The sequence below is a fragment of the Podarcis tiliguerta genome, assembly GCF_965153285.1.
Source record: "Podarcis tiliguerta genome assembly, chromosome: 2".
NCBI lineage: Eukaryota > Metazoa > Chordata > Lepidosauria > Squamata > Lacertidae > Podarcis > Podarcis tiliguerta.
The window spans coordinates 83,210,732-83,282,532 of record NC_139535.1 but is presented as its reverse complement, the minus strand read 5'-3'; the positions used below and the strand labels follow the sequence as shown (position 1 = coordinate 83,282,532).

The 71,801-nt window shown below is 44.8% G+C and overlaps 1 protein-coding gene and 2 long non-coding RNA genes across 7 annotated transcripts; 1 reads left to right on the top strand and 2 right to left on the bottom strand.

Annotated features, from left to right (window-relative positions):
* Positions 1-15,145: 15,145 nt before the first annotated feature.
* LOC310671987 lies at positions 15,146-18,362 on the bottom strand. Its single transcript, XR_014508334.1, has 3 exons — positions 18,326-18,362; positions 17,078-17,189; positions 15,146-15,235 (listed from the first exon to the last, which is right to left on the bottom strand). It is a non-coding gene; the product is annotated as an uncharacterized lncRNA (long non-coding RNA).
* Positions 18,363-36,874: 18,512 nt separating this feature from the next.
* On the bottom strand, positions 36,875-71,437 carry CDRT4 (CMT1A duplicated region transcript 4). Of its 5 annotated transcripts, none has more exons than XR_014508325.1 (4): positions 63,962-64,167; positions 62,706-62,796; positions 61,362-61,453; positions 36,898-37,412 (listed from the first exon to the last, which is right to left on the bottom strand). XR_014508325.1 is itself a non-coding variant. In XM_083428436.1 (3 exons), the coding sequence occupies exons 1-3, from the start codon at positions 71,332-71,334 to the stop codon at positions 36,898-36,900; spliced, it is 645 nt and encodes a 214-aa protein (XP_083284562.1). In that variant the 5' UTR covers positions 71,335-71,437; the 3' UTR covers positions 36,875-36,897. The 5 variants fall into 5 exon arrangements, 1 of the variants encoding a protein (XP_083284562.1); XR_014508326.1 differs by lacking the exon at positions 36,898-37,412 and adding an exon at positions 51,310-51,327; XM_083428436.1 differs by lacking the exons at positions 61,362-61,453; positions 63,962-64,167 and adding an exon at positions 71,296-71,437 and having other exon boundaries at positions 36,875-37,412.
* LOC310671986 lies at positions 67,307-71,466 on the top strand. The gene is made up of 3 exons (XR_014508333.1): positions 67,307-67,451; positions 70,167-70,267; positions 71,410-71,466. It is a non-coding gene; the product is annotated as an uncharacterized lncRNA (long non-coding RNA).
* The last annotated feature ends 335 nt before the right edge of the window (positions 71,467-71,801 follow it).

Genomic DNA, 71,801 nt, shown 5'->3' with positions numbered 1-71,801 from the left:
ATCTTAATGAGCCAAAGAAACCCTGCTTTCCAGGAAAGCCAGACAGTTGAAAGTAAATTAGCTGGGGACCTACAGCCACCCGCTGTACCAAATGGTTTGACATTCCGACTGGTGTGGCAGGAAGTAGGAAACTGTCTGCAGAAATTGCCGCAGGATTCCAGTGCCCCTCAAAGGGTGTCATGCACTCTCTCTGAGGAAGCCAGTGCTGATGCGGATATGCCCCATGTCTGCAGTGGCCAATATGCCACGGCAAGTCCAAAATATGAGACAGTGCAAGCTACTGTATATATGGAGCTAACAAGGCTGGCCTGCCTGTAAGGTGTAAGGTGAGGCAGGTTCCAGACAGCTGCGTTCTGTGAAGCACACCCTGCACTTGTCAGCCACTTCCTCCTCCTCCTACGATGTGGGCCCAGCGGGACCCACCACCAGCCACCGCTGCTGGGTTGTGATGGGCAAGCTATGGGTGCACAGCATAGGGGGAGGCAGGCTGCAGTATCTTCTGTATTGCCTCTAGTGGCAAAAACATCCTGGACTGGCCCTGGGAGCCAAAATATGGAACTTCGATTTCTTTCACCAGGTGTTGTGTCTGTTCTACCCAGTGGTGGCTGGTTTGTCTTCCCCACTCAGCCTCTCCTGCTCCTAGCGAAAATGACCTCTCATTTCTCTCACAGAACCTGTGCTGTTTGTCAGCGTTCTGCTACGTGCAGCCTCCCTCATAGCGTCTCATGACAACACAAAAACTCAGCCAACAGCTGGCGGGTGGGAAGGTGGGTTTGACTTCAATGCCTTTAATACATTGTCTTATTGAAGTGAGCATGCCTATCTATAATATCCACAGAGAGAGTTTGATTCTGTTAAGACCAGTGTCCTCAGTGCAGTGCCATGGTCACCATGGCAACCTCAGACACTTCATTTGATACCCCTGACCCACCCCTTTCCTCCCAGGGATGCCTATTTTGGGGAGGGAGGGGGTGTTCCTGCCTTTTTTCTGTTTTATTTGTTTGGAGGTGTTGTTTATATAGCTATTGTGCCCTGGAGTGGGGGCAGGTTCTCAGCATCTCCAGTATTTTGTAGTGTCCACAACCATTTCTTAGATTTCCCCAACGAACCTCCTGCTTGAAGGAATTGTGGGGTGACTTGTCATGGTTTCTCAAGGAGAAGCAGACAGTGCCAAGATGTGATTGTACATTTCACTTATTTATTTTATATATGTTGCAAATGTATATCTTTCCTTTCAAACAAATACTCAAGGCACCTTATGTTCAAGTAATGAAGACAAAGTCCTAAAAATAAAACAAACAGCACAGAACTCCAAAGGAGTCATAACTGCATTGAAACAAACAGCAACGGAGGGCAAAAGCAAGATTTCTGTATACAAACACTAGAGCATCAGTCAGCACCAAGAGCCATATTATGACCATATGCCTTGCAAAATAAATATGCTCTTCAGCACTCTCCTAAACCAGAAAGTGGTGGCTTCCGACAGATTTCTCTTGGTAAAGCAATTCATAATTTAGGGGGACAACAACAGGCATAAGAATGTCGGATCATAACACAGATGGGACTGTGCTGCACGTATGGACAAACTCACTATTCAGTGAATAATACAGCTAGGGATTGTGGAGAAGAATATCTGCCATTGCAATTCACAGAGAAGGATTTGAGTGGCAGGACAAACTTGTTTGGATCTCCACTGTGATAGTGTGGGGTAAGAACTCATTTCAGTGAGGATCTGACGATTCTACATTCACATGGTGGGATTCATCATAGCAATGGGAATGAAATGCCATTTTTGTTGCAGTGAGAGTATGTGCAATTGACTATGGGAGAGAGGGAGAAGATGCTTAAAGTCTCCTGTGGGTGCTGTGGAGGAGGGCCACTGGCAAAATGTGGAAATGACTCTGCATTTGGTTTATGGTACTGCTCCATAGCTTCCAAAGCCATCCTTAATCCCCAGCTTCGAAGACCTCTCTCAGGCTTATCCTCACTTCCTCCTGCTCACTGTCTTCCCCTGGGGGAAATCGCTCTTTAGCACTCAATTGGAGCAAATGGCAATTCAAGTTTTCTCTAGATTGAGGTTTGCTCCGATTTAGAGTGAAAGAGCAGGCTTTCCCTCGGAAAGGAGTTGGGCAAGTGGAAACTGCAGAAAACTGCTCTGAAACCTGATTTCTAGGCATGGGACAAGCAGAATTGTGGATGAGCCCTCAGTGAGAAATGCCAAGTATGATGATTACCAGAGCCAGGGTGCCATGTTGCCCTCAGTGCACCTCTGTCTTGTGAGGGGCAAAGGCCTACCCACAGCACCAACCTGTAAGTAGTGCTGCCACCAACCTGCTTATAGATGCTTCAAAGTTATTGAGCTGCAGAGACACCCACATGGCTCAGATGCTTATCTTGGAAATGGGGAAACTGCCAGAAGACTCTTACAAGTCACTGCTGGGAGTCAGCCCATCCTTTCCCAGCTTCCTTGTTATCCCAAACTTTGGAGCGTGATGCTGGAGGCCCATGGAAGATAAACAGTTGTGATCTAAAACAACCAGGACTCCAAAATGATGAAGAGATTCTTTTAATAAGTAGGGAAGGGGGGGGGACATAAGTGGAGTACTAGATAAAATAAAACATAAACTTGGCATCAAGTTAGCTTAGAGCAAGTTATGAGGTTCAGTTTACATGCCTGGAGGATGGATGGTTCTCAAAGATGTTCCAGTGAAGTGAAAGACTAATAAAACAAACCACGTCACCTACATCAACAAAGTTGAAGAACTTGGGCCTGTGATACCAGCTTTTCAAAGTCATTTACACCTCCAGCAACCTTCTGCCAACCCTTCGCCTCTTAGCGTCCCTCTAGGTACCCACCACCCCTTTTGGGAACCACTGTCTTAAGATATCTGGAGCCCTGTGTAGTTATTTCTTTGATTCTGAGGGGTGGATAACTTCTCTCTTTTATATGGCAGTTCTTTCCACTTCTATCTCTCTTTGTGCTGAGAAATGGGTGAAGCATGGGGAGTGGACCAGTTAAGGAAGTGGAAACATAAATATGCCATCTCCTTCACAATTCAGGGGAGATGCTCCATTTCTGCCCTCCATATGAACCTGTTTTTAGTCAAAGGTGCCATGCAAATTCAGCACAGAAGAGAAGAGTGGAAGAAGAGTGCAAGTGGTTGCCACAAATCAGAATTCCCTGTCTACAAGCCAGTGCATGAAACCACAGTGCCACATCACACTTCAAGTGCAAGAAGGAGAGGAGAAGCATGTGTACACTCATCTAACAGGCCAAAACTTATTATCTCCTGGGTAAGTGCCTGATGGTGCCAGACTACTACTGTGTGACAGGACCTGCTGTTACCAATTCCAACCATTGATAGGAACTATTTGTGAGGATCCCAACATCTCATTTCTGAAGCAAGCATCTTTCTACAGGGCTGGCCCAAGACATTTTGTTGCCTGAGGTGACAGCCACCTGCTGCATCCCACGGAACAGAAACCAACTGAACTGGCAATTGCAGGGCTAAGTCTTGGGCTGGCATATTTGAGCAACTGCTGAGGGTCCACATCCTAAGAGGGGACCCATTGGAACCGGCTCCTCCTCATCCCTATTGCAACCTTCTTGTTTGGGCATAGGGGGTTGAGCAAGGAAACATCTACAGTGGTGCTACAAATGAGGAAGAGCTTCCTCTGCCTGCTTGCTCATTGGCTTTGGCAAGCAAGAAGGTGGTAGCAATTTTAATGAGGCAGAGGAGTGGGAACAGTTGCCAACAATAGAAGTGAGGTGGTAGGCTCACTGAGTGAAGGGAACCCATTGAAGGTGTCTTGCCCAAGTTTTCCCACCCCTGCCAAATCCCTGGAGCCTCCATAGGGCAGTTGAATCTTACTTCAACACTGGTAATGGTGGGGAAGCATTTTCTACCACACCCAAGAACAGAAGGGTGTTTAGGGGGTGCAGGCCAGGCCACATGGCACACATAGTCCTGACTTCCAAGACTTTGCCTCCAAGTATCTGCCACCTGAGGCAGTTTCCACACTCCGCCTGATGGTAGGACTGGCCATGTTGGTTTGTTAAGAAAATCACTGGCTCTGCTGTCTGCTTAGGCTAGCAGGAGCCTGAGTGATTACACACATGTGCTTGGATAACAGCCAGCGCCAAAGTTGTCCCCTCTTCAGAGCTGATGTTTCCCTGATAAAGGGAGAAGCTTTTCAAAGGCTAGAGAAAGCTCTTGGAGACAGGGCAACTCTTACTACTCCCGCTGGGACTATGAACTCTCAATAAATTACCCTCAGAATGTTTTTTGATGTCAGCTTTACCTCAAGGCCCTACCACGGCTGTGGCTAGCTTATAATAAAGTAACTTTGTAAGGAGTTGGATCTCCTGAGATACTGCTGGGGGGGGGGGCATCTACTGAAACCATGCAGTACGATGTACAGGAAGCAGGGCCTATTTTGCTGACTGTGCAAGTCCCTGGTTCTTAGGGAATTATGGTTGAAACAAACATGTTTCATTATTATTATTACTGTTATTAAATTAAATTTCTATACCGCCCTTCATCTGAAGATCACAGGTCAGTTTACAATATAAAAACACAAAAGTACATACAGGCAACTCCCCATTTACACAGGGTGATGTTCTGAGGTACCACACATTTAAGTGAAATCATGTATGTTGGGAACAGCATTGAAAAAGCCTGCAAACACCCTCTAAACATCTGGAAAGCCTTGAGAAACCCTTTTAAAAAATCCATCAAACTCCACCACAATCACGCCCTCAAAACCTCCATGCTCAAACTCCCAACTCTCCACAGGCCTCAAAGGTCAGTGCAAAGGCTCCTAGGTTTGCACTTGCAAAGGCTCATGGGACAGCTAAATGCTAATTTTGCATCATTTTTGCCATTTTCATGCTCTTTTAGGGCCATTTTTGCCCCCTTTTTTGTGCCACTTCCAGGTTCATGGCAATACGTGCGCTGTTGTGTGTGCCTTGAACGTGCGTAAATGGGGAATTTCCTGTACCATAATAACAAATATAAACAATAACTTCATCCACAGTTTAAAAGGACATAGATTGTTTAAGTTGTCAAAGACCCGGGAGAAGAGGAATGTTTTTGTCTCGTGACTAAAGATATGTAATGAGGGCATCAGGCGAGTATCTGTGGGGACTCTACAATCATCTTTAATTTGTGCTATTTTATAATTATACAAAAAGTTTATTATAATTTCTGGCTAGTCTCTGTAAACATAATGGGCAATAATACCCTATCTTTGATTATTATTATTTTTAAAAACCACAATTAGTGTGAGCATGTGTGCCCGCATGTGTACACCTTTGTCTGTTTTAGAAGCTGGCTATGAAAATAATGGAGCAAGCTTTTCATTACCTAACTGAAATTTCAGACATTTGTTAAAAGCCAGACATCTCCTAGACTTTCCTGGAGCGTGCCACAGTCACCAAGTGTAGCTGAGGTGTTCATGAAATAAAGTCTCCCCAGTGCACTGCCCTTGGTTTTGTGTATCCCCAAACATGATGAAACAATACTGACAGCTTACCGATTTATTTAGGGTTTGTAGATCCAACTGTTTTATTGCTTTCTTCCTTATCTCTCTGGAAGCTCTGCATCAACAGCAGAACAAGCTAACAAATGGCTCAGTGCTTCCAGCTGTGATGATCATATTCTCTGCCCAGTCAGCACACAGAGACCTTGGAAAGAGCCAAAGACCAACCCCAGTTCTTTTTAAAACCACCAAATGTGCTTTTAAACTTGATGGATCTTAGAGACGCCTGCATTATTAGCCCCTTGTTAGTACACACAGAGTGGTGGGAAACCCAGGAGTTTTTTTGCCAGGGGTCATATAAACCTTTGTTTCACTTTTGGTTCATGCAACTTTGCTCTGCATGCCCACCTCGAATTTTGCTAGAGTGGATCCCAACATGCAACATAAAATGAGAAATCTAAACTCAGCCAGATTTGCCTGGCTTTGGGCCAGACGTCTTATAAACGGCAACATTGTAAGAAAGGAGGAGAGAGTTGAAACATATTTTTAAGGTCTACAATGGAAGGAGACTGCATAGATTTGTAGATTTTCACCCACTAGGGTCCGGAAGATAGTCTGATGTGATGCCTAATTCTGACATAAACTCAGAACTCTGTATCTAAGGGTCAGGTCTAGACAAATGTCTTTTTTCAGAGCTATTAGAATGAGCACATTTGCAATGGACCAAACCATAATCAAAGCTGCAGTGTTTTTAAAATTTGCAACTACTTTGTGAAGTTATACAAACCTATTACATATGAATAGCAGGCCTGGGAGACTACTGAAGAAAGAACTAAAAGTAACAGTTCTGTGAATTCACTTATCATCTCACTATCCCATGGCCCTGTGGAAAACTATCGCCAGCTCTCAGCTGTACTTTGTGGTGCAAAGGGTTAACTTTCAGCAAGGGGCATTGCTTATTGCCATCACACAATCCCTTGACTAAAATTAGGCAGGCTTCATCCTGCAAGGTGTCAGCCTCATGGTGAGAGGCACAGCAATCCATCAACTACCACACACACAGAGAACTGGGCAGGGAAAAGGGAAGAGTTCAAGTCTCCCTTTCTCCAACAGGTGAGTAAGGCAACCAGCAAAACATATATTTTTTTAAAAAAAAATAGAGGCCATCAATGCTAAGAATAAAGTATGACACCAATATCAAATATTAAAACAAAGCATGAAATTGAAAGAGATGAGATGAGTTGGCTCTTGGGTGTTGTAATGTCCGAAGCTAGATTACTACAAGCCCAGACTCCCAGGCTAATCCCCATCAGGAATGCAGAGTGGCTGTCGCCTCCTTCAGGATGCTGAATTTATTGGGATGTGGGTTCTGTCTCAAAGGTGGACGTGCCTTGTTCAGGCTATAGGAGAGAGAAGAGCTCCCTGTTTCACTTGTGGAACCAGGCACCTGGTTAGGTTTACATAGGGCTCATTAAACATTCAAAATGTGTGACCAGCTCCTGGCCACCCCGGTTGTTGTTGACAGGTGTTTCCCTGGAGACAGTTTTATTCTTCGTGGACACAAGCTCGGTGTGTGTAGCTGGAAGAGATCAGCGAACAAGAAGAACAAGTCACATGCTTATCAGGCTTTTCATTTCTCAACGCTTTTCATTGTTGCATTGCTTTACTAAATCTTCATTCCCTGTGCACATGGAAATGTTCTCCTTTCCTCCAGTGGGAATTGGAGGAGCTCAGAAAATGCTGGGAATTTGCAATAAGCAAGGATAAGATAAGAATTCCTCACAGAGGTTGCATAGAGGCTGAGGAATGTGATGTACGGCATAAGTGTTTATGTTAAGTCAACTGTATAAACCAACCTTTATAGAGGCATCTGCCCAGGAGAGGAAAGATTATATAATGGAGTAAGTTTAGTATAATATTCAAACCTTCTCCTCCCAAGTAGCCTGCTGGTCAATTTCATGGTGGTTCTGCATCTCCTGACTGGCTTGCTGTTGCCTCTGCTCCTGTAGTTGTGGGGAAGATGAGAAGGGCTCTGAAGGCCAACCAGGAACTCAGGTAGCATCCAGTCCCAGAGTAGAGACATCTACATACAGTTGGGTCTTCAGAGTCATCGTCACTGTGGAGTTCTACTGGATGGTCCTGTTCCCTTTGCTCTACCTCCTCCAGGTTCAAGATCTGGGCAGGGCTAAATGCTGACACCACTCACTTATGACCAGTGCTGGATTTATGTATAGGCTAAGTAGGCTGAAGCCTAGGGCCTCTAAATCTAGGGGGGCTCACCAGCCTGCCTGCTCCCCAGCAGGCAAACTCCCCTCTCCCAAAATTGCAAACCCAAGACTTCATGCAAGGGCAGGACAAGTCAGGCCTCTAAATCTAGGGGGCCTCACCAGCCTGTCATCTCCCCAGTGACGCAGTCTCCTGTCTCCCAAAACTTGCAGACCCAAGACTTCATGCAAGGGCAGGGCAACTCAGGCCCAGCAACTATGAGACTCAGGGCTAGCCAGTGGGGCCCAATTTGAAGAAGTGGGGCCAAACTTGAGGGTTGTTTTTTTTTTTTTTTGTAGGGCCCCAGTTCACAGCCAAATTCTGCAAAATCTTATAGATATAAATAAAATCCATCTAGACTGCACTGGTGTGAGGACCCCCTTAGGAGCGGCCCGTGGGGCCCAATTTATAACAAACTATAATGCCCAGTATTCTGGAGGAAAAGCTATGACTGTTGAAAGTGGTACGATACTGCTTTAAATGTATAGTGCAGAACTCCATGGCATGTTCAAACATGCCTTAAAACAGGGCTGGGGAACCTGTGCCCACCCAACAGTCAAGGATAGTGGGAGGCATGGTAGTCCATTAACACTGGAAGGGCCACAGGTTCCCCAATCTCTGCCTTAAAAGGACCATGGGAACTGGTTCTGTGTAACTCTTTTTCTGACTGAGAAACTGAGGAAGGAGTTTGGTTACTCATAGGCCCAAACCTTGACTGGTTCTCTGCTCTCCAGTGTGCAAGCCATCAACTCACACACCATATAGATAGGCTCCCTTACACTGGATGTTGGCGCTTGGAGGCCCCTTGTTGGAGGATTAGGGTTAAAACCATCTATAAATTAGCCACTGGCTAATGGAGCTCATACTTGTGGCTTTCCTGAACTCTTTTTTTCTCCAGGCAACATCCTGAACCAGGTTATAACCTATATTTAGAGCCGATTTTGGTCAGGAGATTGGAATTAATAACTTTCCTTCCTGTAAAGAAAACAATCATGGGGATATTTAGAAATTTCCCCCTTCCGTGGCCTCTGCTAGAAAGGCATTTATTCTGACCATGAAATAATACAAATTAACTTGTTAGCACAATATTTACCAAACAGGCCCTACACCCTGTGAGGTCTGACAAGAGGTTCAAACAAGTTCCCCTAAAATTTACGAAACTCAAGGGACATTTATTTTAATGCTTTGAGTAAGTGCCTGCAATTGGCGTGTGTGCCTGCCTTCCATAATGTCCGCGTCTCCTGGTTCCATTCACCAATTTTCAAAGACTAAAAGCAGCTCTCAAGTATTGTTCATTTTCTTTCCTTCTCCACAGAAGAAGTGGAGTCATCATCTTCAAGATACAGTGAAGCTAACAGGCTACATGACTTGATGTGCAAGAGCAAAATAATTTATTTCCTGCTGTCAACTGTTGGATACATTCATTATTCCCCCACCCAACCCCGAATATGCTTGTTTAAATGTGGAACCACAAACATCAGTCCTCCCCACCCACCTACCAGTCTCTTAAAGCAATATGCAGCCTGAGAGATAAGGGGCTTCATATATATAGGCTGCCCTTTCTGACTTGTCCTTGGTCCATCAACAAACAACCACTTCCTCCTTGGGATACCGCTTCCTGCCATTATAGGGCAGGGTGCGCCCTTCCTTCGTTCCATCCACCTGCCTGACTCCTGCTCCCAGACCAAACACAAACATCTGTCTAGAGACTGGACAATGGAAGGCATTTTCCAAGAACAGCTTTGCAAAGACATGCATTTAATGTCTTCCATCCTCCCCTTTTGAGGGCTGCGCTGCACCGTTCTCTTCAGAACCTGTTGCTCATCTGACATTCTCCCGTTGATCTACAGCAGCCTTTCTCAACCTGTGGGTCCCCAGATGTTGCTGGACTACAACTCTCATCACCCCTAGCTAGCAAGGCCAGAGCTCAGAGATGATGGGATTTGTAGACCAACAACATCTGGGGACCCACAGGTTGAGAACCGCTGATCTACAGTGATTCTGCCAAGACTCCATGACCTGGTTCAGTGTGCGTATGTGGACATCTTGTAACACATGCATGTACAGTATTAGAAACTGAATGTATTTGCCCCAGAAGTTCTTTGGCTCACAATGTTAAAGGAGATTGTGAATGTGCATGATCAGCCTTCATTAGACCAGATATCCCAACACCAGCTTGCTCTCAATGACATTCTTATTGATAACTGTGGAGCTACGGGAACTATATTGACAGCCACTTGGTAGTTTCCATTATTTTAAATGGAAACACATATTGATTGCTGTAACTTGCATGATTAGACCTTTTGTTTTCTGTTTGGGTCAATGATTCCTTGGAAGAGTTTACATTTCTGTAACTTCCCCATCCATATTTAAAACCCACTCTAGTTTCCAGGTGTGTGTTTTTGTTTGTTTAGTTGACAGGGAGGACATTGAAATTCAAAATAGTTCTCCACTCTGGGTGGTTGGGTGCAGGTCAAGTGAAACAAAAGTACACTTCCCAGGGGGCAATACGATGCACACACAAAGCCCATCAAGACACACACAATTCTGACTGGATAGGGCTGCAGATGTTTATAAAGAAAGGTTGACAGCAGTGTATCTGTGAGTGTTAACATTCAGAGAGGCCCACTGTAAACAAGCAAGACTGAACTGTACTGTAGCTGTTAAGAATCCCCTAATTTTCTGCAGATGTACATTAACCGTACCCATTATGTTCATCTTCTGTCTACACAGCATTCCCTGAATGAACAGCTCAAGAGATGAGACAGATGTTACTGTAAGCAGGGAGGGAAGAGAATATATTGGGTGTGATTATGTCAGGCCTTGGTGGGGGGGGGGAGAACATGTTGAATGTTCTTTGAACTATGGGTTCCTTCCTCTACTGACCTTAGATCTGTCCAAAAAAGGCACTCCAAGTCCATATTTATTCTAAGAGGGTTTCATTTGTTGCAGCACACAAGCCCTAGAGACTGCTGCCCTCTCTCAGTCTTAGATCAGGATCACAGAAAGTTTGGGTTAAGTCAAATGCCCACCACTGTCAAGCTGTCCCATTCCCCCACCCACCTGGTTGCTGTTAAGATGCTTAATGCTTTTTCAGTCAGTTCAGATTTTGCCTTTTTCACACAGGTCCCTATTGCATCAGCACCCTGACTGGAAGTATCTAGTTAGGGGTTGACAAACAGGAGCTCAGGTTCTCATAGGCTGGATCCCTCTGCCAGTGAAAATGAGGCTCATTGGTAGGTAAAAGCACTGGTGGAGGAATGGGGGTGGGGGGTGGGCAGGGGAGCACACCGCCCCCAGCACCATCGGGGAGGGGGGTACCCCTGCGGTGCACTCCGGACACGCGCTGTGCACCCCACCACCACCGCGCCTGGCACCACGCCCCCGCAGGCAGCACACCACGTCCCCAGGACGCACACCACTCTCCCAGGATGTGCGCCAGCCATGCCCCCGCCTGCTCTACACCCCTGGTGCCTGGAGCATGCAGCTTCACCACTGGGTAAAAGGTAAAGGTAAAGGACCCCTGGATGGTTAAGTCCAGTCAAAGGAGACTATGGGGTTGCAGCGCTCATCTCACTTTCAGGCCGAGGGAGCCAGTGTTTGTCCACAAACAGCTTTCCAGGTCATGTGGCCAGCATGAGTAAATTGCTTCTGGCACAACAGAACACTGTGACAGAAGCCAGTGTGCACGGAAATGCTGTTTACTTTCCTGCCACAGCGGTACCTATTTATCTACTCGCACTGGCATGCTTTCGAACTGCTAGGTTGGCAGGAGCTGGGACAGAACAATGGGAGCCCACCCCATCATGGGGATTTGAACTGCTGACCTTCCAATTGCCAAGCCCAAGAGGCTCAGTGTTTTAGACCACAGAGCCACCCACGTCTTCTTGGTATTCACCCCCCTCTGGTATTTGTGGAGCCTTGTCTCCCTGGGTTTACAGGATTTGGCCACTGATGGCTCTTGTGGTAAAGGTTGATAGACAACTCTAGTTTTGTAAAAAAGAAAAGAAAAGAAAAAGGCTGAATTAATTGGCCAGAGCTCTGAGGTATCCAGCACAAACCTCTCCCAATGGGCTAGTGCATAAGAAAGACTGGCAACTCTTATTGTTGGGTGGGGTCTCTTGCCCATATCCCAAGGATGTAGCTATGTGTGAAGCCCATTTCCCATAATCCAGTTTTCTACCAGATCCTTAATATTATCCAAAGAAACCCAGCTTCCTCATAATTTTTCACAGGACTAACCTTCTACAGGAATTCCACAGAGAAGGACAAGTCCAGACACAAAGTCTTCAGCCACATAAATAGGAACCTACAAGAGAAGCCAATATTAATGCAGGCAATAAATATGTTGCCACATGCCCATTGGCTGAGCCTGGTAGGTGAAAAATAACTTCTTTATACCCCAAAGCAAAAAGGCTTGATTGGACAAAAATGGGGAAACCAAGCGATTTCTCTGATCGATGTTATTTAAAGGCGCAAACGAGTGAAAATGCCCAGTGTTTTCCACGCAGTGGCATGGGGCCATGGGGCTCCAGAGGAGCACAAGTAGCCTGTTTTGTTCCAGGAACAATTAGTGCATTCCATCTGAGCCACTGGGCAGGGTGCAGAAGGAGAGAAGAGGCTTCCTCATAATAGCTTTGGTCAGAAAGCTCCAAGTTGGTGGGAGTTCCTCCAGACACTGTCCAGAAAGCAGGCCGCTAAGCTGAGAAGTCCTGGATTTCCCTCCCCTCCCCATGCCGGCAAAACTATGCTGAGAATGCATAGGCTTCAGATGAAGCTGAAGCAGATACTTCACAACCAAGGGGGAGTAATGTTCCCAGCGGAGGACAAGGAACACTCAAGAAGGGAGGGCTGTCTGGAGCTCAGAGAACAATCCCTATGTGTGAAGCTGAGAGATATTTGGAATGGATTAGATAGAAAGGGGGAGGGATGCTGCACACGAGGAAGGAGGGGAAGGGGTGGCTGTGTGTGCTGCAAGTTTATTTACTGCTGCTGTCTAATAAGAGAGTATGGCATAGCAGCTAGAGTGTTGGTTGGAGGTGGAGAAGCCAGCTTCAAATCATGCTCCGTGGGTGGTTTTGAGCAAGAGACTGTCTCCATGGTTAACTTATCTCACTTGTTGTGACCTGAGTTCTTCCCGTAGGAAGGACACAGAATACCAATAAAATAATAAAGGTACTTAGGATTGCAATTCTACAAGACATTTATTAGCGAGTAAGGATAGGGAAACGGTGTTTCTGTGCACTGCTCTAGTTCACCAGAAGTGGCTTAGTCATGCTGGCCACATGACCCAGAAGCTCCCTCAGCCAATAAAGCGAGATGAGCGCCGCAACCCCAGAGTTGGTCACGACTGGACCTAATGGACAGGGGTCCCTTTACCTTTACCTTTGAGAATAGGGGAGACATTTTGTACAGTACACAAAGCTACCTAATTCACCCCTCCCAAAATATAAAGACAAAAAATGCAGCTAAGCTTCAAAATTCACACCTCTAGGAATTTTGCAATACAATGCAACCATAAAATGGGCACAAAACTTGTATATTAGAGGAATGTGTGCATGGAAAAGGTACATGTTAATAAAAACAACCAAGATGCATTATAGTGTATTATAGAAAGTTGTTTACAAAGTGAGTGTAATAGACAGAACTACATAAAAATGTGTATATAAGGAGAAAAGCACACTAAAATGTTGGCAAACTTGCATGAGAACTTTTTTCTTAACTCACAAACAGATGCAGAAATGTGGCAGGTTGGTAAAATGAGAAAGGGAAAGAACTAAAATTGATAGATTTGTCTATGACTACTAGGGAGTAAGCCTCATTGAATCTACCTGAGCTTGCTTCTGAGTAAAGCTGTGTAAATGTGCATTCCCTTTGCTACCTTTGTTCCATCCATAGGATTCTTTGGCAAATTGGCCATGATTTACTTGGCTGGAATCTATTCAAATGTATTTGGATATGGAAAAGCTCCATCATTCTAGACAACAGATATGCATCTTAGTTTTAATAGCTTTTTCCAGTTGTCCAACAGCAGTGCAAATCAGAGGTTAATTGGAAGATTTTATTGTAGTGTTTTGCTGGCTGCTACCCAGTCAAGCATTAGCCGCTTTCACAGGACAAATGCATGGGCACCGAACGAGTGGACAGAGGAGCAGGAATATATGCACTTTCTCTGCATCTAGTGAACTGTGAACAGAGCTTGCAGGACTATACAAGTATGAACATAACCAGGGATCCCAATCCCACAGAGAACAAGCAGTGATCCAGCTTCTCCATGCATGTGAGAAAAGAACAATTGATACTTTGCTAGCAGAAATGCACACACTATGCTGTGCTTGTGCATTAATAGGAGGTTGGATTAGCTGTTCTTTGAGATCCCTTCCAACTCTCTGTCTTTAAATAGGTTAATTTTGTGAAGATGAAATACATACTGCATTACCATGGCATCTATGCCATCTATGGTGCTCAATATTAATTATCTTACAACTCAACTTTCAAATACTATTTAACATTGACTACTACTGCATTATCACCACAAAATACAGCTAAACAGGATACAACCTATGGTAAATTGTCTGCGGAATTTTGAGCTGTTTGGAAGCTTAGCAGGTTCCACAGGAAGAACAACTGAGAGACTATTATTCGGCCACCAGTTCCCATTTTGCTTTGCTAAGTGATGTACCATTGCACACTAGATGTTAGTATTGCATTGCATGCCAACAGTCAAAATAAGCCAAGATATTAACTGTCAGATATCAGATTCTGAACCTGCATATCTGTGGGTGTCAAACGCAAACATCCGGAGAATATCCAGAAAGAATATCCAATATCTTTGCCAAGTTGGCTTGAAAGTGAACTGGCTTCACATCCTGATACTGGACACTTACAGGCTGGAGCAATAAAATAAAAACAGTGGCAATTGTGTTATTTGGTGGTTGTGAAACTTTACCTGTTGATTCCCCCCCAGAACTCAGTTCATGAGAGCAAAGAACCACTTTGTCAGTTAATTTATGAATGACAAAGAGAAGGGACACTGTACTTTCTTCCCTTAAGTATGGTCCAGTCTCTTTCCTTAGATGAGGGGCTACCCGGCTGTAGCACTGTATTTAGATTTTCTACAAGGGAGCGTACATAGATCCTGAGTCACATGTCAACTTAGGCTCTCAGTTGCACACTTCATCATGGGTGTGTGGCCTGGGCTGGAGTCATTAGACACCCATATCCTTGAAGCCTGGGGTGATTTGTTTGACTTCTTCCCTTGAGTCTACTGGGGCTCATCCACTGGCACTCAGACTGGAACCCATTTCAAAGGCCTCTCTAGAAGATTGTTCAAAAGTAGCTCTGAAGAGGCTGCTCCTGAGTTTTAGGAATCCCCAAGGTGGGCAAGGGGAAACCTTACCTCTGCTCAGTCATCAGTCAATGGAAGGTCAGTTCTTCATTCAAGAGGTTAGTGTTTGGCTCTGAGTCAGAGCACGGCAGTTACCAACACCTGTGTGAAGCCCAAATTCAGTAGTGATGGTTCAATAGACAACACAGCTTTTCCCCACTAACTGTCTCCCCAATTCCCCAACTAAATCAAATAGTTGATTTCTGGGTTATTAAAAAAATGAAAAATTCCAAAGTCCCACTCCTTATAGTGCATCTCTGTGTTTCTCCCATTGAGAGCAGGGCTTCTTGCTCTCCAGCCCCCAGAACTCAAATTTGTTTTGTGATTTGTGGAGTGAGGCCATTTCAAACCCATAATGAGGAGCTGCTGCTTGTAGTCCTCCGTCTCAGAACTGCAGGCCTGAATCCAAAGTCTTGAATGTAATGGGAATCTAATTGTGCCTTCCACTTGATTAGATTATGCTGCTGCATTTCCTAACTCATTTATGTTCAGTTTGCAATCCATCATGAACCCGGTGCCTCCACTGATATACTGCCAATTGCTAGCATGAGGGCCATTAATGTCTGAAATGTTGTTTTTGAGAGGCCGGTTGTGGGTAAATGCATCAGGGTTTGTTCACCAATTAGCGGGTTTTCAGGAACCAAGCTTTAAGCTGAGTGATGAAACACTAGCTTGTGCTAGAATGGATTTAGGAGCTGGGACATGGGCCTGTTTAAAGTGCTCCTGTAACTACCATCATTCTAAGAACAGAATATCACTAGCTTTAAGGCCATAGTTTAAAGATACGGGACAAGGCTCTCATTCCCAATAAAGAGAATGACAGATTGCTACAATTCTAGTGATTTAATCTTATGGAAAATACTGTTGCTAGGAGAGATGCTTCTTCATCCTAAACAGAATAGCTGTGTTCAGAGAGGGAACTCATACTTTTTCAAAGATAGGGAACTCTCTCTCTATTAATACCTGGTCAAGATGCCTCCTATTGAGCTACCAGAACTTTAACCTCACCTGGCCAGCCTTTCATAGAGCTAGCACTGAGAAGCAGATGCCAATGTGATCGCTGTCTACTCTCTGCTATACCAACAGGTCTATTCCACTGATTTCAGTAGAAGATTGTGCATGCAAGGCAGCCTCCTCCCATCTACATTAATACGGGAAAGTTTATGTCTGGGGGAACTTCATTTGCACACCAAAACCTCTACATGTATCACTTGCAATGCCCAGTGAATCTAAACACAATGAGTTTGAGCTAAAATAAGCAAGTTTGGTGCTCAAAATTTGCTTGCTAATGTGCTTTTGATTTCATTAGGATCTGAAATACGTGGGCTGGTGAGAATCTCATCAATGTCATTATTTCTAAATTTTGAACCAATTAGAAATAAGTCTTGAAAGAACAAGTTAATTTGTTAAGTTGAATAAACTTGGAGTCCTTATATCCAGCCATTTATGTATGTGTTAAAACATGACTAGCTTGCAATGAGAAAGAAATTGTTTCTTCTAGCAACGTTGAAACTTCTTGCCATTATCTTTCAAAGCTACACCAGCATTGGATAAAGTTTTGTTATCTCTGTAGCCGGGTAACTGACTCTGGCCTGCACATTGGCCATGTAAAATCTTCTTGCATTTTTCCAGATTAAAGTGAGCATTCATGCCAGGTTGAGCAAGCATGAAATGGCCCGAAGTGCAGAGACCTAAGATTAGGGTGTAGACTGTTTAATCACGGCCCATTACCGTTTAACCTCCATCTGAGTCACTGTAGTGGGATAACCAAAGTCTGGATTCTCTGGCAAATTAACTCTGAGTCTTCAAGCCCAGACGTCTCAGATATACTTTCCATAGATACTGGACTTTCAAGTGCTTGTATCAAAACTTCTATGCCTACGATGGAGCTATTTGTGCCTCTATGATTTATGAATACCTGGGTGACTCTCAGAAGAAACCTACCTTGGTGAGATACATATGTGTTGCAAAATGTGGAGAGAACGCAATTCTGCTCACAGGCCTGGCTTCCCCGGAGAAAGATTTGTCTGCATTAGAAGGAGATTGCTCTAATCCACTATGTGGAAAGAAAATACTGTAAACATGAGGCTGGAATATATTGTGCTGAAGCAGAAGGCTCAATGGCGGTGCTTGAGCACTATGCTCTTTGCGACTGGGTGGGTCTTGAACCAATGGATTTGTGCTGTGATCAGAAATGAAAGCATTCAGACTAGTCCCTACCCACCGCCCAGGGGTGGCCCATCATTATCTAAAAAAATAAACCAGATATACTGCAGAATATAAATATTCACCCTGCAGAGGGCTTGTGATGTCATCGCAGGGATACCTGAAATTCATGTTAGTGATTTTGTTTCACCTGTGAAAATATTCTTTGTAACTCCCCGTACTGTAGCTTTGCAGTCGAAGAGCAGACTAAATGTAAACAGGCATTGAAAGTAAATAAGAGCATCTTTTCTTCTACGGCATAAGGCTGACACATAGCCAAAACAGAAAGAAGTAAAGCAGAGGGGATCTAATGGATGCATAATGACATCTTGGTGCAGAGAAGGAGGATACCACATCAAATAATTATACATTCTGCCTTTATAGTATTTGAGTGGCTGCAGTAAATGCTGTAGGACGGAGCACTTAGCGTAAATGCATAATATGGGTACCAGATTTCTCAGGGTAACACAGCCTGGAATGATTGCAAATTCTATTTTGAAAAAGCAATTATCAGCTGTGGAGTTGTGAATAGTCACAGCTGCCATTACCATTAGTAGCACAGCACCCCCTAGCAAAAAGCCAGAGAACTTGCTCTGCTAATGACTCAAAGGCAGACAACCATGTGCCACAAGGGCTTCCCAAAGTGTGAAATGGGGCTTCTAGGGTGGCTTGTTCTCCTTTTCTGAATTCTTCCAGACCTTTTTCACAGGCAGCTTAATTGGGCCTGGCGTTGTTGTATAATTCTCCCCCCTCCCTGTTTTAACCACTTGTGTTTGTAGGTTTCTGGGGAGGTGGGGTTGCAAATGGCTGCACGACTCCCAGTTTGTATGCGCCTGTCCTGGGAACATAATGCGTGCAACCTGCTCTCTCTGTTTTTTTAATCCGCCTGACTTGAAGATGAGAACATTGCGCCCCCGACTGAGTCTGGCTTCTGTCAGGTTAATTATCTGTAAGAAAGGCCGAACAACTACTCATTGACACTCATACCTGGACAAAGATTAAGCATTCTGAGCACTAGGAAGGGTCTGTTGATTTCTGAAGTACGTTGAGATATCTTTGGGGAAATCCCACACGTGCATCTGTACGCAAAGCTCAGCATCGCTCATGGCAGCAGCTAATATTTCAAGAGAAGACATCAGCACTTTCCCTGGAAATATAAAAAAGGGTGGGGGTGAAAGGGAGCAGCTCAATTTCAACAGCGTGGTAGCAGGAAGTCACCCCCCCTCCCAGTTAGTTCACCAAGGAAACGGGCGGCAAGGTTGCTCTTGAGTTTTAACGGCTTTTGCGGTTCCCCTCTCAGTTTCCTGGCCCTTCTTTTTCATAACCTGAAAAGCATTAAAAGGGGGCTGTTTTCATTGGTCCTGGCCCCAGAAGAGTATAAAATGTGTCTGAGGCCCAAGTGGGGGAGAAATGTAAATGCAGGAAGCATGAAGCTGCAGAGATATATTCCTTCGGGACCAGCGGCATTTTTATCTGCTGATTCATTGCTTCCTTTTTTTGCATCTGGCTTCCTCTCCAGCCCTATACCTTAATTTCTTGACTAATTAATTTGCTATTTACAGCTCGGTTTGCTTGTGAAAACCGCCAGCCCGCCTCCGTTTGCTCTATGTCTCAGAATTGTACTCTGTCGCCATTGATAGTACGCTGCGTCCTTTTCCCATTCTTATTTCTGTGTCGGATCTGGAACAGCCCACTCCCCAAGACTATTGCTGTTGCAAATAATGTGTATAACACGCTCTGCATTTTACAGTTTTTTTGGGTTTTTTAGCTGTCCAAGGGTGGGGAAGGTATGTCTGTCTGCATGACTGGCCTCTGCAGAAGAAAGAAGATCTCCCTTCAGATAGATTTTTATCTGAACTTGGTGCAGAGTTAAGCTCAGAACTGCTGTTCATGTGGTATTCTCCTCCAGTCCGATATAGCCTCAAATGTGTACCTGCTGATGTGTGCTACCAAGCCCAGTGCTTTTTTTCTGGGGGGACGCAGGGGTATGCATACCCCTAAACATTTTGCGAATCTATCAGGAGAAGAAACTAAAAATTGTAAAAAAAAATACAATTAGTTTCTTCTCTAGCACGGTGAATCGTCAGTTCCATTGCTACCCCCAATGGCGGCCTCATTTCCTGTCATGGTGTATCCTGAGCATCAAACGGAAGTGAGCATTTAATGTGTCAAGTTGGAGTTGGAATTTAGCACGGTGATTGGTCAGTTTCGTTGTTACCACCTCCGATGGTGGCTTCATTTCCTTTCCTGGTGTAATGCATGCTCTTTGTGCTTTAGTCCATTTACTGTATTTATTTTTCCTGATTTGAACTATAAAATGATGGTTTTCTTGAGTCAAAATGAGAGTACCCCTAAGCATTTTTTTGGGGGGAAACAGCACTGACCAAGCCCATTTCAATGTTTTAGTGTTGTTCTACAAAGCCCTGAGCACAAGACTCATCATTGTTTTTAGGGCAGGGGAAGACTTGTTTGCATGACACAGGAAGAATGAAAGCATGCAAAGTCCACCCAAAATGAAAAACCTCCAAAATATTAAGCAGAATGCCAAGATCTGGAGATGTTGCATTGGTGGGTGGAGGAAAGGATGCTCAACAGCAGCAGCTCTGAAAGGCACTTTTGAGGGTGTGTTTTCTGCTGCTGTGCAGTGCAGCAAGGCAATCCATAGGAAATCTGCCAAGGGAAGGGCCATAGCTGAACACATGCGTTGCAGGCCAAAGGTTCTGGGTTCAATATCTGGCACGTCTGACATGGCTGGGAAAGATGGCATGAAACTATAGAGAGCCACTGCCAGTCAATGCAAATGCAAAACTGAGCTACATGGGTCAATGATCTGCCTCTGCTGCATAAGGCAGCTTCTATGGAATCTCTTCCTCCAGACTCTGCTCTCACATAGCACAATATGGAGGCAATATCATTTCTGCAGGGACTTGTGTGGTCTTTCCATTTAATGTATTGAATCAGTTGTCTGAGTGGGTGGGGGCTGGGCTGCCTTTAGGCTCCGTTGATGGGTGGGGAAAGACTCCTCAGATCTGGCATTGATCAGTCGGTGGGATGTTTGTTTAATTGTTAGGCTGTGTAAATAAAGACAGGATAACATTCCCCGTAGGGCGGAGGCCCGCAAGAAGGCCAGACAACACTTATACTATCCCCAATGGGATAAGGGTGGAGTAGAAGTTGAGATGAAATAAACTAAACAGAGGTTTCCAGATGGCCAGGGCTGTCCTGGACAGTGGAACCATGCTGCTTATAATCGCATTAGATTTAATGCATGAACAAGTTTATCACAGTTGTCTGACTGTTATAATGTGCTCCTGTTGTGGGATTTAAGGTTTTTAGTTTAGGATTCCAGCACCTGCAGTCCTGCTCCAGCTTCACATAGTAACACATAACGACCATCGGGCTGAGATGCCAATGCACAGCATAGCCCCATTGGCACTCAAACCAGTTCCATAGGGTTCAAATGAGAACCACAGGACTGGTGTGGATGTGCCTTGGAATGAAGATCTGTACCCGCAACATTCACAGAAGTGGCCCAGAATTCTCTCCTGCTGGAACAGGGTCATTGACATAAAGAATATAATGGCAATATTAGGTGAAAGTCCAGCACCTCTCTCCTTCCTAGAGGAAACAGGCATCCAATGAGGCTGTGTCCATGCAAGCAAATGATGTCTGCGCCCAAGCAAGCTGCTAGATTTTCCTACACTGGGGCTGGGTTCAAAAAGAGTGAATCCAGTGCTTCCACTTCCTTGCTTGGCCTCCCTTTAGTGCTGGCAGGGAACAAGAGTGACTCTGAGCCTCAGCAACAATCGCAGTGCCCAGCCATTGAAAATTAAAAGCCCTGCTTCAGGCTATTCATAAGCTAGCAATTCGGTGTGAGAATGAAGGCGGAGCGCCAAAATTCATTCAAGTCAAAGTGGGACCACACCTGACAACCATTTTGTGACATTTATTTCTGAGTCACCCACATGTGGCTTCAAGACGCAGTTGTGCTGACTCACACTTTGTTGAGAGATGCTGCCAATCTGTTGCTAAGGAACTGTGGGGCAATTCATATCTCATGAAATCTCGTGATATTTCTGTCCCCTACACATCTCCCCAGAGACGTCAACAAAATGGGCAAACCTTAGGATGCTTGGGCCACCTCTCCCTCGTCTCCCCACCCAAAACTCCGAAGCAAGTTATTTTGTTTGTTTAGTCGTTTAGTTGTATCCGACTCTTCGTGACCCCATGGACCAGAGCATGCCAGAGTTATAGTCTTCTGCTTTTCTTTCAGACTCTGGCCACCAACTGCTACCACTAGGGTCAATGTAGGCACTGGAGCTTCACCTCGCCTTCTCTTTTCCCCAGAGTATGTAAAAGGCTAATTCCCATGCTCAAACCTTTTCTCAAGTCTTCTCGCTCCTTTGTTAGATACAGACATTGCCAGATTTACGGCCCCGCTCTCTTGGGTGCCCCAAAAAATTTAAAGGGAAAAAAAGTGGATGTACATTTCCAAAATATAAGATAAAAACCAAATAAAATAAAACCTACATGCAGCAACAGTGTTTTGCGTTGTGTAGGCTCCTATGATGTACGTAATGGCCCCCGTCTGCTAGCCTGCTCCCTAAAATATCACATATTTTGTTATGTGCAAATGGCTTTAGATACCCATTAGGTCCATAAATTACCATATAAATTACCATATAGCAACACAAGAAACAGTGACAATTTATTGTCGACAAAGGACAGCTGGACATATAAGGGGCCCCATTACCTTCAGTAACTTAGGGCCTCATCAAACCTAAATCCGGCCCTGGATACAGACATAGCATCTCCGAAGTGAATCTGCCCATGCACTTCCTCTAGCAACAACAGCAGCCCTGGGAGCCACAGCAGCAAATTCCTTAAACAGGAGCTATGTCTCATGGGAGAAAGGGACACCCCAACCCTTGGTTATGGCTGCTCTCTGCAGTCGATGGCATTTTTTGAACATTTCTATCCCTTAATCAGAGAAAATGGTAGGAAGCAATAACTCCACAGTCCTATCTATTCCTTTTTCAATATAAAGTACAACAGGAGAGCAGCAATAGAATATTGTGATTACATTCTGGTCTTCTTGCAACCACCAGCACATATTTGTACTGCCAAAATGCATATACCTCTTGGGGATGCAAATGGTGCTATCTTCTCCAGGAGTTGATTTGGCTATGGATGTCTGCGGTACCCATTCCTTATGTATCCATTAGCGAGTGACTCAGCAAATGTCCAACTCACTTATGATGTATCGGCTTCCTTTAGAAAACCAAAGTCTACAATTATGCTCACTGCGTGTTGTCAGGGTGGGAAACAGCAAAGGGCCAAGGGGGGCTGTTTGGACAGCTCTTTCCAGCCACAGAAAGGTTGGGCCTTTTGGGTGTGTGTTTTCTGCCTGGCCAGTTAACTTACAATGGTGATATGTGCATCAACAGAGGCGTGGAGGAAGCATCCTTTTCAGGCAATCAATAGTAATTGGATTCATGAAGGTGCCAGGAAGGGGCACATGCATCTGCAGAGCAGCTTCAGCCACTCCTGAACTAGTTCCCAGGGGGTGGGAGTGGGGGGTACAAAGGGGCATGAAATAGCCCTTTGCTGTTTCCCAGAAAATAAATGCATCCATCCTTCCTACATATCTTGTGTCACATTGCATCTCAGATGCATTCTATCTGAAATAAACTTTTAGTCCTCCACTCATTACTACTTCCATAATGTTGTAAACATTTAAGAACCACCCCCAACATATTTAATGTCTCCTCTTTAATCATTCTTAATTGACATGAGACTCTTAATCTCAGGGTTGTGTGTTCAAGTCCCAAGTTGAGCAAAGATTCCAGCATTGCAGGGAGTTGGACTAAATGACCCCCGTGATCCCTTTGAACTCCAGAATTCATCATTCTTTGACACATGATTCCTCCTTGTTTCTCATGGGCATGTACATCAGTGGGTAGGCTGTTTCTCTCTCTCTCTCTCTCTCTCTCTCTCACACACACACACACACACACACAGAGAGAGAGAGAGAGAGAGAGAGAAAGTGAGAGTGAGAGTGCTCCTGTTAAAATTGACATATTTAGGTACAAACTTTGTCAGTTTCACAGAGTTCAGAATCTGGATTTCCGGTGAAACTAGCAAGCTTGGTCTGAAACCTTTTATATCCTCATAAGAGAAAAATAAACATTCAGAAAGGACTTCAATCAAAACACCCTCTTCAGATCCAGGGGAGCCTTCAGTGGTATCATGGGAAATGTTGAAGTGCAGCCTCTAATCACGATAGACTTCACAGCTACACACCCAAGGAGACTCGAAAAATGCAGGCAGCTGTGTTACTTCTACACACATAAACACCAAAGAGCTTCAGTGCATGGCACAATATCAGCACCAGCAGGATGTAAACACTACTGAGTTTGGTGGTGCTTACTTCTGAGTGCATGGGCTCAATTGGTAAAATTATATAATAATTATTATAAAAATAATTTTTTAAAAGCAGACAGCTCAAATGCAACCCTTAGCTTTCCATGAGAAATGCAAAGAAGTGTTACCATTTAAATGGCAAGTGTAAATTAGAAACTCCAACAAAGAAGAAAAGAGCAGTATCTGCTTGATTATTTTCCTCATTCTATGAGTACCTCTATGTGAATATGTCACAAACGAACTCAGAAGTCTCATTATCACCTCATTCATTTGCCAGAGCAAGTTGGGTCCATCAATTGCCCTGGTGCTCAGTCCATAGCTCCTGCTCTGAAAAGAAACCCCCGAGTTCCATTGCCCTGCATCCCTCCCCCCGCCCCACTACTGGGAGATCCTTGTGTGATAGACAGCCTTTTTGCCCAATTGTGTTGCCTAAGAAGGTGCACAAGGGACTCCTTGTTTGACTGCTCCTTCATATAAAACTCTCCATCTGGAAAACTTGCACATTTAGGGAACAGACTAAGGAAGAGAAGAGCCAAGATAGCTTCTTTTTCATGCACATTCATTCCACACACAGAGATTTCCTCTCTCTCTCTCTCTCTTTTACAATCCTGCAAAATTTCCCCACAACCTGAGGACAATTTGAGTGCCAGGGCAGCTCCACACAAGCAACTGTGATTTCAGCCCTGAGCTTTAAAACTGAGTTGTCAATAAATTGAATCTGGGGCCTAATACAATCTCCTTAACCAAGCAGAAAACAAACAGAAACAAACAAACAACAAGCATTTGCTATCATTCCTTGTAAATGACAAGAGAACAAATAAGGTTCTGCTTTTTTTTTTTTTACAGAGACTGAAAAACGAATGTCCAAAAGAAGGAAGACCATTTCTCCATCCACTTGGATTGTCTTCAGAATCCAATAATCGTGTCCATTTTCTGTTAACTGTGGGTTAGGGCAGTTCATCTGACTTGATAAAAAAAAATTTGCCAGCGCTTCTGGTGGATTGTTCTACAAGACAGAGCCATATGCACCAATGTAACATGCAGCATTTTATGGCCGAGAGTGTAGGATGCAATAGCATCTAGTATAGAATTTATTTATTCACTGCCCAAGCTGTTTTTAGCTGGTGGATTAGCTAAATGTGGGATGCTGGTATGCCATCCATCTCCTGACATTGCTAAAATCCAACCCAGGTTTCCAGCCTAGAGGGTGGCATTCTTTGGATGGCAGCAGAAGCTTAGATCAGCTTGGCATTCCATTCCCTTTGCTTAAGAGACCAGCATGAGCTTTTGGGTGATGGAACTGGGTACCACTCAAGCCTTCTCCCCTGCATGCTATACAAACACATACATGCCCCTCTCAGGGTTACAGTTCCCAGCAACCCTTAGCAAATTACAGGGCCCAGAAATCTTTGAGAGGAAGGGCAGGCTTCAAATGTATGTTAAAGGTATAGTATGCACACAGCATACCTAATGTGGGTTACTTGTCTCAATTGTTTTAGCTAGTAAACAGGTTTTGTGGAAGTTTGCAGCGCTTCAAAAACCTGTGTTTTGGATCAGTTCGTTTGCAAAAGGGTCCTTGCAGCAGTACTCTGCGAGTGGTGTGTGTGATGCTGAAAGAGAGAGTTATGAATTTGGGAAGAGACAGAGTAAGGTAGCTGTGAGTTCAGCTGTACTAGGAGCATCTCATCTGAGCTTTAGGAGGCTAGGACCCCAACAATGAGCCCATCCTGATTTATCCCCCCTCAGTGCTCCTCCTCAGTGCTGCTGCTGACTGCCAGAATGACCACCTGCTGCCACCAGCCACCTCCTCTTACTCTCCAGGCTGCCTCAGGCAGAGTTCATGCATTTGTGTCTGTGGCATTTTCAGTATTGCTAAGGGCAGAAAATGTCCTGGGCTGGCCCTGACAGGCTACAGTCACACAAGAGGTTGGGTTGAGCTGGGGTTTGAATTCTGCACTTTAGTTGTACAGGTGGTGGACAGGGCTTTGTTAGTGGTTGCCCCTTATCTCTGGAACTCTTCCCTGCAGGAAGCATGTATGATTTCCTCTTTGTTAACTTGAATAGGGCTTTAAAAACCTTTTAATTTCCGTCTGTGGAGTCTTGCGCTGCACTTGTAAGCAGCTGCTGTTTTCAGGTTTGTAAGTAAATGTTTTGGTATGTCTTTTTTATTAAATTGTTTTAAATTATGTTTGTACACCTCCTTGGAAGGGTTTTGCCCTGAACAGCAGCATACAAATTGCTTAAAGAAATGGAGGGGGGAGCTGTAAGCAAGCCATGCATCACCATGCCATGGCCAGCAAGCTGGCCCAAAACATTTTCCTGTCTGATTCCATGTACAGAAGCCAACTGGACCGGCTGTTGAATCACCCTTCAACACTGGTGAGATAATAGGATCCTCTGTTGCACCTGAGGCAGCAGGCCAGTTGCCTTGCTTTACCCAATGATAGGGACGGCCCTGCTTCCAGAGACCACCTGCACCTCTGTGTGCCGCATTGCCGCAGCACTTGAAGGGAAGGGAGAAAAACCAGACACCTGGGAGATGGCCTTGCTAGAATCTGTAGAGAAAGAAACAGAACACGAGAGCACCAAAGAGGCAGACACAATTTGAAAACCATGAACCTTAAGCCAGTTCACAAAGCACCTCACTGCTGGCAGGCTGGAGAAACCCTCAATACCGCAAACTCTGCAAAGTTCCATGGCACCTCTTAACTTTCAAGAGCTGCCACTTTGCTGGGCTCCTGCTATTGTTTTGCACAGCTCCCAGCCACAGCCCTGATTCCATGCAGCTCGCCTCTATTCCTCTCCCTCGGTGGGATGCTGCCAATCCCAAATTCCTGCAGCCCGAGAACAGAGTTCGGCTGCAGGACAGGACAGCACGTGCGGCTTCTCCTCTCTCTCCCCTGTTCAGGAGGCCAAGGCATGCCAGGCATCTCCCTGTCTGCCTCTTCTTCTTCTTCCCCCCTCCCCTTCCCCCCTGCTACTGTGTCTGCTGTAATGGAAGCTTTGACATTCAGGCAATCTGCAGAAGCCCTGGCCGGGCAGCCGCAGCCGCCTTTATTTGGGCGTGCAGCGCTTTGACCTCAGAGTGACACACATCTTTTGACCAAAACAGTCTTGTCATTCCAGCTTTGCCACTACAGAGGATCCTCCGGGTGGATCAGATGATACAACCATAGTAAACAGAGGAGAGGGAGGGAGGAGGGAGCAGGCTGGCCGGCCCTTTTTTAGCTGTGCCTTGGGAAGCGGCATCGAAAGGACTCATCCAAACAAGGCAAGGCTTACCTCCCGGTGCTGGCCAAGCCTGCCCAGGGATCTGCAGCCCACTTCCCCTCTAGGCCACTCAGATCTTGCAGGTTTGTCTCTGAACTCTGCCCACAGGTTGCTCAGTGGGACTTGTTGCCTTCTCAGAGCACCAGCAGCAAAATTCTCCTGCAGGCAAATCCAGGCCTGCACAATGACTTCTGTGTCTGCTGCATGGATCTCCCCAGCACGTCAGTGCACTTCTGGGGCCCCTCTCCATGAGCTCATATTTCAGAAACGGGCAGGCAGCTTTTTCCAGGGATACGATGCAAAGTCTTGAGGTTTAACGATGGAGTTGTGTGCGGTATTGTCAGTCACCCTGGTAAAAGAATTGCCAACAACCAGGTGGGAAAACAGTAAAAGGAGAAGTCCCACCCCAGCCTAAAATGTGGCTTGGTTGTTCTTTTTCTCGGTTCAGATTGAATCTGGTTTGGGGGAAAATACATCAAACGGCAGCATTTCACAATAGATACGAATTGTGTGGGATGTTGTGTGTACACTGCTTTGCAAACCAGTGGTGGGAGCACCCTGGATGCCAAGTAAACTGGGAGTGTGCACACAGCCTGAATGTGAAACATGAAGCCAAGCCATGAAGCATCGAAGCTAAGGGAAGTTCTACCACATAAGAATTATCATGGTGTGTTGTGGAGGTAATGTCATAAAAAAAAGCATAGTGTAAAGGCCAAATGACTTTTACCAGGATTGGTCCCTTGTACATGTTTGTGCAAATACCAGACTATCACAGTAGCCTGTTTGTAGTCATTGGTCTATTGGCAGGTAAAGGGACCCCTGACCATTAAGTCCAGTTGTGAACGACTCTGGGGTTGCGGCGCTCATCTTGCTTTACTGGCCGAGGGAGCCAGCGTTTGTCCATAGACAGCTTCTGGGTCATGTGGCCAGCATGTCTAAGCCACTTCTGGAGAAACCAGAGCAGTGCATGGAAACACTGTTTACCTTCCCGCCGGAGCGGTACCTATTTATCTACTTGCAATTTGACGTGCTTTCAAACTGTTAGGTTGGCAGGAGCAGGGACCAAACAATGGGAGTTCACCCCGTCATGGGGTTTCGAACCGCCAACCTTCTGATCGGCAAGCCCTAGGCTCTGTGGTTTAACCCACATCGCCACCTGTGTCCCAGGTCGATTGGTACTTTGTAATGAAAGAAGTTCCTCCCCTTTATCCATTTTGAATTGAACTTGGGAGTTGGGTTGTCCAGTGTTCCAATCTTATGCAGTGATGAGGACCTGGTTTCATTAGTTTTTAGGACAAGTGACTTAAGCTATCAGAGGCCAGAGTGGTGTTTAAAGTCATGGTAGCAGAACATACACATAGCTATGGAAGAAATAATTGGTCTCTTGGTTCCCCTGACAAGAGGAGTAAATGTTTCAGAGGAAGAAAGACAGTGAAGAAAGACAGTGAATGATCCACCTGTTGGCCTGTGGTGTGCTCTTGGGCTGGCTTTGAGAGCCTTCTTGAAAAATTCACAAGAATGGTTACAAACGATGGAAAACAAGCTCTTTCCTTGTTCAGTTGACAGCAAATGCAACCCCACGGAGTGCAAGTGCCACAGAATGTCCCATTTGGGATCTCATAATCTACAGTCTAAGATTTTTGTTTGGGTGGGAGTAGGGTTGCCAGGTTTCAAAAAGTGAAAATCCAGACACAAAAGTTGTTGAGCTTTTTGTAAAATCTAAAAAAACAAGTGAATTTTTGACCTATTTTTAAGGGAATTTGTAAAAAAAAAAAAAGGGGGGGGGGAGCTACACTTCCAACATGGATTGTCATACGTCTTTATTTTTCGGGACATTTCAGCATTTTCTGCCCGAACAATGTTTCCGATGGCCAAATCCCAGTGATGTCCAGGAATTTACAGACATATGCCCCCCCCCCCCCCCTGGTGGGAGGAAGGTTGGTGGAGATGTTTTACTACAGGAAGTGAAGTGCGCCAAAATGGTAACCACAAACTGCATATGGCAATGACTACAGCTCTTGAACAGACTGCTTCCTAATGTGAGAGATGGATAAAGTACTAGCAATAGCTTGAGCAGCCTAAGTGTATGGTGTAAGAGAAATGTGTTGTTCCTTGAAGCCCCAGTTTTTCCTGGGCTGAAAATTCAGAGTGCTTTGAGGTTTGTTTGAGATAGGGAGCATCATTAAAATCACAACCCTGCATTAAAAGTATAGTTGTTTGAAGTCAGCACCATTTGACAGGCTAGCATTCTAAAACGGGGTAGACAAAAGATGTTGTTCATCTACAACTCTCATCATCCCTGACTGCTGGCTGGGGCTGATGGGAGTTGTCATTCAACATCTGGAGGGCACCACATTGGCTACCCTTGTCCTAAAGGAACATTGACTCCACTTCCTAAGGAATGTTCTCTGACCAGGGCAAGTCACAAAGACCATCATCTTCAACAGAGTGACCAAGGAGCAAATGATATGGTATTGAACACCCTACCCCAAAATTGGTCTTTCTGTCTGTCTATTTAATAGCAGTATTTCTAACAAGTGGCCATTATGCATCCTTTCCTCTCCAGCAGCGAAATCCCCTTTCTGACTCAAAGTCACACGCAGTTGCTGTATCCTGGAGAAAAGGAGCAACAGCTTCTGCAACTGAGAGACATGCCTTGCGGTCATATTAATAAACTCTGCAGCTTGCCCTTCCTGGTTAGGCTGAAGTCACAAGGGTTGAGGTTCTTCAGACAATAGTGCTTGCTCTTGCGTAAATTACTGGCAGAAATATAACATTGGTCAGCAAATTCAGACTTTGGATTAACCTCAATCTAGCCCCAAATCACTTTCTTTGGGGTCCCAGCTATTCATTTGCACAAGCCTTTCCAGATCAAATGTAGGCAGGGTAGTAGGTGTCAACAGCAGTTCTGCTTCATGGGTCAATTAAACCTGCTTGGCAATATTTTGAGGCTATGCAACCATCCTTGAGCATGACTCTCTCTGGGCATGTGCTGGTCACAGTTCTGAGACACCAAAAGCCCTTCTGATACCGTATTGCAGAAAATATGCGGCTGACTCATAGTGGAAGCACAGGAAATTCTATTTTGTGCGAATCATGTGTAAAAAGCCTGAGAGGTAGGCAGCAAAGATGTGGGAACTTACAGCAATGAGTAAGAGCAAGGGAAGCCCCATTTAAGCAAGGACAGATCTGAGCTCAACAAGGCTTATGTGTGTAATTGGGAGGGGAGTGATTTTAGTGGAGAAACAGCCTGTGGGGGGACAGTTAAGTTCTCCTGTACTGGCTTTCTACTTTAGTTTGCAACATATGTGTTTGCATTTTGGAAATGCAGGGGGGCACGCGCAGATTGGCTCAGGTGGCAAACTACAGGCAGACTGAGCACAATAACCTTTTCTTCTCTTCTCATTTTCAACCTTAAGGCCAAACTACACCAGGGGTGGGGAGCCTCAGACCTGGGGGCTGAATGCGGACCTCCAGTCCTCAAGACTCCCCAGGCAATTCCCTGTCCACAGACCCCACTCCTTCTTCTCTGGCCCCATCCTCTCCTCCTCCCTGCTATGGGGGCCTGCAATGGCGCCCACCTAAGAGGTGCCGGAACTGCTTTCCAGTGCATTCCTGCTGAAAAGAAGCCCTGCCTCTACCAGCCCTATTCTGCACCCTCCTTGAGTGCTTTTGCCTGGCTGGAATGTGACCTTGAACTGTGGCAATGCCTCTTGCATGTCTGGAGGGAGAGATGTGCAGGTAGAAACCTCCCGCCTTGGCATGGCTGGAATGTAGCTTGCTGCACAAAAGCCAGGGCTCATACGCATTTCCATTTGTGCCGCGATTTCCAGGCATGGGCGCAAGAGGTTTTCCTTTTTCATCCGCCACTTTCCCTGCAGAAAACCCAATCGGCATTTGTTCCGATTCAGCAATAAAGCATGGGATTTCCCAGGGAAGGCAGTAGGACTGAAGGCAAAGCTTTCACATGGGATGAAGGCATGTGTGGATGAGCCCTAAGGATCATATCTGTTACTCTGCCCACTTTCCCCCTGGTCCCATCTACCACTGGCATCCAGCTCCTGGAAAAAAGTTTGCCACTGAACTACACAGTGTATTAAATATCATCATGTGTTTAACGTACATTTTTTGCAAAGTAGCAGTGCTGGGGGTGGGAGGGTGTTGATTGAAGAATCGAAATGTGGAACATGGGTGGGTATAGGTCTGCCCCCATCCCATATCAAGGTCCAGATTACAATCCCTCCCATGGAAGGAAATCTGCTATTGTGAGCTACACTGTTCTGATCCTGAACAGGGTGCTTTTTTTTTTTTAAGGCATGTTTGAGTGTGACCATTGCACATTTAAAGCACTCTTAGGCCACTTTGACACGGTCTTGCCTTTCGCCACAGAATCCTGGGAACTGTTGTTCTTTAATGGTGCTGGGATCTGTAGCTCTGCAAGGGGTTTCCTAACAACACTCAGCATCCTTAGCAAACTACATTTCCCATGATTCTTTGGGACAAGCCAAGACTGTGTGGCATAAGGGTGCTTTAAATGTATGGTGTGAATAGAGGTATCTCTCCCCATCGGTGGAATGTATTCCCTCAGTGTCCTCTGATATGAAGCAATGTTCTGGGTCTCTGCTTCATTACCCTGGCAGCTGATTTTCACTTTGAGGAAGCCATGGCGCTGCAAACTATTCAACCACAGCAGCAGTATGAGAAATCCTTCCTATTTTATCAGTCACATCATGAAGTACAATGCCCTGGAGCTGCTCCTGCAGATGCATGATGTGGGAACACCCATCATCACATCCTTAATTCTGACACAACCAGTGGGTGTAGTGGAGATCTCATGGATCCAGATTTGCATCAGAAGTCATTTGACATGTTAAGTTTCCAGAAACAACGCGGCATGTGCTTCTCCAATGTCTCTATAATACATTCACACTAGCCTCATCTTACCATCACTGCATAAGTCCCCAGGGTGCACAGGACAATTCTATACCTCCCTAATGCTTTCAGATACCAATCCTGCTACAACATACAACGTTGCTAGATTCTGCACAGCAGCACTCAAAATTTGCCACAAACTAGATATAATGAGCACTCGTATTAGAGTGCTCTGTAGACTGATGGCTATAGTCTTATATATACTAACTTTTTTATGCTCTTTCACTCTTGTCTAATGTTCCTAACCCTTCTTTTAGACTCTCTTAGCTTCTTCTTTTATATATACTTTCTATTTTAACTTTTCTCCCTTTTTTGAGTTTTTTAAATGATTGTATCCCTCCCTCCGTATGCTGGTCTATGACCATAATAAGTAGTAGTAGCAGTAATAGTACTAGTAGTTGTAGTTGTTAAGCTTCGACTCCAGACCCCCTCCTTGCCCAAAGAGATCCTCAATGTTTCCTTTTCCTCATATGGGAGTAGAGCTTGCCATCCTGAGCGCACAACCTGTTCAACTCACTGGGACTGAACTTTTGAGACAGCCTGCTTAGATTCATGGCTGTGATATCTCCCAAGTCAGTTCTCAGAGTGATGGGCATGTCCAGAAACAGGCTGCTTTGAGTGCTACTGCTGAAACACACACACAATGCCATCAGCGCTGGGCAGACACAAAGCACTTGTGTGTATGCAAAGAGCCATAAACACTCCCTTTCACACTTGCAGAGTTGGGGAAATGTATAAAAGACTTATTTCTGCCTCCTCCACCTCGCCCACTCCAAGCATTGACATCATACCAATCTCCTACAGAGGCAACGCTGCCCCTGAAATGTGGAACCGTGGCAGACCAGAAGGGAGTGTGAGGAAAAGAACGGGCATAGCATCGTTGCAGCCATTTGTGATTTGTATGTGCGAGTGTGTGCATTTTCATTTTTAGCACCTGGAACCCCTGGAATCTTGCACTGCTCAGAGATTGGGGTGGCATGCAACAATATGGATCTAAAGCCCCACCTTAACAACACCGTCACTGCTGAGGATTAGAATTAAATGCATGGCTGCTGCATGTGAGGTTTGCTCTGCAAAGACAGACTTCCTTTTGTCTCTGAAAGGGTGTCTCCTCTCGGAGGTACATGAGACTGGCAAGCATGGAAGCACTACAAAGTGGCAATTGGAATGGATCTTAGAACTTTTTATACTCTTAAAAATTAATGTCTGGAATTGCTGCTAGCCTGGTAAAGGGGAGAGCCACTGGCATTCAATGAGGCACAAAAACTAGAAATGGCGACTACTCTGACTGCCACTTGGGCTTCTGGGCAGCACCAGAAAAGGATGGAATATCTGGGTAACATTTCAAGCCTACAATGCCTGAGTAACAACAAAGCCTACAGCAAAGATGGCTTCACATGCACTTGAAGTTGGGATCCCCAGAGCAATCAAAGTAGGAGAAACAGCAGCTATGGATCATTTTTCTATAAATAAAAACTGTTGTGCTTGGGATGTGTTTGGAATCCATTCCCATAGGCGTAGGGGCCAGTGTCGGATTTACATATAAGCTAAACAAGCTATAGCTTAGGGCCATACTCTCTTGGGGGGCCCCCAAAAATTTAAAGGGGAAAAAACCTGGATGTACATTTCCAAAATATAAGATAAAAAAACATATAAAATAAAACCTACATACAGCAACAGTGTTTTGTGTTGTGTAGGCTCCTATGATGTAAGTAATGGGCCCTGCCTGCTAGCCTGCTCCCTAAAATGTCACTGGTTTGCTCATTTCTATATATAGGGTGCCTACATTCTGCATGTGCAAATGGCTTTAGATACCTATTAGGTCCTTAAATTACCACATAACATATATTCAACACAAAAAACAGTGACAATTTGTTGCTGACAAAGGACAGCTGGACATATAAAGGACCCCATTACCTTCAGTAGCTTAGGGCCTCATCAAGCCTAAATCCAGCCCTGGTAGGGACAAGCCCTCCTTACTGAGTGATGTTGGAAAGGGAATGCGCACATGCTCAGAGACTCTTTATTACCAGACATTTACATTCTGCACTGACTCTGCCCTTCATCCAAAGAGTTCAGGGCAGCATCCATTCCCTGAGCAAGTCTCATTATCACAACAGCACTCTGTGGCCAGATGTTTGACTGATCCAGGCCTACCCATGAAATGCTGTAAACCTGGCTCTCTCCACCGTAAACCACTACATCAGTACAATGTCCTTAGAAAAACCCTTACTCTCTCTTCTTGGCTGTTTCTTTATCCAGGACAAATGTGCCCATCCCTGTTCAATAAGTGTTACTCTTGAGCCTTCCAATACCATGCAGGGCTTAATGTTGGACCAGATCCATCCATAACTAGACCAGATTCATCCATAAATTACTTGGCAAAGCAAACCCTTGGCCCTTAATTACCACCAAAGTTATTGCTGTTCTGAGCAAGGAAGTTATAAACCATGCTAATTTGGCTCTCATGTACAATATCCATCTGCTCTAACTGCACAATATTAAATTCTCAAATCGGCTGCTTAAAAATACAGACTTTTCGCCCTTTCCTGCAGGTCGTTTTCGTTTGCCTCTGCATATGTGTATGTGTAAATCTGACCACGTTGTCATTGGTGTGAGGTTAGTCGATATATCACTTATACAAGGCAGACAGCACCTGGATTCTGTTGGTACACCAACAGGAACACCTGGATTCAATCTACCCAGACATAGTACAACAAAGCCCCTTTAGAGCAGAGCAGGGGCAGGATGGGATGGGGGTGGGGAGTCAGTGCTTCATGTTATAGTAAGCAGTGGGGTCTGCCACTTTTGTACATAGTGTCAGTCAGGAGTGCTGACTTACTCTTTTTGGTCTTTCATTATTAACCCTTTGCTCACCTTTCACTGTTCATTTAGCATAACCACCAGACACGGTTGGAAAACAATGAAAGTGCTACATGCTGTCTTTCTCTGGCCGGTGGCAGATCAATCAAAAGCCACCCCCAAAATACTGGGATCTGGGGGTGAGGTGGGGGGAAATTAATAAAATAATACTACTACTCCTACTACTAATAAGAATAATAATAATTTATATCCCACCCATCTGGCTGAGTTTCCCCAGCCACTCTGGGTGGCTCCCTATCGAGTGTTAAAAACAATACAGCATTAAATATTAAATATTAAAAACTTCCCTAAACAGGGCTGCCTTCAGATGTCTTTTAAATAATAATAATTTATTAAAGTGAATGAATTAAACATTATTTAGGAAGGTTAGGAAGATATTTCTCATATAAGAAATGGCAGAAAACAGGAAGAGACTTATTGTGAAGTCTTCCCTTCTTTATCAGGTTTGTCCTTTGTTTGTTTGTTTCGAAACATTCAGTTTTGGGAAACGGCAACATGCATTAAACATAGCCAGCTCAAGGGCTGTTATCATAATACAAAGAATGAATTAAGTAACCAGCACACAAGACTGAAAACATTGTCAATATAAGGGTGGTCATTTAAATTGATCTGGGCAAAACCCCTCCAACCCTGCTGTCCTCAGGAGAGTCCATAGAAGAGAAGGAGGAAACTAGGTCATGAGGGAACTGTTGGAAGCACAGCAAATGTTCAGTTTGCAACTTTGTGTGTGTGGGGGGGTGTACTTTTGTGATTGGCAAGTGTGACAGCAGACTGATGAGCTGGAGACTCGAGTCAGTTGGAAGTTGGCTGGCAGTGACGAAGACTGCTGAGATTTGACCATTTGAGGAGCTGGAGGGGAAAACGGTTCTGGAGTTGTTATTCCTCTGTGTAGACCTGGCCTAAGGAAGACGAACCTCTGTGATAATTTCTCCTCAAGTTATACCCTGTTTTTCACTCAGTAAAGTAACAATGGCTAACAACCACTTTGGCGATATTCCACCTCCACAGTCAGAAGCAGTATGCTGGGAATCGCAAGTGGGTACCAAATGAACAGATGGGCCTTGAGCTGATCTTACAGGGTTGCTTGTGCATTCTTGTTTGCCCTCACAAGACTCTGCTTATAGCATCTTACATTCATATGCTTAATAACACGTGAACCTTCTCAAAATCAAGGGTGCAGGCAATTGCATGAACTAAGTACAGGCAGTGGGATTCTAGGTACATAATAGGGGCTGCATCCCTACTCACTTCAGTCGCCAACCTCACCAACTCCCTCCCCCTGCCTTTACAGCTCACCCAAAGAATGTCTCAGATCTTACCATACTTCTGAGGGTCTCCTGGACCACTCTTCTGGGCCATCCACCTGCCTGCATCTCTGTTCTTGGGTTCCCACCTCCTCCCCTCACTTGATTCTCTTGCCTGGGCCTCCTGTTTATCATAGAATGTAGAGTAGGAAGTGACCCTAAGGTTCATCTAGTCCAACTCTACAGTGCAATGCAGGAATATTTTGCCCCATGCAGGGCTTGAACCTATAACCCTGATATTAAGAGTCTCATGCTCTACCGACTGAGCTATCCCAGCATTTTTATGTCTCCCTTCTCCAGTTCCCCCCTCCTCCTCACCTCACCTAGGCCTGCATCTCTACCCTCTGGATCTCTCCTCCTCTCCTCACCCGGGCCGCCTACCTGCCCACCAGCTTGCCACACTGTAGTTTACAGCACCAACTGTCTGCAGCCAAGCAAACTGCAGTGTGACCATATCCTTAACCATTTTTAATATCAGCGAGATACGTCACTTGGAAATTGTGTCAAACACTTGAAGGCAAAGCATTTCTGGGGCAAGGGTGGGCAGGCAGGAGCTGGCATGATCAGGCACAGACCTGTGGCCCCATAACCTATTGTGCTCAGCCACTTCTGTGAGTGTGTGAAAATGCCTCTAATGCTTGACATCTGGTTTCATACGCTCTCCTTCTGGTCAGTCTTTTCTTCTGCACAAGATATCCCACATAAATGAACCCTCCTGTCTGGATTTCTAAAGAAAACGGCAAAATATTAGTTGCCGAAGGATTTTAATGCGGACCAATCTGAGGAGGCTATTTGCATCTTCTTGCCTTTTCCGATACTGGAGGCATCTAGCAGCTTCATTGGCAACACTCGTAAAGGGGCTCTTTTTTTGGCAAAAATGACAAAGTTACCTGGAGCTGAGGCTCCCTCTGGGAAAAAGCTGCTTATGGGGACCAGGCTACCATCAAAGAATTCCCTGCTAACATAAAGGGGACTAGTTGCTATGCTGAATCTTGACACTGCTGGACTTTGTTCAGCAGCCACACCTACGTCTTGAGACCCACGGCTACGCTTCTGCTGGGGTATATGAGCAAGGCTGTTCTCCCTGCTGCTCAGTCCTTGAATGCTTATCCGAGGTGCTGACAGCAACTTGGAAATTCTTAATTTGTCTTGCTCCGCAAACTTCTTGACCACAGGAGATGTGTGACTAGTGTAGGCTGGATACTGGATGCGGTGGATCAGATGCGGTGGGATGCCAATATTGCTTGATACCAAAGCCCGATCTAAAACCCAAAAGAGAATATATATTAATTTTGGGATTTTTGGTTTCAAGAATTTTGATTCCAGAAAACAAATACTTGCCTGACTTTATCGGTTTGTGCATAATGCTAAGCTGTGTTTTGTTTAAACCATAGTTTGTTTAAGCACAAGTTGTCTCACAGATGAGTGACCAAACCACATCTTGTTTCTCTAAAGCTTGCTTTGTTTTCTAGCTGTTCTTGCCCTGTGGCCTTTGTAGTTTGATGAGGGCCTTTCTGGAGTGGGATGGCCAAACAAACTATAATTAAAAATGAGTGCTGGGTTCGCATGTAAATCTAAGCCATAGCTGAAACAAACCAAGATTTGTATACCAACAACAAACTATGGCTTCTGACTGTGGTTTGTTGGCAGTAAGCAATCCATAGTTAAGCTGCTGGAAAGGGTTAACATATAGCGCCATGTCATGGTTTAACAAAATATTGTTTAATAAGCCATGGTTTAGCATCATGTGCAGAATAGGTTTCTCCAAGGAAATCCCAAGGAAAGAGAAATTCCCTTTAGCCTAGCCTGCAAACAGGAAGAGGACAGAGAAGTTCACAGAAATAAGACACAAAGTTAAAGAACCATGAAGAAGGTCCTTGGAAATCCTGGAGCACCTTTGTAGTGCTGGATCTAAAAAATAAATAAATCATAAACCAGTAGCTTCTTGACCAAGACATACAAACATTTATTTCAGAAGGATCTTTCCCATCCCGCATGACATTGTTTTGTTAGAAGCCCTCAATAAATAAAACAACTGCTATCATCACACACTGGCAGTTAAGTATCTACAGAGCAAAAATGCTCTCAATTCAAGACCCAGCAATTCGTATTGGGTGCAGTGGTCCATAAAAGACACACTGCAAGGCCAAGAAAAATTTATGCACCAGTAGCTGCATTTCACAACCTCAAGCTGTGCCTGAATCCACTTTGGCAGACATTGGAGAAAACTGGCCAGACAGTTTTGTGTTTTGCATGACACCTCACGGTAACAGCCTAACAATTATGCCTGCTGCCTTTGGACTCCTTGACTCAGCTGCTGTGAAACCACCACTGACATATTGCTTCACATGGGGTGCAAAACCCTCTTGGATTTCTCTCCATTGTAAGTTGCACATGCACCTTCCCTGAAAGAACACGTGGAAGTAAAACCCCCACCCCAATGTTCTTGGATGAGCTATTTTGTAGTCCTTTTGTAATTTCTTTTCTCTTTCTGTCCCCTGCATTGGACTTCTCAGAACTGGCCAACAGTCCCACTCTGACTCTGGCAAGAAACCAAATTGGCCCCCATTCACGTTATTGGATCAAAATCTAGAAGGAGCTTTAGTTACAATGCAAAAAGGTGCAGCCACGGTTTTTTGTTTTTGTTTCTTGCACCACCTGACACATTAAGCTGCCCAAGCTACACTACACTTAGTGGAAAGAGAACAACAATCCCCTCCAGGTGACTGTGCCAGAAATTCAAATGAGGGAAATAAAATAAAAGGTATTGGCTTACAGTAGGTGAATAGTAAACGCACAAAACAAATGGATGGAGAGAATCGAAAGATGGAAACTGGTGTCTGAGATGGAAATGGTGTCTGAGCAAAAGATGTCTACTTGAATTCCAGCACAAACCTGGTTCCATTTGATCTAGGATATTCTACTTTGGTCTAATATTTGGGGAATTTCAATTCAGGATAAAACTAAGAAATAAAAATATGAGCTTTCAAATGGGTGAAAGTGGGTAATTTTTTTAAAAAAATAGTTTTTATTAACCGACCAATCAAATCAAATCAAATCACATAAATTCCAAATTACAAAGCTGAATTTTAAATTTTTGTTGGGGGTACCCATATTACAAGTTCCAAAGGGGATCCAATCATCTTCTTGCTGATGCTTTCAAGTCCACAAATCTGTCCAAATAATGTTCACAGTTCTATCCAATCCTTTCTTATTGTTTTCCACATCTCTTCTTGTTTTTCATATATTTTTCCTTTCTCTTTGTGACCTCTTATGGTCTCCACCAGCGGGTTAAGACACATTGTAATCCTGTGTGGGGGTTTTCCGTTCATCCAAGAGCCATATCAGACGGCTTCCGTATATCATCGCTTCCATAAATAAAAACCCTCTTACCGTCGCTAATCTTCACTGGTCTGTCACTCCCTTCTCAGTCCTTTGAGGAGGTTCGCTAGGAATCCAGTATGAAAACAAGTCCATTCCTTCTCCCGGTCGTAAATCTTTCGACAAAACCAGCCAACATGGCGACTCTGTTTTTTATTGCTGCGTCATTCCAAAGGCTCTAGTTCTTTTCTCAATCTCCGTAAAGCAAACTTTTGGTTAGAATTCATTTCCACACAGTTTTTAATCATCCTGCTTGGATCAGTTAGGCAATGGTTCTATCTTGAGGAGGGGTTATTGATTAATCACATAGAAGAAAATAAAAAAAGTTTTCCCCCCATCCAGTCCCGCTGCCGACATACCAGCCTTTGATGCATTCTTCATGATATATTCCTGTTAATCCAACCCGTTGCTCTTCTTTCACAGAGGTCCCTTCAATTAGCAGTCTTCACTCCCGTTCTTCACTTGAAATATGTGCAAGTGGGTAATTTTTATATGACAAAAAAATTCCCCGTAGATTTGAGTGGGAAGGGATGGGTCAAAATTATCCTATATTCAGTGAGCAGTTCATGGATGTTTAAGAATCATGATTTGACATAAATGACATCAGGGTTGGGGAAACTAAGTCTCACTGGATGTTGTTGGAAGCCAACTCCCGTCATGGTCAATGCTAAGGGTGATAGGAGTTTGAGTCCAGAAACATCTGGAGGGCCACAGGTTCCCAACCACTGTTTGCAACATCCACAGAAGCTCATGGAATCTTGTGCTGAGTGAAAGTAATAGCCAACCCTCCGCTTGATCTCAAGATGGAGGGCTGCATGTTGAAGTAGAAGAAACATTTCTGTGTTCTACTCAATCCTTCTGAATGACAGCATTCAAAATACAGGATCTTCCCACCTCCTCTCCAGGCAAGAAAGACATGACCATAGAAGGAATCCCAATGAAGTTGCCAGTGCCTTTCTGCAGAGGACGCCTTTCTTCCCCATAACCTGCCTACATCTTTGATGGCAAAGCATCAGTCAGCTTTCGTACCCATGTGGCTCGGTCATTTCCATATTTCCCCTTCCCTTTCCGGTTGCTTTTTTTTTGCCTCTGCTGATATTTCGCTGAACAAAGTCCCATCCTGCCTTGAGACCTTTAACACTGTGCCTATAAAATCCCAACACTTGGCTAGCTCTCTGCATGCCTTTTCTCTTCTCCATGGTTACCCCAGCCGAGAAACACTTTGTTTTTGTGTCACTTCCATTAGGCTGATTGAGTTTACAGGGGACGGCAGGAAACCATTTGGTGGGAATATAAATTCCACGAAACAAAACTCAACAGATAAAAATGTTCCTCTTGGAAGAGTTTTCCCTAGCACTGGGCAGCCTTTGTCAAGGAGTTTGCCACAGAGTAGTCAGCACAAATAGGTCCACTTGTAGCTTTCCTACGACATGCCAAAAGATTTTGTCACCCAACATCTGGTGTTTCCAGATCCCCCCAACTGAAGAACATTGCTTTTTATGAAAGAGGGCAGGGGACATATTACTATAATGCAACCTATCCAGGAGTACATGTTAAAATGGATAATCGCTTCTAGTTCTGACGAGAAACTGGCATGGAGGCAATTTCCACACTCTTCTATTTAAAGACCATTTGCCTATGGTAGGGAGAAAGAGATGGGAAATAAAGTTAAGCCCTGCTGGCTGTAACTCAGCATGTTCTGACAGTGTATAGAATGATTAGCAAAAGCAAACGAGGGGAAATGAAATTATACACTGAAGATGGGAACTTCGCAAGTGGGTGGGCTTTTTATTTGAGAAGGGGGCTGCAGAGTTACAATGTCTTTTGCTCTTTCTTGTTTCAAAGCTGTGTGTTTTTAGCCCTTCCTCGCCACATAGGCATAAAGGTTGTAGGGCCCCCGAGCTTGTCTCCTATTTATTTTGCCATGTGGTTTCCATATACGCTCACTCTGGGGCATCCAATAGGAAGGCGCTCCTACCTCAAGACACTAGTGAGAGTAGAGAGAAGTGTGGCAAATGCTTTTGTTCGCTTTGTAATGGAGAACCAGGCTAATGCAAAACACTTGTCTTGGAGCGGGCATAATAGCTCCCCCTACACACACGTATTTGAATTTCAGTCTTTGGCTAAGTACAGTCTGGCCTAAAGCAAGTGAGTATGTTGTAGCTCAACTGGTTGTCATCATCATGGTGCTCTTAAATGAGGGAGGGGGAGAGATAAAGCAGTCCACAAAAGGGGGGGGAGTATAATAAAGACTCTGTAAGAAAACAAAAAGTAGGAGTTCATGGTCTCACTAGAATTAGCAGAGGTTCAGATACACAAAGTCAGGCAGTTCAGGGATGCTAGGCTCATTCTCATAGTATTCATGGCTTGCTGTGCCCAGAAATTGTCATCGTTGTCAGTTTATGATGTTATTATTGGAGTTTTATGACTGGCATGTCCTTTTTGAAATACTGTTTGATGTTTTTGGGGTGGGGGTAGCCACTTTTGCAGGGGTTTTTTGTGTTTAGAAATGAGGATAATAAGTTTTAAAAATGCAAATACATACATACAAATATAAATACATACATACTGAAACTCATCTCCAGGGGGATGCTGTTGAGGACATAGGTAGGAAAAGATGAAAAGAGGGATTTTTTAATAGTCATTCCTACTATAAAAAATAGGGTTTTTAGAAGAAGTTATTTTTTCTGAAGGGAGATGGAACCTCATTATTAGGATTTCCAGTACATTACTTTGAAAGACATGTGAAAACAAGGTTAGAGGTTCCAGCTTCCAGATGTCATGATAAGCCCCATTAAATAATACAGAATTATATCTTCCAGTAGAGTTGCATTAAAGTTGTCAAGTATTTTCAATTTTATAATACTTTCTGTTGTAATTTCAGAACATCAGAATGCACAGAACCCAAGAGGTGCCTCATGTTCCATTTTCATTTCAAAATTTTAGATGCTACTTACTTTGGAGCCTGCCTTCTCAGGAGTCCTCAGGGCCATTTATTTTCAACCCTTGCTTCTGTTTGCATGGTGAAGTTCTCATTCATGTGCTCCCTCATACAAACACAACCCGTGCAATCTGGGCCATTGAGAAGAATCCCTAAAGAGCGTTTGCATTGGAATTTCAGCTTTGGTGTCACTGTAGATTCAGGTCCACAAAAACTAGCATACATTACCAGCAGTCACACATTAAGTGCAGCCTAGAATCTAACTCATGGGGATTTAGCCAGGCAGAGTCCCCCTCCCAGAAAGAAAGAAAGAAAGAAAGAAAGAAAGAAAGAAAGAAAGAAAGAAAGACAGGCTAGAATGAGGGAGGAATAGGAAGGAAACTGAAAGGAACCCGTTCCGGAGCCCCGTTCACATCCTGAATAGAACGTAAGACGCGACGGCGCGTCTGCGCTTGCACGGGTCATATTTTGCCACTTCCGCGCATGTGTGTGACGTCATTTTGAGCATCTGCGCATGCGCGAGCGGCGAAACCCAGAAGTAACGTGCTCTGTTACTTCTGGGTTGCCGCGGAGCGCAACCCGAAAGTGCTCAACCTGAAGCACATTCAACTCAAGGTATGACTGTACAGTGGTACTGTTGGGTGCCTGGCATAGGCCAAGCACTCAACATTCATCCACATCACTCGTAGCTGAGTTCGCCTGTCTGACGGCAGGTGCCACCGTTGAGACACTGAGAGGGAGCGCAAGGTGTGGAGATGTTCTCACAGGTACCTCAGTTTTCGAGAGTCTCGGAAGTCGAACGTTTCAGCTTTCGTACACTGAAAACCTGGAAGTAACTGCTTCAGTTTTCGAACGCTTTTCGGAAGTCAAATGTGCCACACGGCTCCTGTTTTGAGTTTTCTGGAAGTAAACACTTTGGTTTTTGAACATTTCAGAAGTCGAATGGTCTTCCAGAACGGATTACTTTCAAAAACCAAGGTACCACTGTATAGATAGCAGGAGGTAACAGAGAACCAGCCATAGACCTTCTATTACATTTAACTTAAAGAATTCCCGTTTTCCCCCTTATGATGTTATTGTCTTATAGATTGGTTTCTCATCCTTTCCTCCCATTTATGCGTGCCTGAATCTTGTATCTCTATCTTAGTCAGGTGGTCAGGTTTGTTTTTTGTAAAAAAGGACAAGACATCTGACACCTTTAATAGCTGTATAGAGGAGGTAGCTTCAGCAGGTATAGCTTACATGACTGGCTGCACTGAATAACCCTTTAACACTTGATCATCTATCTATCTATATCTATCTATCTATCTATCTATCTATCATCTATCTATCTATCTATCTATCTATCTATCTATCTATCATCTATCTATCCATCGGAAGTCTAATTCCAAAGAACTAGTCCTTAAATTAATCTAGCTAGAAAGCTAGAACAGTTCCTAGAGATGGATTTTCTTGGGAGAAGATGCCATCTCCACCACAATTTTCAATCTTTTTTTCTTTGAAGACTCCCCCCCCCCCTTTTTCCCCCTGCAATGGGATACACTGAGTTTTGGCTGCCACTGCTGTACACAAAAACAGCCCCCTTTGCCTCCTGCAATGAGGCTATATTTTCCGTTGTATTTGTACAATGATCGTGCTCATATTGCAGGAATGACTCGGCTGCCGCTGTTGCACTAACAGTAAAATGGCTGGGGTGGAGCAGGGTGGGTGGGGAGTGATTCTGCAAACTCTTAAGGCAAGACCGGGAATGCACCGAGTAAGAGAGCTGGGAAACTTTTCCTGGACCAGTTTTTGTTTTGTGTTTTACTGGGAAGGCCTATCCAGGTCAGTGACCCTGGCCTCAATTCCAGTGTTTTCACATATGCCTTTTCCCCTGTGCGGGTGAGAAAGCTTCTCTATATGAATGGACCCTTCTGCCTGGTGCAGATTGCACCACGCTATGGAGGAGCAAAGTTAAATATGGCCCCTTGGCAGGAAGGCACAGCTCACAGATATTTGGGGGTGGAGGAGAGCGCTTGCTAATGTGAAATGCCAAGGCAACAAATAGTTGACATTAGAATTGCATGCAGGCTGTGGGACTAGGCTATTCCTTTCAGGCACTCACACAAAGGGCCCCTTTTTTGTCTCGCTGCTAAAGACAAGCAACAGAAAGAGAAATACAGAAACGATATTGATAGCTAGGGGAAAGGCCTGTGGAATTTCTGGGGAGGGTTTGCTATCCCAAAAGCACAATGGCCTGTGCTTTGAAATGCACAGACCACGTAGGACGCAAAAGGCCACCGGGGTCCCACGTGACCATGGATTTGCCTTCCCCGCCTACCCCGGCCGATTCCCCCTCACTCAGAACTTGGTGAGAGTTCTTGCTGGTCTCCAACATCTACAGTAACAATCCTGCCACACATTTAGGCAGCCTGGCTGCATACCCTCCAGCATTTCTCCGGTGAAAGTAGGGATGCCCTATTCCATCATCATCATCTTGATACCCCACCCATCTGACTGGTTTGCTCCAGCCACTCTGGGCGGCTTCCAACATATATAAAAACATAATAAAACATTAAGCATAAAACCCCCGCTTCCCCATACAGGGCGGTCTTCAGATGTTTTCTAAAGGTTGTATAGTTACTTAGCTCCTTGGCTTGGAGGTTACATAACTCCATACTTTCCATACATTTCTCTGATGAAAATAGGGATGTCTTAAGGAAAAGCGGGACATTTCAGGATCAAATCAGAAACCAAGATGGCTTCTGTAAATCTGGGACTGTCCCTGGAAAATAGGGACATTTGCAGGATCTGTGACTGTGCACAGCATGGCGGCCTAGATTGCCTTCCACTGATTCAAAGAACCAAAGATTCATAGAATTGTAGAGTTGAAGGGACCGCAAAGGGTCATCCAGTCCCAACCCCCAGCAATGCAGGAATTTCAGCTAAAGCATCCATGGCAGATGGCCATCCACAGGCAAGTCTTTAGCATATGCGCCGCCGGGGTGCAAAGATCCACCCAGCACCCCCAAATTTAGTTTAGACCCCCCCCCATTAACTTTTGCATCACCGTTGTGAGCGCCGTCATTGAGTCTGACAAGCGGCACCATTGTAAATGACAAGTACCACCGCTGGCGCAGTGTGTCTTTGGTAAATGAGCGCGCAAACAGTAGGTTAAACAGTAGGTATATATCTAGTTACAGGTAGGTAGCCGTGTTGGTCTGCCGTAGTCGAAACAAAATAAATGAATAAAATTCATTCCAGTAGCACCTTAGAGACCAACTAAATTTGTTATTGGTATGAGCTTTCATGTGCATGCATCTGAAGAAGTGTTCATGCACACGAAAGCTCATACCAATAACAAACATAGTTGGTCTCTAAGGTGCTACTGGAAGGATTTTTTTTTTTAGTAGGTATACATTTTGGTAATACCTAGGTATATATGTATTTTGTTTTTCTAGCTTGATCAAAATTATTTATCATTTCATAACTGGTAGATAGTTAAGAGCTTAAGCGGCTTCAGTGGTGGGTGCCTGGTGCCCTCCAGAATTCGGCGCCCAGGTGCCCTGCACCCCTTGCACCCCCAGGTAAAGACGGCCCTGGCCATCCAACCTCTTCTTAAAAACCTCCAAGGAAGGAGTTGTTCAGAACTATTGACAGGTGTCAAGCCCCAGGCCAGAGAAGCTTAGGTCTGAAGCTACACATGGGGTTTCCAAGGCAGGTTTGCAGACTTCAGGTGTTGCTTCTTTGCTGCAAAGCAGAATCCAGTGAGCGATATTTATAAAAGGAGCAGTTGGAGGAGGTCACATAGTTGTAGCATTGTCTGTGCCTGCCTCCTCCTTCCATTTTGCCCCAACCTACAGTTCCAGACCCATAGTTTTGTCACAGTGAAGAAGCTTGGCAATGTAACTTGGATAAATAAAGTGTGGTTCTACTCTAAGTGCCTTCTGGGATGATAACAGACCCACAGTTGTTGCTCATTTTGGGGGAATCCAGATGGTTTCTTTCTGTGGCAGGGATAGAGCATTTTCCAAGGACTTGGGAGGAAATATAGCTCAATGCGTGTGCTGGGTACAGATGAGCACGAAAGAAGTGCAAAGCAGGAATAAGACTTTTTTTCTTTTCTTTTCAAAAAGGCAGCTAGAAAAGCCTCAGACAAACACCATACAAAATGTCTCAGCAGTTTAGCATTTAGTCTATAGCTAACGGTGGAAGAGGAAGCATTGCTGCACAGTGAATGAACCATGATAAACGTTGGCTGTTTGTGGCACTGCCAGCCAAAGGAACAATCCTAAGACCTAAGATTCATCAAGCTAGACCTTACAATGCCATTTGTTTCCCTAGCTACTAGGATCCTAAAGCGTCCCTATTCCCAGAATGAAATCTAAACTGGAATCTAGAAACATATAAAAAATGCTGTGAAAATGTGTGGGTTTTTTTTTAAAAAAAAAAAAGCGTTTTGAAAAATATATAAAATTTGCCATAAACTCACTATAGCCATCTAGTGTCATATTTGTATAATACACTTTTAAAACATTATATTTGCAGCTGTACAGCTGAGTCCTAAGGTTAGTCAATAGCCAATTACTTGAACTGGAGTGCATTGCACTCGGTGGGGGGGGGGCACACTGTTCTGATTCATTAGATGCAACTTGTGAACCCTGTACCATGTGCAACTTCAAAATCTAGAATTACACAAGATGGGCAGCTGGGTTTAGACCACCAACTAGGAGTTCTGCCCCCTCCCACCTTGTGTAGGAGGAATTGAAGACATCGCTTTTAAAGCCCCTTTGAACATTGCCACCATTTCCAGGGCAAATACATACATACTGGGAGATAATATCAGGGTTATTTAAGACAAGGCCGTGCAATTGAATGGGATGCATGGCACATCACTCTGGTGCCAAGGGAGTTAGCAATGCAGCTTGAGCATGACCCACAGTGGGATTGTAGATAGTGCAAACAATCCTGGGCATTGTGGATAAAGATGAAGGAGGCACATAAGAGCATGAACGTATTCCGGAGGGTGGTAACGTAGCCAGTTGACCACCATCGACACCCTGTGCTTTTTCACCTTTAACACCTGCATGATGCAGACATTTTAAAAGTAAATGTCATTTCCATTTGAGACCTTTGATTACTACAGCTGCTAGTCAGAGCAGACAACAAAGGCTGAGCTGCTCTGTGCTCTGATGCTGAAACCAGCCCTGCCAAAGAGCCCCGCCTTTCACAATCCTCGCCACTTTCAGCAGTGATCTGCCCCTAAAGCATCATTCAACAGCTGTTTTGCTCGTTTCCCCCTGAAGTGGTATTCTGTTGCTGTTGCTGCACAGACACTCCTCCATGCCCATCAGACAGTGAAACCTTGGATATAAGTGACTGCCCAATTTCCAAAGAGTCAGAGAAAGAGAGGGAGAGAGGGAGAGGAAGTGCTGTAGCAGCCCGAACAAAGGCCGCCTTTGTGAGCTTGGAGAACAAGCCAGGAAAACACAACACGGCATTAAAAATTACATGCTAGGCTGGCAGGATCGTTCAGAAGGGGATCAACCAATCCAGACAGCGTTTCCCCGGGACTCCAGTGAGAAATTCCGGTACCGCCGTTTCAGAGCAGAGCTAAGTCTGAAGACATTTGAGTTCTTCTCAAACTGTTCTAAGAAAAGCGCCGCAAATTCTGGAGCGGACACACGGCTGTCATTCCCGGCTTGCGTGTCCTAATAATACATGCCAGGTTTGAAAAGTCCATGGAATCTGGTTGTCATTAACTCTCTGCTGATGTTATTGAGGAGGAGTGAATGGTGAGCCTGCAAAGGGCACAGGATTGAAAGACCCAACGGTCCTCCTGCTACAAAAATTAGGCGGCTGCTAATTTTATTTGCCCTGAAATTACCCGTGAGCAAATGCCAATTCCATGTGGCGGCAGATATCACTAGGTGGCACTGTTGTGAAACTTGCCTTTTAAGGCTTATTTGACCCAGGAAGTTGACCATGTGCATTGATTTAGGGCGCCGCTGGATGGTGAGTATTGGGATTCAAGAGCATGCCAGAAAATTGAGGTTTGCGCAATTAAAGTGGATTAAAGCGCTATGTCGCCTAGTGCAACAAATCCACTTTTACAAAAGAAACAGATTTCTTTGCAGTTCAGAAAGTGATGGGGAAATGGACAGAAAATGTGGAATAAATGAATGAATCATTCATGGGAATGCATGCCAACAACCCGCAAACAAATTAGGAGGAATGCAAAAGGAATGTTCATCATCGTATAACCTCCTTGCAAGCAAATCACAATGAATGCTCAGTACAGTGGTACCTCAGGTTTCAGGTTACAAACTCCGCTAACCCATAAATAGTACCTTGGGTTAAGAACTTTGCTTCAGGATGAGAACAGAAATCGCGTGGCGGTGGTGCAGTGGCAGTGGGAGGCCCCATTAGCCAAAATGGTACCTCAGGTTAAGGACAGTTTCAGGTTAAGAACGGACCTCCAGAACAAATTAAGTTCTTAACCCGAGGTACCACTGTAAAGATTCTGTATAATCAAACTGTGTGATCTTTGTGCAAGAAAATCAGGATGAATGCTCACAACATAGGTTAAAGCCTTTCTTCATTATTGCAGTTTAGATTCCACCTTCATTCAAGGTAGGTAATAACCACCAACCCCATCAGACACCTTTTCTTTTTAGAAAACTAAATCGGGTATCCGGGCTGCAAAGCCCACTGAGAGATTGATGCATGCTGCAGGACTTGGCCCTTTCCACACTACTGATTTTAAACCTCCAAACTGCTCCTCCCAGCTGCTTACTCCCATGGGCCTTTGCCAGTGATACCCTGGAACCCAAATGCCTTGGCTCCCAAACAAATCTGCTCCCAAACGATCAAAACCTAGAAGTGAGTCTTCTGGTTTTCGAGCTATTTTTGGAAGCTGAACATCTGACAGGGCTTCTGTGGCTTCCTGCAGCCAATCAGAAGACACACTTTGGTTTCCGAACGTTTTGGAAGTTGAACAGACTTCCGGAACGGATTCTGTTCAACTTCCAAGGTACAACTGTTGAGTACAAGTTGAGGGGGAAAGAACAGGCACTCATTCAGGTGGATCTGCTACCCCATATCTCCAAAAAAAAGGCCTGACAGTCCTCAGGTGATTTGAGCTAACTCATGGCTCATTTTTTCTCCCTCTCTCTTGCCTAAAGGTAAAGGTACCCCTAACCGTTAGATCCAGTCGTGGACAACTCTGGGGTTGCGTGCTCATCTCGCTCTACAGGCCAAGGGAGCCAGCGTTTGTCCACAGACAGCTTCCGGGTCATGTGGCCAGCATGATTAAGCCACTTCTAGCAAACCATAGCAGCTCACGGAAACACCCTTTACCTTCCCACCAGAGTGGTACCTATTTATCTACTTACACTTTGACGTGCTTTCAAACTGCTAGGTTGGCAGGAGCTGGGACCGAACAACGGGAGCTCACCCCGTCACGGGGATTCGAACCGCCGACCTTCTGATTGGCAAGCCCTAGGCTCTGTGGTTTAGACCACAGCGCCACCTGTGTCCATTCTCTCTCTCTCTTGCCTACCTCTGCCCATTTCTTCCAAAATGCATCACCTGATGTTTCTATGCAAACACATCCACTACACCCGCCCACAAACTTATCTGTGTGTGCATGTGTCCTTCTCCAAGCTGTAATGATGGCTGGGTACTTCTCAACGCACAAGAGATGCCTCCACTTATCAGGAGACCATCTCCTAACCTCAGTTAGCTGCTACGTTATCAACGGGAGCTCACTATTACAGCCAGCAATATTCCTAACAAAAGCAACGCTCATCCAGCAGCTAATAATAATAGGAATCAAATCCTTATGAAGCCCCCTGAGGATGTAGCAGTGCCTGAGAGTACAATTTTGCTATGTGAAGAAGTACCCTTGGGCTGTAAAAAAATCCCTGAAGGTATGATCGGCACTGCAATACCATTTACTTGGGCCTAGTTCTCAAGGAATGTCCTTCTGAGCAAATGTGATTAGAGGTGTGCTGCACATCACATATGAAACCATGAAATATAAGACATGCTTGTAAAGAAGGAAGTGGGTGTTGACTTTTCCTAAGCTACTCAGCCACTTGCACAGCACTCAGTTGTTAAAATTTCACACCTCACGGGGGCTATCCTTGGAGCTCTCTAAGCTGATCAACTCAGGACAGTTGCAGACTATGCAAAAATGCTACCAAAGGACTGAAGTTCTAAAGAAGAAGGCTTAATACATCCCAGATCCTATTTTTCCTGAAATTATTAGGAAAGGAATGGGATACCAAGTGCCTGGTATCAGGAGGCTAGACTATTTGTCCTCCTAGGACAGCATTTTCTACTCTTGCCTGCTGACTGATTTCCAGCATTGGTTCTCCAGCCTCACTTGATACCTGATTAAATTTTATTATTATATGCTGAGATTCCTTTATTGCAGGGGGTTGGACTAGATGACCCATGCAGTCCCTTCAGACTCTACAATTCTATGATTCTATATGAGATCTCACAGATTGCTGCATACACAGTATTTTTTGCTGCTTCCTAGCTAGCCTATAGCCCCCCATCCCTGACAACATTACATAATGGGATAACAGATACTAAATAACCATTGAAATCACTTTTCCTACTCCAGGGGACAACTTTAAAATCTGGCCCAAATAACGTGTTTGGTGTAAAGAGGTGTGCACACAATAAGGTATATAAGGAGTCACTGGGCTCCTTGTATTTTTTTATTTTATTTTTTGCTAAAATGGATTGATAATATGGCTGTATTTTCCAACTGAGCTCTCAATGGATCATGCATTCCTGCACCCCCCAACTCAGTATCCATGCATTAAGTCCTTGAATAAACTGAAAGCATATTTCCCTGGTCCCTAGAAAAACAAAAACAAAAGCCAAGCATCACTTTCTCTCCAAAGAAGCCTCAGGCTTATTTCATATCTCCCATCATCTTAAAATAACTGAGCTTTACAAGCAGGACATGATGCCATCCGTGATTGGGCTCATGCTATGCATCACCAATAGGTCACTCTCTGGCTCAGTTACAGTATAGAAGTAGGATTGTGCACCAAACCCCCAACGGCCACTCCAAGACGGGAAATGCAGGTTCATGAGAGGGCAATTTGAAGCAGAAAAGTGGTAGGGGGAGAGTGTGCTTAACCCTTCCTTCATTAGTGTTTCCACTGAAAACTCTCCCTTCCCTGCACACACACACAGCTGCTTTTCACACCAAGAAGCTCCTCCAAATGTACATTTACTCCATTCCAAACCAGAAATGTGGGCCTCCCTGTATTTTTAATAAAGACAGTTCCATTTTTAAAAGAATTAGTAAGAAGATGCCTGTGAAACCTGCAAGTTCTGATGTGAGAAAGGAGAATTTCCCAGAAAGGGAAGGAAACAAACACACAAATAAATGGCTGCACCCTGCGAAATAGTTTCACCGGGCAGCGCTGATCGCGCTGGCTCCTCTACTACGAAAGCCCACTGCTGTCTTTGGCGCTCTGCTTGTTTTCACTGTTTAATGAAACAATAATTCTGTTTTAAGCATTGGCAGCTGTCTTATGCACTGAGGTTTTGTGTAAATTTGTTATCCTTCATGGTGAAAACCATATAAATAAACACAGCAGCTTTTCCTTCCTGCCTGGACTCCCCACAAGAACCAGGCTGGTGGCTCTGGGCTCCCCTTCTCTGTCTCTCTCGCTTGCTCGGCTTGATAGCCTCAGACGCCAGCAATCACAACCCTGCCTCCCACGGAGCGAGCAGCCAGCTTTGGTTTAAATCAGCTTCTCCCTGGAACTCGTAATAAACACAGCGCAAAGTTTTGGAGCCATCAATGAATGGGATTGGCCAGGCTGGTCCAGCGTTCCCAGTGTTAATACTGCGGTGGCTTCAGCCCAAAGTCCAGCTTGGCTTGATAAGGTTGTCAAAGCTTCCTGTTCTGGCTGACTACATTCAAATAGAACCTGCTTACATGAGCTCAAATCCCAACATGTGCTGAATGCTTCAGTGCCTCCTGAAAAACTGTCCCAGCAAAGCTCAACTTGTTTCTTTCAGGTCTGCAAATTGGGAGAGACCGATTGGAACAAGTGGGTCTTTCAGAGGCCCAGATTCGAGAACAGAATAGCCCTTTCAATTCCTTTGACTTTTCCAATTTAAAACCGCCCTCTTCAAATCCTGCCCCAGTGAACCTTGACTAGCTTTGATGGGGGAAATTGCTTAGTTTGAAATGTCTCAAAATTCTAAGTGCCTGGCTCTTGGATTTTGGAATAATTTAGAAAATATATATATATACTGTTTGTTGTTTGTCGGCTAATTCAATTCAAAATTGCCAACAATTTACTAAGCTAGTTGTAAATGATGAATAACAACAACAATAAAATTGACTATCAATGTAGCATCAAAGTTCCTGCTTTGATGAGAATTCAAATTTTGCCAAGTGTGAGGAATCTATTGCATTGACTGCTATTCCAATTCATCTTGTCCTTACTGTTGAAGGCCACCCCACTCAACCATGGCAATGTTAGAGAGGGTTGAGGGTTGCCCACCATGACATACAGGGTGAAAGTGTGTGTGTGTGTATGTGAACACACACAAAAGAATTTGGGGCTGACTACATTACAGTGGTACCTCGGGTTACATATGCTTCAGGTTACATGCACTTCAGGTTACAGACTCCGCTAACCCAGAAATAGTACCTCGGGTTAAGAACTTTACTTCAGGATGAGAACAGAAATCGTGCTCCGGCAGCACAGCAGCAGCAGGAGGCCCCATTAGCTAAAGTGGTGCTTCAGGTTAAGAACAGTTTCAGGTTAAGAACGGACCTCCGGAACGAATTAAGTACTTAACCCGAGGTACCACTGTAATGTGAGTGATTAAGTGTGCCTATTTCAAATTGCTACACACTGAGGGCAGGTTCATTTATTTAGAAGATAAACCAACCTTTTAAAATTATTTTTAATAGGGAGGCTTTGCACAAGTCGGCTCTTGCACAAAACTGCTCTATTAAAAAAAATATAGAAACAGGTATCGACAGATAAACAGGAACTGGGAGTGAAGGGTTCTTATGCCCCTCCCTCCCTGCTGCCTCCATTGCACTTAGGCCCCATAAAACTCATATTTTGGAGTATCATCCTTCACTCACTGTCTGAAGGATGTAATGTATGTGGTTCATCTCAGGGCTGCATGTTGCTTTTTAGCCTTCATGTGGCAGGTCAGCATGAGAAGAAACATGAGTCATTTTTGAAATTGTCACCATGTAACTACTTACTGTATTGCTTCCTTAAATACAGAGGCAAAGCAGATGCCTGAAAAATGTGATTTAGCATGTCTGAACCGTTCCCGAGGTGATGAAGTTCAAGTAAACATAGCTGCAAATATTGAAGTGCTCTTCTTCTGCACATGTAATGAGATAGAGCTCAGTCCGAAGAGCATGAGACTCTTTATCTCAAGGTCATGCGTTCGAGCCCCACGTTGGGCAGAAGATTCTTGCATTGCAGGGGGTTGGACCAGGTGACCCTCAGGGTCTCATCCAATTCTACAATTCTATGTTTCTATGTCACTTCCATTATTATGCTTATGCCAGCATCCCTATTCAAAGGCTCTTTTCTTGTGGATTCCTAAAAAAAAGCTCTTAAAAACCTTGTGTTAAATTATTCTGCAGCTATCCCTCAATCCCAGTGAAGGCCTGTAGCTGGAGCAAAAACAAAAAACTGTAAGCCTTTCCATAGAGAGAACCTTTTGTCAAGATTGCCTTCAGCTACAATTCAGGCTCACATAATATGTGGTATATTCTTGTCATCTTCGGGGTGGGGAGACCCCCCCCCCAAAGAGATCCTTGGAATTCTGCTATGGAAGCCAGGAATGCTGAGTGTTCTGTTCCTTAATCACCAGCCTATAACTTCTCTGTTTCATCAGCTCTGTTTTCAGTTTAAAATTATAGCACACAGGATGGAATGGCAAGGTGGTAGATTTACAAGCCCTTAATAACTTGGGCATAGCTGTCAACTTTTCCTTTTTCTTGCGAGGAATCCTATTCGGAATGAGGGGATTTCCCTTTAAAAAAGGGAAACGTTGACAGCTATGAACTTGGGTCCAGGATACCTTAAGAATTGCCTTACAAATTAGGTTGCACTTCAGCTTCCATCAGCCCCAGCCAGCATGGCAAAAGGTCAGGGATGTTGGGAGTTGGAGTCGAATGACTATTTTGGTGTTAAGCGGTATAAAAATTAAAGAATAAAAAGAATAAAACATCTGGAGGGCCAAAGCTTCCCTATCCCCGACATACAGCAAGGAACTGCACACTCTGGGGTGTAGAAGGCACACACAAAACTGTTGTTTTAACTGAGGATTTGAGCTACCCATTCATCCTCTGAATATGCCAGATTTTCAAAGCTTAGTGCACTCTGCTGCTCATTTCTAATAGACAACTGCTGAATGATCATCCATTTGTTTTTGACAGTAATGACTAACCCTGCTCTTTATACTGCTCCGCTCTTATAGAAGTCCAAAATGAGCTCATGCTTCCATGTCAATTTGAGGATATATTGAATTTGTTTCCAGGAAGACAATATAGAATTTCCAATCCAAAGTTCATGGGAGTGTTTAAAATGTGAAATGTCCTGATCTCATATTTGGATGACATTTCTACCTTCCTTTCACTTCTTGGTAGAAAAAAAAAGCCACAGCTGAATTTAGAGGTTACTCTGATTTGTTTTGACCTTAAGATAATAGTGGAGAATTGAATCCAGAAGCTTTGTTTTTAAAGAACCAATTTTCTTCTTCCAGAAATAGCTCCCCCCCCCAAATAGGATCCACTAATTATCATTCAAACAAGATTGCATCTGCCTACACCAGGGTAAATCTCCTGGTTCCCTATGACATATATTAGAGGAGGCCTAGTCTTCATTATCTCTTCATGATATGCCCCCTTTCCTTATCTCTCATCCTCTTCCTTGTCCGCAACACAAGAGAGAGATTCTCATCTTCTATAAAAGCAACAAATGGGGAAACTGCTGCAGTACAAATTTCCCCTCCAGATGTTGATAACCTGCAACTCCCATCCCCCCTTGACCATTGGCCATACTGGAGTCCAGCAACATCTGGAGAGCCATAGGTTCCACAGCCCTTTCTAGATATGTTATTCACTTCCCTGTGAGAACTATTCCAGTGGGTGAACCAGATAAACAAGGACAAAATGAAGTGTGATAATTACAGAGGTTCCTAGAGCCTGGAAGTGTCCTGTAAGGCCTTTTGGCAAGAGGACTGTCAGCTGGCTTACAAGTGAAATGGTGATGCCCTTCATCCTCCTGCTTTGCTCAGAACATCACTCTGCCTCAGGAAAAACCTGATCTGCTGGGCTACAACAATTAAGAAAGTAAGACAAACCCATCCTGCTGCTTCCCACAATGGCCAACCATTGTTGAGATGCAGAAAGCCCACAAGACACCAAGGCAATAGCCCCACCCTGCTATTTGCCACAAAGCAAGTGGTAATCAAGGGCATGCTACTTCTGAACAAAGGAGTTCCACCCAGCCACCATGCCTGATAGATAGCTTTATCTGCCATAAATTTACCTAATCTATTTTTAGGAACAGAGAGAGGCTGTCTTACACCAAGTGAAAGTATTTATAAGTCAAGTCAAGTGCATTTTTGTTTATTCTGACTGGCAGCACCTATCTAGGTTTTCCGGCAGAGCTCTCCCACACTACAGCAGTGTGTAGCGTAGCGGTTAGAGTGTTGGCCTAAGACCTGGGAGACCAGGGTTCAAATCCCCACTCGGCCACAAAGTTCACTGGGTGGCATTGAACCAGTCACCGTCGCTCAGCAGTCTCTCGTGCCACTTTAGGCGCCAATTAATATCAGCGACTAGGGCTTAAAATGCCTACCACAACAGCGCAATCCTACACCTGTCTCCTAGTCAATTCCACCCAGTTCAACAGGGCTTATTCCCAGGTAAGTGGATATTGGATTACAGTCTAAATTCCGAAATGCGAGGGCTGCCACCTCCCGCTTCTGCAATTGCAGCACGGATTCAGAAACCTGAAAGATTTTAATGCCTAGTAGATTCAGGCACAGATCACAGTGTTCAAAGTAAACACTTCAACCCCTCATTCATCACTCAGGAATGCTAATCCAGCATGGCCTTGAACTCAGCAACTCTTGCTGAGATGGGTGTGTGTGGCCCAGATTCCTCTTAAGGCCTGCGTCGGGGATGAATAAATGGAGGGACCATGTTTCAGAGTTTATTTCACCACTGCCACTCTATCATACAGAAAAGCTGTCTGCTTGCCATGATAGAGTGACGCTCTTTCCTCCAAGATTGTTCCTATCTGTGTTTCCTCCGAGGCAAAGGACCAGCAGCCTCCAGCCAGCATGCTTGAGGTGTGGCTTTTGTAAGATTTTCTCTCCCTTCCAGGCTAATTAGAAACAGGTGCTTGTTTACTGGGAATGACAGCAACCGGTTCTATAGGCTCACACCCTTAGCTGTGAGCTATGCCAAATAACCTGTTTATTGAGTGCCTGGCTTGTACTTTACATTACGGTGAAGGAAGACATGTCATTATCATCATTATTAAATATTGTGAGAGCAGTAGGGCAGCTCTAGAGGCACTCTCGCCGAATCCAGTCCAAATGTGCCTTTCTCAAGCCCTTGGGGAGAAATGCGCCTGTCAGTTCAAAGCAGGAGCCCAGGCACTGAGTTCAAAGGAGAATTCCACCCTGCCCCTGTTTCCCATGATATCACCCAGAAACCTCCTGCTCATACTGGGCACAATTCTGCAGTTTTTAAAAGCAAGTTTCCTTCTTTTAATTGGCAATGAATGGATAAGTGCACGAACTTTTGTGTGAGACTCTGTTAAAGATACATGAGGGCGATTTGCTGCCTGAAGCGTATTGGGAGGAGAAGACTGGTGTCTGAAATAGTGGCCTGATTCAGACATAATGCTAAGACAACCTATGGATTAGTGTGAATGAGCAAGCATGTGGCAATGCAGAGCAAAAACCTGGCCTTGCTGCTACCACATTACCAACAGCAAAACCAGTGCTTGTTTTCTGGGGAGACGCAGGGGGACGCATGCCCCTAAACATTTTGTGAATCTTTGTACTTTTGTCCATTTACTGTGTTTATTTTTCCTGATTTGAACTATAAAATGGTGATTTTCTTGAGTCAAAATGAGAGTACCCCTAAACATTTTTTTAGAAAAAAAGCACTGAGCAAAACTATGTTTTATATAATCTGTAAGCCACCCAGAGTGGCTGGGGAAATGCAGCCAGATGGGTGGGGTATTATTATTATTATTATTATTATTATTATTATTATTATTAGGTTTGGCTTAGCATTACGTGCAAACCTGGTCTCATGGTTTGTCTTGCTCCAAAGAAACAGGGTTTTGCTGAGCATACCCTGCCATACACTTTTGCCTGGTCTGAAATCTATGCTGACTGAAAGTGGCTCTTTGGGGGTTTCCAACAGGAGCCATTCCCAGTCCAAACTGGAGATGCTGGGGATGGATGGAAGGAACCTGGGACCTTCTGCATGCAAAGCAGATGCTCCAACACAGTCCTTCCCCTCCCTGTTTACCCACCCAGAGCAAGTGGGAGCTGCTCAGCTTTCGCAGCCTCCACTGCAGGCTGAGAGCCAAATGCCTCAGCCCCTGAGGAGTGAGAAGGAAGCTGACATCAGAGCTGGCAGCATGCGTGCATACAGCTTATCCATTGGATCGCCATCGGAGCAACATCTGTTTTCTGTGTCTTCTTGGGCAAGGCGCCAAGCTTCTAACAATATGCAGCCTCATAGATCCATCTGTGCCCGGGATGTCTTATTTGCCTCCTGAAGCTCTCAGATGGCAACAGCTCCATGTGGGGACCCTGCAAGCAGCAGCAGCAGCAGCATCTGCCACCAGTGCCATCCTGCCCTGCCTGATTTCGAAGGAGCCCCTCACAAGAAGGCTCATGAAAAGGAGGCCGCTCTGAGCAAAAGCTAATGATCTTTCTGGCTCGAAGAGCATTCTCTCCCCGAGGCAGAGGCGGCGCTTCCGCAGCCCACAGCCGCCAAGCCCAATCGCTGCAGACAGTGTTTTCGTAACCCCCACCACCTGGGTGGCAACCAGCACATCTGCTGCCTGGATGAACTAAAGCAGAGCTTGACCTTCCTGTTCCCCAGAAGGCAGCTCAGTCGGCTGCTAAAAAGAGGAGGGAGAGAAGAACTGAAAATGCAATTCAGATTTCTCAGCTATCTGCTCCTAGAACTTTAAAGAAGTTCCAGGTTTCACCTCGAAAGAAGTTCGCGCACCCACAGCTATGTCAGTCATGGAAGAGGTAGTCTCTTTCCTTCCACCAGGCACAGGCTCTCGAATCTGCTCCCTTCATCCGGATGCTGTCTGACAGCTGTCGGCAGCTGAGCAAGGTGAGCCAGGAGTTGAGTCAGAGCTGAGGAATCAAGCCAGGAAGGCTTTGCTACTCAGGCAGGATCCCAGCCCAAATGACAAGCCTTTTATAGGTCTTCCTGTCCAAGACAACCCAATGGGGTGGAGCCAATCCATAGCCTACTTTGCTGCCAGCAACTCTACTTCTCATAGGTTACCAAGTGGGGCAGCTAGATACAGATTTCTGGTCCTAGCCCTGGCCTAGAAGTTCTTCCGGCCAATGTGGCACCCTCTAGAGGTTGTGGACTACGACTCACAGCAGCATAGTCATTAAGTCAATGATCAGGGATGATGTGGGGCACAGGTTCCCCAACCCTGTTTTAAAGGCAGGTGTCCCAAACCCCTCAGAGCTCAGGGCAACTTCACCTCACTTGCTTCAAATCAGAGAAGCTGGGTTCATCCTGGGAAGGGGGGAATAGATAGCACATAGCCAGTCCCCAGCAGTTCCTTACTCAGGAGGCCATTTCAGGCTGGTTCTCTCCCTCTTTTTCATAGTTCTTTCTGAGGCTTAGATGCCATCAGGAGGAATCTGAGAGCTTGCAGCCTCTCATCAGCTCCACCCTTACCTATCTGGGGTGATGGGTCTAGCGCAGATATGCAGAACCAATGGCCTGCACATATAATTGGACTCAAAAGTTTGATCAGCGCCATTCAGAAGGGGAAAATGTCAGGGACGATTGGGAGCTGGAGTCCAGCAACACCTGAGAGGGCCACAGGTTCCTCATGACTGTTCTAGTGGCTTTCTCTCCATGACTGGGAACAGCTTCCTTTCTGAAGCTGCTATCAGTGAACCAATCCAGGGTAGCTAAGTCACATAGAATGGCAACCTTCATTACTACAACACACTAAGGCCCAAGCCTAGGCATTTTTAGGGGAAGCAAATAATGCAGAAGCCAAGTGAAAGCATAGCAACTTAAAGGTTGCTTGTGAGAAAGAGGAGAGTGGCAGAAGTGATGCACTTCTAATGGATCCTTTAAGTTCCTCAGTAAGACATCTGGCTGGCCACTGTGAGAACAGGAGGCTGGAGTAGGTAGGCCTTTGGTCCGATCCAGCTGAACTCTCTTGTGTTAAGGCAGACAAAGGTGAGAATAATAATAATAATAATAATAATAATAATAATAATTTATTATTTATACCCCGCCCATCTGGCTGGGTTTCCCCAGCCACTCTGGGCGGCTTCCAAAAGAATATTAAAATACTGTGATACATCAAACATTAAAAGCTTCCCTAAAGTGAATTGTGGTTACATTCCCTCCCCATGACCCTTGCATGTTAGCCATCACTCACCGTGCTGAGTAAGGAGGCTAATGGAGAAAGTTCACATTATGGAGCCACAGACCTTGTTAAGCCATGAAGAACTGTTGGTCATGGGCTTATTTCATGTTTTTGGAGGAGACTTGGATGACGCTGGTCCCATAACACCAATTTCTCTGGGCAGTTTCCATATGAGGCTTCTGAAGCCACTCAAAGAGAGCTACAAATCCCTAAGAAGCAAGCCTGCTGAGGATGGGGTGGACCAGTGGCGGAGCTTCATGCTCCATCATCGGGGAGCAGAGAGCAGGTGGGGGTGTGGCGCGCTGCCCGCAGGGGTGTGGCACCCACACAGGCGGGGGCAGTCATGATGGCACCCCACCGGGATCATGCTGCTGGGGGCGGTGCGCTCCCCCCGCTCCCCTCCTCCTCTGCCAGTGGGGTGGACTCACCTATTTGGCACCCAGGTAATTTTGGCACCCAGGTAACTATCAATCACTGGAATGTGGGTGGTGCTGTGGGTTAAGCCACAGAGCCTAGGACTTATTGATCAGAAGGTCGGCGGTTCGAATCCCTGTGACGGGATGAGCTCCCATTGCTTGGTCCCTGCTTCTGCCAACCTAGCAGTTTGAAAGCACATCAAAGTGCAAGTAGATAAATAGGTACCGCTCCAGCGGGAAGGTAAACGGCGTTTCCATGCACTGCTTTGGTTCGCCAGAAGCAGCTTAGTCATGCTGGCCACATGACCCGGAAGCTGTACGCCAGCTCCCTCGGCCAATAAAGCGAGATGAGCGCCGCAACACCAGAGTCAGTCATGACTGGACCTAATGGTCAGGGGTCCCTTTACCTTTTTAACTATCAACCGGGCTGAAATTTTGAACATTTTCATTGCCTACTCGAACCAAAATGTAACACTTAGAAACCACTGAGATAAAAATAAATAAACATCAAAAGTAATATGAGTTACCCCAAACCTCTACTTCAAGTGAAAGCATTGCCAGAAACCTTATCCAAAAAACACACTGAGCGTTCTTCTGGTTTTGTCCTTCAGACCTCAGTGAAAAGGAAAACATTGCTCTAACATGTGGAAGGGTTTGCTTTTGTGCTTCAGCAACTTTTGCAGTAATAACAGTGAACTCTCTCTTCTAAAACAAACCTTTTTGCTTTCCAATATATAAAGAAAGAAGGAAATTAATTCTGGCTGCAAGGATAGTGGTTGATTAAGGAATACAAACCAGGGTTGCCAGATTATCAGGTTGGAACTGTCAACACAGAACCTTCAAATTATTGGATTTTGCTTCAAAATTCTCATGCCCAGTGGTGGGGCCTAGGAACCAGGAGAAAACTAAATTCAGTTTGCATTTGAAGATGAACCAACATGATCTGCACTTTCCAAAACAATTCATTAACTGAAACACAGCAGCGCTTCAAAATTTGTGCTCTCCATATTTCACAATGCATATTTCCAACCTATGGCTCACCCACACTTCCACCTTTCCCACCACTTTCCCCTGGGAAAACCTGCTATTTACTGCTGAATTGGGACAAATGTCTATGGCAATTTTTCATGTGATCTGCTGAGTATAATCATGCAAGGAAGTGGTGCTGCGTGCACTGCACATTCTATGGTCATTCAGTGGTCATTCTCCACTTTCTTGTTGTTGTTTCTTTGAACTCCACAAAAAATAGGTGCAAAACATTTTTGTTTAGTTTGGATAGAAGCCATCTTTCTGGCCGTAGTTCTTCAGTATGAAAGTCTTTCAATGAAAGTGAATTTATGCCTTTGCATCCATGACCGCCCTCCTGCCTCCGAGAATATGGTAACTTCTATTAATTTCTTTTGGCATAAGATAAACACAGGTGCTATATAGTCCCATCTCAAGGATCTCTCTCTTCCCCAAACCCACCTTTAAAAAATAATAGCAACACTTCATCCAATATATTTGAATATGCAGGGCTGCAACTGTGCAAATTCAGCATGTACCAAGAAAACTTTAAACATGTAATTCAATGAAGATGTATGGGGAACACATTGATACCAGTAACATAACACCACTTGGATGTTCCTTTTGATTAAGCAGTACATAAGCTTTCCTAAGGGACGCGGGTGGCGCTGTGGGTTAAAGCCTCAGTGCCTAGGGCTTGCCGATCGAAAGGTCGGCGGTTCGAATCCCCGCGGCGGGGTGCGCTCCCGTCGTTCGGTTCCAGCGCCTGCCAACCTAGCAGTTCGAAAGCACCCCTGGGTGCAAGTAGATAAATAGGGACCGCTTACTAGCGGGAAGGTAAACGGTGTTTCCGTGTGCGGCTCTGGCTCGCCAGAGCAGCGATGTCACGCTGGCCACGTGACCCGGAAGTGTCTTCGGACAGCGCTGGCCCTTGGCCTCTTTGAGTGAGATGGGCGCACAACCCTAGAGTCTGTCAAGACTGGCCCGTACGGGCAGGGGTACCTTTACCTTTACCTTAAGCTTTCCTAACAAAATAGATCAACTCTTCAGTAATTTTGTTCAGATTGGGATTTGGCCACAACAGATGATTCGCTCTCTGATGGTGATGTAGCAAGTCAACCCAGAATGCCTTACCTTTCAGTGCGCTCTTAAAAGGGACTGCCATGGTTGTTTTCGTCCTTGTCAAGTGATTGAAGATGTCCCTCTGAGAAGGCTCTAAGAGATCCTTTAAGAAAATATCCATTTGTTAGGCTTAATAAGTTACAGGTTGGCACACAGCAAACAGGATGCATTTCTGTTTCTTTTGCTCTCCCAGAAGCTAGGTGCAGTTTAGAAAGTTGCAAATGCCTGCCAGTAAACAGGGTGGTTGCCATAGAGCTGCTATACTGAAGTCCTGCTCAAGGAAATAAAGGCTCACGAGGGACATTGCTAGGTTCACAGACCATCTAAAATGAAGAGGCGTTTTATCATTCACTTCCATAATTATGAGGCACTTCAGTGCAAAAGTTTGTTCCACACAACACAAAGCAGTACAATAAAACCTTAGCATCTTTTCTATTAATCATTGTAGTCAATGCCTCATGCAAAAACTATGATTCCAGAATGAAAGTTTATGCACATTGCCATAATTAATCAAGCTGCCCTTTGATGACCAATGCGGTGTTACTAAACAGACTGTTCTTTACCTTCCCTGTGTCTCTTTTTCCATGCAATTTATCACCTCTTTTTAGTTCAGTTGCCATGTTGGCTAATGGAGCAATGCAAATTAAGACAGAGCAAAACAGAGCAATATAGCATGAAGCCCTTGGCCAGGCAGATAGCCTTCTTGGTAGTGGCGCCCGCCCTGTGGAATGCCTTCCCATCATTTGTCAAGGAAATAAACAACTATCTGATGTTTAGAAGACTCTGAAGGCAGCCCTATTTAGGGAAGTTTTAAATACTTGATGTTTTATCATGTTTTTAATGTTCTGTTGGGAACCGCCCGGAGTGGCTGGGGAAACCCAGCCAGGTGGGCGGGGTATGAATAAATAATAATAATAATAATAATAATAATAATAATAATAATAATAATAGACTGCTAGTGTCATCTGGCTCAGTACTGTCAACACCAGGGTCTCCCAAACTTGGGTCTCCAGCTGTTTTTTGGACTATAATTTCCATCACCCTCATAGCTAGGGATGATGGGAGTTGTAGTCCAACAACAACTGGAGATCCAAGTTTGGGAAACCCTGGTCTACATGGACTGACACTGGATTTCCAAAGTTTGAGGCAGAGGCCTTTCCCAGCCCTGCTTAGAGATTCCAAGGCTTGAACCTGGAACCTTCTGCATGCAAATCATGTGTTCTACCACTGAGCTACAAGCCTTCCTGGTGTCATGAAGCATATGGTACCTAAGGAAGGCTCTCTCTTCTTTTCTGACTATCAGGTGCAATGGGAACTTCAAGTCCCTCTGGAAGAAACCCTCTCATGTGTTATCGTGCTAGTAGGAGTTGTTTTCTCCTGCAAATAGAATTAGGAATCAATACTCATGCAGCTGTTGTTCTGCCCTGCTCCTTGAGGCTCCCTTGGTGTAAATCATTGTGGCATCCTCATATCACTCTCCAACATAGCATTGTAGATTATTGCTAGGAGCTGGGATTATGACATAGTTGGCACAGTAATCCAGTTATATTATTCCTCCATTTTAGGGATCTTGCATCCTGCAGCTCTGCTGGCTAAGTTGCCTTCAAGTCTTGGTGGAATTAAAAGATTTACAACTGAGAACATGTTGTGTCAGCTACCAGGCAACTGCAGGGTAGATACATGGAAGGGTTGGGCACATGATAGCCTAAGTGAGAGTTTGATTATGCTTTCTATGGATGTGCCTGCATGGAAGCTTTCTGCACTGTCAGTCTGTGGTGTGTTAAAGTGTACAAATCATCATTTGAACAATCATATCCTGTTGAGAAAATTTAGCCGAATTCCATCAATGCAGATGCTGCAAATGTCCCCTTTCACTTGGGTTGATGAATGGGAATCAGCCCTGTTGTTTTGCAGATTGAGGTGGTGGTGGGGTCCAGCCCTATGAGCTCAACAAAAACTCAATAACACTATGACTTATGTAAAACAGGCTGGCAATTTCTTCCAAGTTTGGTTGGCATTGGCAGAAAGTGAAGATGAGGAAAGGAGAGGAACAGAGATGGGCAGGAGGCAGAGAGCAGTGAAAGGGAGTTTAGCTGGATAAGAATTAGACAGATGGTGTGGTGGGAAATTGCTGATGAAGTATCCCAGAGGAGCAGGCAAAAGCAGGTGAAGAGAGAGTGCCCAAAACAGGCAAGAGGACAGTGAGAGAAAGCTGGTGTATACCGAGTCAAGCCACTGGTCCATCCAGTTCAATATTGACTCTATTCTGATAGTCAGTAGCTCTCCAGGGTTTCAGACAGGGGGCTCTCCCAGCTTTATCTGGAGATCCTGGGCATTCAACTTGGGACCTTTTTCATATAAAGGATATGTTTTTTTATGGCACACCACAGAGTTATGGCCCTCTCCCTTAAGAAAATGGACAAAGCTCTATGGAAAAGCAGGGGAGGCAAAGGACAAAAAGAGCTAAAAGAACCATAGAGAATGGGGCAGGGAAGGAAACAGGAACAGAGAAGTAAGTTCCCAGTTGGCCAAGATGATGGAACAAGAAAGCAGTCTGTGACTGAGCATGGCAACCTATATGGCAAGAGGTTCTGTGGGGTCCTTGACCAAGGAAGATTTACACCTAGTGTTGGGGTTGTCCAACAGGGGCTTATAGAAGAGCGTAGCCCAACCATACCACAAACGCCAGCAAACTTATTTATTGAATTGGCGACCTGTCCTTAGAGTGTTGTTATAGCCCACAGGGGACATTGTGAAGTGGGTAGTGCCAAAGTGCTACTCCCTATCAAGTTGGTGGTACCCATGAGCCTCTGCAGGAATTATCCCAGAGAGGTAAAACACTGAAAGGGGAGGAGCATGCTAGTTTCAAAAAAAAAGATAGGAGAATTACTGCCTGTACATTTTGCTTCATATCTGAGGTTCTAAAAATGTTAGAAACTTACTCTCTTTTTTTGGTAAAATGATAGGAATCTGGGGATTATGGGTCATGGGCAGGGAGCACCTGCCCACTTTATCTATATCTTTATCTATTTATATCTTTATCTATTTATCTTTATCTATTTATAACCCACAGATGCCCATGACATCTAACCTCCCTAACATTTCAATGCTACTATAATTCCCCCTCAAACCCCTGTTGGACTGAGCATTGTAAATGGTATGTTTCTGCAGGAGATATTTCTCTTCCTGTTGCTGCCAGGTTGGAAGCAATCCGAGATAAATGGTTTTCTAACAGGAATACTGGAAGAGTCACTGTGGGGGAAGCTTCCCTGAGGTGAAATCAAGGCTGTCAAAGCAAACAATGATGCACTTTTTTGGCATCCTCAGAAGAAAGAGAGAGAGAGAGAGAGAGAGAGAGAGAGAGAGAGAGAGAGATGCCTCTTGTAGATCTAGATTAAGTCATCCTCTTGGCAGGCTCACAGATCACACCGGAACTGTGCATGTGACGCTGTACAGTGTGGGAGTCACAAACAACTGGCAGGGGGTCAACTAGGGAAAAGACAATCAAGAAACCACAAAGGCCAGGGCTACTTGGATTGGCTTGAAATCCAAGGCTCCAAGTCAACATCCCTCCTTGTGTCAGGAGTCCATTGGAAGGCTGCCACTCCAAGTGGCTGGACACTCTGTAACAACATCATCTCTCCTTTGTTTTCCTGCAGCCTCTTCCTCACTTTCATTTCCTCTCTGCATCCGTTTCAGGGGCATGGTGCAACCCAGAGACACAGGCACTGAAACTTTGTTACCTGCTAGCTGTTACCTGCACCACTGCTACTAATATTGTTGAAGTATTGTGATTTCTCCACATGGTAGGAAGCTCCTGAGGCAAAGCAGTTACACAAGTTTGGTTCCCTTTGGAAGGTGGTCACTGGAGTCTAGCTAGCATTTTGTATAGTTTATTTGCAGATATATAGATTGAGTAGAGTTGGAGCCCCAGTTTGCACATGACAGCAGATAGCCAAACTGTTGTCCACTTCAGATCTCCAAAGAGGTGCGTCCCAAAGCTGCTTACAGAACCCAAACTCACCTCTCTTGGTTCTCTCAGCCTTTCTTCTTCCCGACTCCAACTGCAGCTTCTGTCAGGAGAAGAAAGGCATGCCACTTTTCATGACCTTCCAGGTATTTTACTTTCAGAACAATGCAAGGTGGTCTTGTATTAAGAAGCAATCATCTAACAATTATCTCCCATGGAGACACATCACCTGAATACCCTGAGCTATTAACATTCCGATCCTAGGTGTCCAGGTGCTGCTTTAAGGCAGGGGTGGGAATTGGATCTAGCCGGTGAGCCAGATCTCAACCTCCCGCAAGTCCCGTGGGCTATTTTGACAGGTGGGCGGGGCCACCACATGTCAATCACTTAATGTCACCATGTCAAGTAAAGTGTTTAGCTTTGCTTATATGGCATGAAATCCAACCACGCAGCGAAAGACTATGGGGTTTGCAGGTGACACTAGTCACGATTACCACCTCAGGTGGCAGGACCCACAGGGGCAGCAGAACCTGATGTCTTTATCTCTCCCCCCCCCCCCCGTTCCTGGCAGGGGAAGGGGGTGTCATTTTGTGGCTCACCTCAGGTGCCCAAATGTATTGGACCAGCCTTGGCTCAGATCATAATGACCATTATTTAATCAGGCCACAACTAGCAATTTCTCAATTCTCTATTTAACATCAGGCAACCTGTAACTTTCATCTTTGGGGAAAAACCCAAGAGGAACCATGTGCTGCTGATGCCTAGATGAGGATGAGCACAGAGTGAGGGTGGGTCAGGAGCATGTGGATGGATGAAGGGATGAGTGTGAATGAAAGGTATATGTACGTGTGAATGGAAGGTATATGGAGCTTTGGCCCCACCCTCTGTTGGCATGTCAACTCTGGAAGGTAACGTATGGCAGGAATGCAGTCCCCAGGCTGAATAAGTCTCCCCACCCCTCATTTAGAGGATTTTGTATCAGGGATTAACTTTGTCAAAGGGTACTGATTATTTCTGGGAACATAACCATCTGAAGCATCCGCCCGCTGTAAATAAAGCAACACTGCTCCCCCATCTATTCTTTGGGATGTGAAGCGTATGGTCTCATAGAGAGAGGCAGTGTCATCAACTGAAGTGCTGCCAAGTGCTCCCTTGACTTCCAGCATTCCTGGAAGTGAATAAGTTTTTCCTTCTCTTTACTGCCATCGTGAGCCGCAAAGACATTTGTTCTTTCCTTTGTTCTGGGTTAAGGGGGGGAACTAGCAGGAGACAATGCAACAGCACGTTGCTATGAACCACTGGGCGGAGATACAACCAGTACATGTGCGTTTGACTACTGTTCCAAGGAAGGGATATTTGGCAAAGCCCCGTTTGTATCTTTGAAGGATATGCTAGTGAATGATTTGTTCTGAGATCACCACCTACACAGCCAGGATTTCTGTCTGTACACACAGGCGTGACTGGTTGGCCGTACAGCCCTGGAGCCTTGCCTCTTCTTCCTTCCTTCCCTGGGCAGTCTCCTCCCTTCCTCTCAACCCAAATGCCTCCAGGCTGTATGTCATTGACAAGCAGCAGTTACCTCATGAATCAGACACCCCCATGTTCAGACCTTGGGCTCTTCCAAAGGAAATTCCTCAATGTGGAGCACAGGGGGGATGTCTGACTCAGGGTGATCCTGTGGGGTTTGGAATGAACTATGGGAAAGTATCCCAGAGCATCTGCCATGTTAAGCCAATCCTATTTTCACCCAAGTTATGACAAACACCTAACAAAAATGGCTTTTTTTTTTTTTACTGAGAAAAAAGCCACAAAAGAATCCCCACCTCACAACCAATAGACAATGGTGACTGAGAGTAAAATTCTCCTTTGGCCCAGAAAACCAGCTGCCATTTGAAGCTTCAGTGAAGAGACTCTAAACTGAGAGAGGGTGAGTTGGGGAAGCTTGATGAAGGGAAAGACCATGACGAGCCCTTTTGAAAAGGCCAGCATTCTACCCACAAGGCCACACAAGTGCAGGGCAAGGCCTTGTGAGATCACACAAAAGACCAGGAGGGCCCCTTGCAATTGGAGCTAGCAGCACCGTCCCACAAATTGGTCCCCAGTGCACAAAAGAACACAGAACCATGAGTTAGAAGTATGATGTGGAGGTGACCATAGAGTCAGAAGGGGGCCTTGTAGGCCACCAAGTTCATCTCCCTGCTTGATACAGGACTGGATCCTCTCCAACAGATGACTGTCCAGCCTCTGCTTGAAGACCAGCTTGCATTAGGGAAGCAGGATTTCAAGTTTTGCAGAATTTTGATCCAGTTACATACATGAGGATGGGAAAAGACTGGAGTAAACGTGGATATAAAAATGAGAATTTTCTTTAAGATGATTGCAGATATCTTGAGGTGGTTGGAGACTGCAGGCTATTAGTTGACAAGGACCATTAAAGACCCGGATTTCCCAGGATCAAGGATGTCAGACTACCTATTTCCTCCTAAGATGCTTCCTGCATTCTTGCGTGCTTTGGCCAGAGTAGAAACTTGGAAAGTGGCCTACCGGACATCCCCTAAATATCTGAGATTCCCCCCCCCACCCCTCCATTAAAAAGGTGAAAATAGAACAAATGGATTCACCATATAATCTTAACCAGTATTTTAAAATATGTAATACTGTCCAATATGTAAAACTAGTTGTACAAATGTGCACACATGTAAGCCAGCAATTAAAATCTGGCTAAAATTTCTGAAAGTTGTATTATCTTTTTCTGTCACAGTAGGAATCAGTATGTGGGATTCACCTGACTCCTTCTCATGCAATGAGACTTGTACCCTTTTCTTCACCCCATGTACCCACTGATATTGGCTCTGGGCAGGTCAGGAGAACCCACAAAACAAAGTGTTAAAGCTTAGAGAAGATTTCCCTGTAAGCTGAAATGCTTGAGCTGTCAGAACGATCAACTTAATGCAATGCTGAGTTCCTCCCAGTGACTATTGAAAGTTGCCCAAAGAAGGTATTTGCTGCACAATGAACTGTTTTCGCCATAATTATTGTTCAGCATCTGGGACTGGCTCTGATGTGCAGGTGCTAATTTGAGGGATAGTACTGGTTCTCTCTCAGTCATCTTCTTGCGACTAACCAGAAAAGGGGTGTTCTTTTTCACACGAAGCATCTACAGCGTTTGAGGAATGGCAAGGCTATGAGAAGGTCCTAAGCAGCCAGGAAAGCTGATAACCACTGGTTACGCTAATCATCCAAATGTCACCTTGGTCACATTTCAAAGTGGAGACTGGGCCAAAAATACAAGAGGCAGAAGAGCAATTTGAGGCTCTGCCTGCAGTCAGTTCCAAAATAGAGGAGGAGGCGTGTTTGTGGGTGTGTGGAAGAGGAAGGTGTCTTTGTTGCTTTGGGTATCATGGTAATCAGAGTTTGTGGGAGTCAGGTTTGTGGTAGTCTTGGCTGTGCCAAAAAAATAATTTAATCTACGTACTTAGGAAAATATTTTTTTATACCAATAGGGACATCTGAGGCTCGTTTCTTTCCACATTCCAATTTGATTGTTTTGGATATCTATACAGAGGTCTTGGCCATTGAGGGTGCCCACTCTGATACACAGAAGGTCAGTCAGTCAGGGTATAAATAGCCAAGTCTACCTCACAGGGATGCTGGGAGGATGAAATCGGGGTGGAGAACCATTTATGCTATCTTGAGCTTCTTGGTGGTGAGACATAAATGGCATAAGTAATTAAGAAGGTCTCTAGTTCTATCAAAGCATCAGATTTTTTTTAATATAATATTTTATTAAGATTTTCACAAAATAACAGAAAAAAACAAGAAAAAATACAAAAATTAAAAAACAATTAAAAAAACAATTCAATCTTTCAAAACATATCTTACATTTGCTTGTTTCTTGGACTTCCCCACACCTCCCCTCTTTGTATTCCAATTCAATTTGTTTGTTCAGCAAATCCTTTCCCTCTTTACCTTTATCTTAATTTTGACCTTAATATAGTTTAACTTTAACTTTCCATCTGTTAACATTCCATTTTTACATATTCTTTCATAGCATTATTGCTAAAAAACCCTTAACCTCAGATTTTTGTCTTACAAAGACCTTTTGAATCTACACACCATCAAAATCTGAATTTTCAAAACTGGGAGCTCATCCCATTTGACCCTCCCCACCCCAGTTCAGCTGTGGTCCAATTTGTTGGTGGGAAATGTGGACAGAGTAGAATCCACTGGCAATATACAACCCCTGTATAATACCTGAATAGCCATTTAATCTCCATAATGTGTTTGTGATGCAGATTGTAGGGCCATAACTATTATCTGCTATGTAGCCACTGACCTCTGAGGATATCTGTGAAGATGAAGATTTGATACATACATGTGTATACTTGCAAATATACATGCACTTACACAATGGAGTGGCGATGCCAATTGCCAAAAACAGGTAGCTTGAAAGTAAACAGCAAATGCAACTCCAAAACGATGAGTTGACATGTTATTCCCTGAACATACGTGAACTCCAGTGGAATGCAAGCTCAGTCATAACTGAATCCAGTATAAACAGCTTTGTATAATCCCACTGGGGAAAGCTTTGGCTTGATAGGAGACATAAGCAACTAGACCGTGACTGCTTACCTGGTGTGTTTTAGTCATCTCTCCCACCAAAGGCTCCATAAGGAATTGTCACTGTGGCTGAAGTTTTGGACTAAGGCATCAAGCTTAGGCAGTAATGTGATACTCTGTCAACAGAGGAGAAGGCCATCGTTTGAATTCCCGGTGAAGATTTGTACTCATGATCTAAGCTCCCACAGGCTCCACACTGCCCCAAACGGTCTGCCCACTGCCTCCCCCTCAGCTGTAGGACAGACTCTTCAGAGGCCCCGCAGAGCATCCTGCCCTGGCTTGCCCAGTCCCGTGGGTGGTTGGCCCCGCCCCTGGGCACAGGGTGCCCAATCAACTTGCTCCACCACTGATTCTAGATCCTGCTCCACCACTGATTCTAGATCCTGCAATCCATAAGGGTGTTAGGGCTGAGTGATGTCCGGTTTTCAACATCATGATATATCACCAGCTAAACATTACAATATACCAATATATGACAATGTCTGAAATCAGGATGGAACTGTGTGGAAGCGAATGAG

Coding starts and splice junctions, on each gene's coding strand:
- CDRT4 (XM_083428436.1), bottom strand. CDS start 71,334: ATGGAGCCTTTGGTGGGAGAGATGACTAAAACACACCAG. Junction 62,797..71,295: donor AGATGACTAAAACACACCAG/GTAAGCAGTCAC, acceptor ATTTTCTTAAAG/GATCTCTTAGAGCCTTCTCA. Junction 37,413..62,705: donor TTTTAAGAGCGCACTGAAAG/GTAAGGCATTCT, acceptor TTTGGGTTTTAG/ATCGGGCTTTGGTATCAAGC.